This window comes from Dermacentor silvarum, chromosome 10 (assembly GCF_013339745.2).
Source record: "Dermacentor silvarum isolate Dsil-2018 chromosome 10, BIME_Dsil_1.4, whole genome shotgun sequence".
Taxonomy (NCBI): Eukaryota; Metazoa; Arthropoda; class Arachnida; order Ixodida; family Ixodidae; genus Dermacentor; species Dermacentor silvarum.
In genome coordinates this window covers 92,300,506-92,372,594 of record NC_051163.1, presented here as the reverse complement: position 1 = coordinate 92,372,594, position 72,089 = coordinate 92,300,506, and the positions used below count along the sequence as shown (strand labels likewise).

The 72,089-nt window shown below is 47.9% G+C and overlaps 1 pseudogene; it reads right to left on the bottom strand.

The window, feature by feature from the left end:
* Nucleotides 1–38,542: 38,542 nt before the first annotated feature.
* On the bottom strand, nucleotides 38,543–46,832 carry LOC119431693 (uncharacterized; annotated as a pseudogene).
* Between the last annotated feature and the right edge of the window lie 25,257 nt (nucleotides 46,833–72,089).

Sequence of the window (72,089 nt, the reverse complement as noted above, 5' to 3'; positions counted from 1 at the left end):
GACTGGCCGAGTTGTTGGTTGCGAGTGTCGAGTGCCTTCTTCGCGATGGCGGAACGAACGGCCGGAGTACCAAAAACTTGTCGGAGATGCTGTTGGAAACTACTCCAGTCGGTGAGGTCGATCTCGTGGTTAAAAAACCAAGTCTTCGCTACGCCCGTGAGATAGAAGGAGACATGGCGTAGCTTCGTCACCTCGTCCCAGTGGTTAGCAGAACTCACCCGGTCGTAGTTGTCAAGCCAATCCTCCACAACTTCACCACGAAAGCCAGCAAACAGATGGGGGTCGCGTTGGGGCCCACTGACGATCCAAGATGGAGAGGCTGCGGCAGGCGGAGCCGTGATTGTAGATGTAGAAGTGCCAGAGTGCTCGTCCTGCGGCATGTTGGCGGACAGCTGGCACAAACGGCGACCTGAGCGAAGCTCCAGGAGGTAGAGCGGGCGAGCAGAGGACGGTGGACCGAGGAGCAACCTCCACCACTTGCGACGTAGCGTTAACACGACGTTTAATGCGCCGCGAAGACGGGGCGGACCGATCACACTCAAGGCACAGATCAGTCTCAAGATGAGTCCCCACAAGCGATGATGACGAAGAAGCCGATATGATGATGAACATGTGCAGCCAACGAAGAAGTGACTGAGAAATGCCCACAATATTGTCATGTAGTAGTGACGCTGAAGTAAACAGTCGTAAAACTGTGTATGACGAAACGGATTCTTTATTGGGCGAACCTGTGCCCGCAAAAGCAAGCTACACTCGAAGCACAACGAAAGCGGCGAACACAGTCGGCGGTCGTCGAATACCCTCTCCTTAAAAAGCATCGTCCCGATGCTACAAACACGAAAGCGAAAATAAAACCCCGCGTACAGAAAGGGAATAACAAAGCAACAAAGGACCTAAGTTCGTCAGCGGGCGTAGAAAGGCGTAAGACGCACCACGTGGATGACTTCAGGTCGTGCGCGGCGCCGCTGTGATTGCGAAATACCGTCTGGCACGACCTCATAGTCCAGTGCGCCAATACGTCGGATGATCTTATATAGTCCGAAATAGCGACGTAAGAGTTTCTCGCTAAGTCCTCGTCGGCGTATCGGAGTCCAGACCCAAACACGGTCTCCGGGCTGGTACTCGACGTAGCGTCGTCGAAGATTGTAGTGTCGGCTGTCGGTTCTCTGCTGGTTCTTGATGCGCAGGCGGGCGAGCTGTCGACCTTCTTCGGCACGCTGCAAATAGGTGGCAACGTCGAGATTTTCTTCGTCGGAGACATCCGGTAGCATGGCGTCAAGCGTCGTTGCCGGTTTCCTTCCGTAGACCAGGTTGAACGGCGCCATGTGCGTCGTTTCTTGTATGGCCGTGTTGTATGCGAAGGTTACGTACGGAAGGATGGCATCCCACGTCTTGTGTTCGACGTCGACGTACATTGCCAGCATGTCGGCGATGGTCTTATTTAGGCGCTCGGTGAGGCCATTCGTGAGGTACGTCAGTGGCTCGGCGATCCGTGAAAAGTCCTTGACGAAGCGCCTGTAATAGGTGCACAGTCCAAGAAATCTACGCACTGCTTTCTTGACGGCCGGCGGAGGAAAGTTGAAGATGGCTGCAGTTTTCTGAGGGTCGGGGCCCACTCCAGAATTGTTGATGACGTGGCCCAAGAACAAGAGCTCCTCATATGCGAAGCGGCACTTTTCTGGCTTTACCGTGAGTCCGGAGGTTTTGATTGCTAGAAGAACTGTTTCAAGGCGCCGCAAGTGTTCTTCGAAGCTTGAGGCAAACACAACGACGTCGTCCAAATAGACGAGGCAAGTCTGCCACTTCAAGCCTGCCAGTACTGTATCCATGACGCGTTGGAAAGTCGCAGGTGCCGAGCAAAGACCAAACGGCATGACCTTGAACTCGAACAGTCCGTCTGGTGTTATAAAGGCAGTCTTCTCCCGGTCCCTCTCGTCGACTTCGATTTGCCAGTAGCCGGTTTTGAGGTCCATCGACGAAAAATACTTTGCGTTGTAGAGTCGATCCAAGGCGTCGTCAATCCGTGGGAGGGGGTATACGTCCTTCTTCGTGATCTTGTTGAGGCGACGATAATCGACGCAGAAACGTAGGGTTCCATCCTTCTTCTTCACTAATACCACGGGGGACGCCCACGGACTCTTGGACGGCTGGATGATGTCGTCGCGTAGCATTTCGTCGACTTGTTGCCTTATGGCTTCGCGTTCGCGCGCCGAAACTCGGTACGGGCTCTGACGGAGTGGGCGGACATTTTTGTCGGTGATGATGCGGTGCTTGGCGACAGGGGTTTGTCGAACTTTTGACGACGACGAGAAGCAGTCCTTGTATTGCAGGAGCAGTAGCTTTTAGTAGTTCTTTCTTATGCCTGGGAAGGTTCTCATTGACGTCGAAAGTTGGCTCAGGTATTATAGTCGTCGTTGCAGGTGCACTGGAATCCGTGAAGGCGAAAGCACTGCTGGCTTGTACTATTTCGTCGATGTAGGCGACCGTGGTGCCTTTGTTAATGTGCTTGTATTCAGGGCTGAAGTTCGTGAGCATCACCCTTGCTTGCCCTGAACGTAGCTCAGCTATGCCTCTAGCGACGCAAATTTCACGGTCGAACAGTAGGTGGTGATCGCCCTCGATGATGCCCTCCATGTCTGCAGGCACTTCGGTACCGACGGAAATCATTACGCTGGAGCGAGGCGGAACGGTGACTTGTTCTTCAAGCACATTCAAGGCATGGTAACTTATGCTTGTATCTGGTGGTATCGCGTTGTGCGTTGAAAGCGTTATCGACTTGGACCTTAAGTCGATGACTGCACCGTGTTGATTTAGAAAGTCCATGCCTAGGATGACATCCCTGGAGCAGTGCTGCAGTATTACGAAGCTCACCGGGTAAGTGCGGCTGTTTACCGTGACTCGCGCTGTGCAGATTCCTGTCGGCGTTATTAGGTGGCCTCCCGCTGTCCGGATATCGGGTCCTTGCCAGGCTGTCTTCACCTTCTTTAACTTGGCGGCGAACGCGCCACTGAAGACGGAATAGTCGGCGCCAGTGTCGACGAGAGCGGTGACGTTATGACCATCGATGAGCACGTCTAAGTCGGTAGACCGTCGTCTAGCATGACGGTTAAGTCGTGGCGTCGGATCACGGCTGCGTCGGCTTGCTCCGCTGCTGCTACGTCGTGTCGGCCGGTCTTCTTGCGGCGGCGAAGTGCTGTCAAGGCTGTTGCTAGGCGGCGTGCTGATAATTCGTCGTGATGATTCGCGAATCTTCTTCGTCGGCGGCGGAGAATCTTCGGAATTGCGTCGTACAGCAACCGCACCTCCATCGGTAGCTGCCTTTAGTTTCCCGGATAGGGGCTCATGGACCGGCCCCGGGCTGGGCCAATGTATGGTCGGCGCTGCGGCGACAGGTAACGTCCTGGTGACGGCGAGCGTGAGGGTCGTCGTGGTTGCCACTGGGCTCCGGCGAGGTAGTCAGCGATGTCGCGTGGTCGCTCGCCAAGCTGTGGACGTGGCGCGTTGACGGCGAACCCTCGTAGGCCCATCTCGCGGTATGGGCATCGGCGGTAGACATGGCCGGCTTCCCCGCAGTGATAGCAGAGCGGGCGGTGGTCGGGGGCGCGCCAAATGTCCGTCTTCCTCTGGTAGCTGCGCTGGGCGACGGGCGGGCGTGCTGGCGGCGGCGGACGACGGAACTGCGGCGTTACGGGGCCCTGGCGCGAGCGCGGAGGGGGCGGCGTTGGTCAGCGCTTCCGGCTGGGGTTGCGGCGATTGTGGCTGCGCATCGGGAACTCCCAGTGAGCGCTGAACTTCGTCTTTGACGACGTCGGCGATAGATGCCACATGAGGCTGCCACCTGGGAAAGAGCTTATGCAGCTCCTCGCGAACGACCGCTCTGATGGTCTCGCGCAGGTCGTCGGCGCCTAGCGCTTGAGCGTCGGCGTAGTTGGTCAGGGCACGGCGGTTATATTGCCTGACGCGCATTTCAAGCGTCTTGTCGATCGTTGTAGCCTCGGAAAGAAATTCGGCGACAGTCTTGGGCGGGTTGCGCATCAATCCGGCGAATATTTGCTCTTTGACACCCCGCATCAAGAACCTAACTTTCTTTTCTTCAGACATGTCGGGGTCGGCGTGGCGGAAGAGGCGAGACATCTCCTCCGTGAAGATCGCGATGCTCTCCTGAGGCAATTGCTCTCTGGTTTCTAAGAGAGCCTCTGCCCTTTCCTTTCCTACGACGCTCGTCAAGGTCCTCACGAAGTTCTCACGAAAAAGGTCCCACGTAACCAGGGGGGTCTCTCTGTTCTCAAACCAGGTCTGAGCAGCGTCATCCAACGAAAAATAGACATGGCGCAGCTTGTCCTCGTCGCTCCATTTGTTGAACGTCGCGGTCCGCTCGTATGTCTCCAACCAGGTTTCAGGGTCTTCAGCCGATGATCCACGGAAGGTCGGTGGCTCCCGAGGTTGTTGCAGCAGGATGGAGGACGCTGGGGCTGCCATTGGGGTCGTTGACTTGGCCTTGATCGCTGTGGTCTTCTCGGGAAGAAGTCCGTACTCTGGCAGAAGTCCTTGCTGCCTACGGCTAGCTCGCTGGTCCTTGGCGACGTTGGCGTTATCCTCCGGTTTCGGGCTCGGATCGCGTCTTTGCGGGGGCGTTCGCTGCATGAACGCACTAGCACCTCCACCAGATGTCACGAAGTAGTGACGCTGAAGTAAACAGTCGTAAAACTGTGTATGACGAAACGGATTCTTTATTGCGCGAACCTGTGCCCACAAAAGCAAGCTACACTCGAAGCACAACGAAAGCGGCGAACACAGTCGGCGGTCGTCGAAATCTGATCAGCGGCGAGACGCGTCAGCTTTTATACCTGAGTCATCGAAGGTTCCAGATTAATCCCTGATGCCCGCGTGTCTTCCAGAAAGTTCTAGACAATTCGCGTCGGTCACACAATCAGATAACATAAGCGTCGGTGAAAACAGGCAACGAAAAGAAGCATCGATAACGTTCTAGAAACTTCCGATACAGGCGCATCCTGCGCCTAGCGATAACGTTTAACGTTTGCTAGCCGGTGGAAAGCGGCCACCGGTGAAAGATAAACATGTATACGTGTCAATATACATAGTTGACGTTCGGCGACGGAAGCGCACCACCACTGGGTCGGGAGAGTACGCGCCCTTTGAATCGGCGTTTATGGTTCGAAGCCGAACTTAGCGCTGTTCATGGTTACAAGCAAAACTACGTGCTGTTCATGGATACAAGGAGAACTCACTGAAATCAGTGTTGTTCAAGGTTGGAATCAGAATTCGGTGTTTCACACAAGTGATAATGAAAAAGCACTGAATGAGCGCTTTTCTTAAAACTGAAATCTTTATCGGCACATAGCCCGAATATTTCCACATACAGAAGCAATAAGCAAACGAAGAAAACTAAAACCGCAGAAATCCGCAAAAAAGAAGCCACAATGCAGCGAAAACGCAAGTAACAAGTTTTGTCCCTTGTGTTGGCGCCGTATCATGTTTGTAACCGTGAGTCCAATGCGAGTAGCCCTTCTTGAAGTCCTAATTTAGAGCGCTTCAGTCACCGCTGAATGCGCGCCCATCTCGGAAATAGGTGAAAGAGCCGCATAAGGAGGTACACATACATGATAAGTGACAGTTAATCACTCATAAAACAGCGTCACGCGACATGCATCCAGGGGAGACGGCTATCATTCGGGATTTCACTCGCTTTAGCCCAGTGGCCATGGTGTTGCACTGCTGGCATCGAGGTTGGGGGTTTGATCACAGCCGCAGCGGGCCATTTCGATGGGGTACACACCTTAAAAAGCCGAGGTGGTCAAATTTATTCTGAAGCCTCTTACTACGGCGTTCCCGTAATGAGATCGTGATTTTGGCGCGTAATCCTGCAGAATTATTTTCATGCTCGCTGCCTGTAAGAGTATAGCTACGTTATTATAGGAGAAGAAGAAAAATAACTTTCGTCATGTATACGTACCGTTCCAAAAGGAAAAAATAAATCGACGGTTTAGCGTGCTAGAACCACGGGATCTCATTATGAGGCACCCCGTCGAGTGGGAATCCTGAAAACCTTTGCCTGCACGGGGAGCTACAGTGTAGACCGTTTATAAAGTAAGTCGCCGGAGTCGTGAATATCTGCACTGTAAGTGGTACCGCCCTATAACCAAAACAGCGATTTTCAAGCGCTGCACGTATGCAAAACATGTAGCCCAAGCAGCCGCGCGTATCCGAAAATGAAAGCGTGCGACTGGGTTTGTCAGAGCCGTGTGGAGATCGCTTTCAAGATACCGTGCGTCACAGCCGGCACAGGCGCGAACGCATTTGTTGGCAGAGTGGAAGCCGCCCCTCTCCACCTCCCGCGCTGCCTTCCCGCTTTGCTCCTTTCGCGGGGGAGATAGCGTCGCCAGTTCCCCTTGCGCCCGGTTGCAAGATACGCACTTGGTGCCGCAGCACAGCGGCGCCCCCCCCCCCTCCCTCCCTTCCTGCCATACCCCTACGGCTTTTCGCGCGATGGATGTCGCGTTTGCTCTCCACTGTGCGTTCGCCATCCGGGAAGGCGCGCGCCCCCTGCGCGCTTTCATTGGTACATACGGCGTGCGGTGACGATTTTATCGCCCTTAGACTCATGCTGCCACGTCTCATGCTCCTCCTCCGCATCGCCCTCGTTGATCTCCACTCCCATCGGTGGGCGCACCTCGTTGAGAAGCGTGCTCGCTACCACCCTTGTCGGCGAGATTTTCCCGTGGAAGCCGCTTTATAACCGGTATTTCGTGTCACGCGGCTTGCACGGTAAGCGGTATGCGTATACATGGAGAGCTATAGGAAAATTAACGGCAGTCTGAAAAGACCGTACTATATCCGGTCCCGCACTATAAGCGGTTACGTTATAAGTGGTCTTATAAGGTACGCTTATATCTAAGTACACGAGCGTTTTTGCATTGCGCTGCCATCGATTGAGGCTGACGCGGGCGAGTTTGAACCAGTGACCCGAAGCTCAACATGCACCGGATACCCGGTGGCCTAACGCGTCAAGTACTTAGATAAGCAAAGCAGAGGTTGGTTGACGTCCAGGTAGTCGCTCAAAAAGCATACAGCACGGCAAGCGATGAATCAATGTCTACGTAAAGATACTTTCTTGTATTCAGCTCTGCCGACATTCAACATTACGCACTTGACATATGACGTAAATAACGGCTTGTTCACCAAATTGTGATTTTTACCTGTAGGTCAAGCGTAAACCTAGCTTAGGGTGGACACAGCCTGAGGGGAGTGTGCACGCACGCCTACTCTTCCCTTACGGCATGAGTAGGCTCCGAGAGTGCAATACACTTGTTGCTACACTGCTGCGACGCCGATCTGCGCGAGGGGTAGCCGTGGGTCTGCCCTTTTTCTAGCCACCCGATGGAACTAAGTGCAGAGTCGAGGGGTGCGCGTGAACACGTTACTACTTTCTGGCTTTCTGCTGTGCACGAATACCATAAAAAAACGTTCGGTAGGTGTTACTCCCTCGTAGCACAAGAAGGCGAAAGCCTGCTGCACATTTGGTAATACATGAAATTATACAATTAGGATTATACTTCTTTGTAGTACATATTGTTAAAGCATTAAGATATCAAATCGGGGCTAGAGTTCTTGCAAGGCATAGCGAGCCGCAATGGGAAGTACACGTGTTGCACTAAGCCTACCTCCTCACCGCCACATATGAATACTTAACGTAGTACCTATACTGCATCATGTTAGTCCACGCACTAGGCCACACCTTCAGTGAGCGAGATGGCTGCGACGTGAGGTCGGCAATTACGCATGCACTAGGCATACCTTTAGTAAGCAAGAACCGTGGAGCGGCCGTGGCTTCAGGGAAGTGTGCTTGTCGGGCACCCCAGAGGCCCGAGTTGAATTTCCACCCAGACCGAAATGTAATAAATGTTCTTTTCAGAGGCACTAATTTACTTTCTTTACAGGAACTTTCCTGAGAAATGTGACGTCAATACGAGCATGTTTTGCGGCGTCGGTCATGTTTCGTCACGGCGCAGTTTCGCCAACGTTACCGCCAAGGGCACCGCCAACATAGGTACCTAAGGCTTTCGCCTTAATAACTACGCGAGCAATGAGAAGAAACTGAGGCAAACTGTCGCCTTGTTCCTTGCGCTGCATAAGAACTAGCCCAACAGCCACCTCTCCTAAACCACAAATACTGTCTAGCGGGAGAAAGAACATGCAGGTTAAGGTGCAGGTTAAGCCAGCGAACTGTGCCACACAGCGCATATGTGACAATCGCTGACCAAGTTTGTGACCCACAACGTAACCAGGGCATACAAAATCCATCGTTTTTCATAATTTTGAAAACTGCTCCGCACAAGACACTTGGTTGCTTGGAAGAAGGACGTCATCTCTGCGCTTATGGTTTGGTAGTCATTCGCAATGTTGCTTTTAACTAATCGGCAACAGTATGATTCATGGCATTCGGATGCTAATCTAGGTGCCAAAACATCAATGAATGTTTGTGTCGCTTTGTCGACTGTACATTTTCTTCTGCTGCGCTCTTTACTCCCGAAATTTTTACTCCAAGCTGCCCGCAATAATTTCTTTCATGCTCCTTTGCCAAAATGAAAAAAAAAGGTACTGATCCGACGCACTTTGTTGGTATCTACAAAGAGCGAATCTTATTTGAACGCATAAAGAGTGCTGAAACCTGCGTTACTTTCTGTTTTAGTGCAAATTCAGTGCAAGAATGTCCCGAAGGTATACGACCAAACCCTATATTCAACGTTACAAAACGCTACACTTTCACGAAACACAGCCCTTTCAGTTCAAGTATTAGCTCCTAGTGCTTACCGTGCCAGCACCAGGGTATCAGCAGTGATGGCCGCCAGCGTGGCCTTCGTGATATAGGGTTTAAGTTATATGGGGTTAAGCTATAGTTTGGTCTGATAGTTTAGTATTTCTTTAAAAAAGCATAACCGACATGACAGAGGCAATAAATAGCTACTTGGTACCACCGTTTCTTCTCACACTTACGATGCAGATCCCGAGACATACCCGTTACAAAAGAACCACTTGGTTTTATCAATATCAGTTCGGTGATGGCTTCGCGCAAGGTGCCGCTGTGCTTTCGGATTCCGGTCACGATTTCGCTTTTTATAGGCATACGTTCAGCCTGGATCAGGTATGTTGTGTTCTTTCGCGTGTCTGTCCCGAGCTCGCCCAGCCGCAGAGGTAATACCAGCGATGTGTCTGCAATGTCACGTTCAGAGGTCATTGAAAGGCCGACGACGGTTACACAGTGATGCTGCCGGCTGAAGTGGCTGTAGTTTTTCATAGAGTTGTCGAAGGACAGGACCTTTCGTGACGGCGAGTGAAGTGCAATAAATATTGGTTTACTGTGCCTGAGAGGAGTGTTGATTGAAGATATTGTAATCTAGAACTTGTGGCTCATACAAACTTGTTTATGAAAATTTAGCACTATGGATAGGTCAGTTCGGCCTTTCGCGATCAATGTATATGGGCGCATTGTTTTTTTATGTTGACTGAATTAAAATAGTTGCGTCTTGGATATACTGGTGACACTTATGTACCATTTTTTTTGGCGGGGGGGGGGAATCATAAGAGGCCGAGGTAGGTGGGTGTGACTTATAAATTGAGGCACTTCAGAACATGGAAAATAAGGTAATGCACTGCACGCACCATGTTTTCTTCAACGATTCCGAACAGTGTCTGCAGTGTCTAACTAATGTCATCGTTTATTGCGAAGCAGCTTTACATTTATCATTCGAACGTTGCGAACATGTAGAAAACATTTATATGCTTAAAAAGTGCGTACATCATTTACAAATATTATCTGAGAGCAGACAGGCATAGAAACAAGTGAGTATTTTGCCCCGATTTTACGAAATTCAGAATTCAGCAAAATACTGATAACTCGCACAGTAGCTGGCTGTAGAGACCTCGTGGGGCAAACATCTAACGAGTAAGAGAATATAGCAAACATTTAGTAAACCAATGCATGAGTAAGACACGGCTTACAAAACCAGGCTTACCGAGCAGATCTTTAAACGAGTATTGATATTCCAACCAGACATACAAGTACTTTTGCTTACAATTGACACGTTCTTGGTGACTTCCTTCAAACAATAAAGTGTCACGAAAAATTATCAGTAGTGGTACAAAACAAAGCAATCAATTCAGCAGTCTCGACTTTAGTAAACTTCTATGAAATGTGAATCATGCTTGGTTTGGTAGAAAATGGTTTTTGCGGAACACGTAAAGGCACTTATATTCGGGATGCATTTTTTAATCGTTCCCACACTTCAAAAGTAACTCGACGCATGTACCGTAATTTCGCTAGTTAAGGGACATTACTCTCATAGGAGGATATTATTGGCACGAGCAGTTAAAACAGATATTCGCATAATTACGAAAGTTTTCATGTATAGATGCGTTGGACGTGAGCGAAACTGCCAATGGAAGTAAAGAATTATTAAAATTCGTTTAGGGCTCAAAGGATCTTCACATCGACCCCAAATTTCTGAGAAGAGTCCCTGTAAGCGATGGAAAGTAATTGAGCTGAAAAGAAAATTGGGCTTCATGTGGAATTCGAACCCAGGACCTTCGGAATGCGAAACTTTCATGAAGGCTCGTTGGTTCAAGGTTGTTAGAGGGAGTTGTAGTGACTGTTTTGTGGTCCTTAATTTAGTAAAATGTCTTAGAGCAATTTACTATAGCATGCATGGTAATTATGAGTACGGTAATTAAGAATGGGCTAAGTAGACAGAAGTGCATGCGAGTGTTGGTGGTTCATGGCACTAAACAAATGAATGTGCGTGCGTTTGTGTCTGTGTTACGCATCGATAAGCAGGTTGTGTTCTGATTTAGTAAACTGCCTTAGAAAAACGTACTGACGGGTACATTGCAATTGTGAATATGCTAATTCGGAATGATGTACTTAGATTGAAGTATTAAAGAGCATGGTGGTTAATCGAAGGTGCTAGTGGATGCATGTGTATGAGTGATGTATCGATGAGAAGTTTTTGGTTCCAGTAACTCGTATGGTTAATGATTGTGTATGGTGAATAGTAAGTTAATTACAGGTGTTATGTGAGTGTTTGGAAGCTTCGTTGAAATTGAAATAATACAATCATGAATAATGAGAAGCATTTCGCATGGTTCAGTAAACAACGGCAACCGCTTATTGTTATTGCGTCCTGCTTATAAAGCAAAGTTTAAGTGTCTCCCAATGTTTTCTTTCGATGCACAATTATTTTATTATAATTTAGACGAACGTGTACGGTTATGTGACAAACCGCGGTATCTTTCTTGGCGCTGGCTCAAGTTCCGGATCCATCTTCCGGATCAGCCCAGGAAAACAGCGAGTACATGCCACAAAACTGAGTTGACTGTGAGAAGAAAATGCATTCAAATTAAAAGTAAGTATTTGTCGACCAGCACAAGCAAAGGTACAGATGATCCCTGCAATAGTGGTGAAACCAACGTAAGATGTATGCTTTGCATTGCTTGTGTCACCGCCTAGCACATCGAGCTATTTCGTAGCTTACATTGAGTTGCTGTTGTTAACTGCCTGCGCCTTTGATTATGTACCACATGTCAGTGGCTACATTTGTTCTTTGTTGTGTAGCGTCACATGGCTAGGCGCTTGATAAATTCCATGTTAAGCAAGAAAACCTGCTGCCTAATGCAGGGCCAAAATGCACAGTTTGAGCCCCTTGTGTGCAGCTGCTAGGTGACATCTGCAGTGCAGTGACAAACGCCCCATTGTGCGCGATAATAATCAGCGCGCCGACACAACACATTCTAGGAGCCCATGAGCTTTCACCATTCTCTATACGGCATACGCAGAAAGGTGGTGTTACACCTAGGCCAGAAATACCCACGCCAATAATAAAACAAGGACAGCAAGCAGTACGAGATGTCCTGGTATGGTAAACACCCGACCTTTGAGGATGACAGCGACTAAAGAGGACCCAAAACGAGATCATCCGCCACTCGTGCATAAATTAGGTATGCACGCGCAGCCGTCCCTCCTGTGCTACCTATGACAGCGATAACGCGTTGTTTATACCACCGAAGAAATTAAGCAGAAAGTCTGTGAATGGGAAATGTCAAAGATATGCGTAGCATTGTATGGCTGTCGATCCGCATGGCACGGAACGTATATTTTCGGCGATGTAAATATGTGAATCTCTCTACTCGTGCTCGGTACGCATATATAAATAAATAGCGCATACTGTATCACCATAACAATAACACACATCATTACCACGCATAATAAATTTCGCACAACACCGCGAGTCATATAATGCTATGCATATCTTGCACAGTTCCGTTCAGGAAAGTTCCACTTAATTCTTTATCACCAGTGATGCAGTGCGCTTACTAGTGAGCATATCGGCAACGCCTGCTGCCATGGGCAGCCACACAGCGCCGCGCAGAGAAAAGCGTAGCGAGATCAGCGTTTTATTCCTACACACGACACAATGCGCAAGTACTTGACAGATTAGACATTTCCTGCATTCAAATCATTCTGGCTTTATGCCAAGTTCTGAAAAGGCAAACTTAAATAAACGCAAATGTAACAGACAACGTCTCCTCCTTATCTTACAGGCGGGAGATTGCATAATCAAAGAAACCTTCTGTCGGTCATTAAGGCTGTTATGAAAACTAGATACATGACAGATGTAGCTGCAGAAAACTTACATTCTCGAGACGTGGAAGGAACATGAGCGACGATTCAACGGGATCTTGTTCTGGTTGAGTTGCCACGACCACACAATCTTCAGTGGCATAACAGCCGTCGTGATATACGCACACATTTTCATTAAGAATAGAATGCTCAATCCTATCCGAGCACGAGTTCCAACGTACCACTTCCTGGAACCGATAGAACATATTTTAAATGGTGGCACATTAAAAATATAGACGAGTTTTATTATCCATGCGTCTGCCTACCACACGACGCACTGGAGTTACGCGAAAAAAAAAAGACGTTCTGCAAACGACTTGAGAAATGGAGTGTAGGAGTGCCACTTCACGCAAGCTTCACGGAGAACTAGGACTGAACACCGAAACCCCATCTCGCGGAGAACTACGACTGAACACCGAAACCCGTTCTCGAAGAATAAAATGACAAGCACAACGCCACGCAATTGCAAGCTGAGTAATGCCACGCAGTGGCAGGGAAATGGCGGTTGCGATGAGTCATTTAGTTGCGCGACTTTTTGCAAGCTCCACGCACAACGAAAGTCCAGTATTAGAGGCGGTGGAACAGTATGCCTGATAAGATTTACCTTCCGATGAAAAATAAACCGCAATCGTTTGTCAGAAAGAGTGTCACTGGCAGTTCTTCTTCTTTCTTGGGTTTTTTACGTGCCAAAACCAGCTCTGATTATGAGGCACGCCGTAGTGGAGGGCTCCGGATTAATTTTGACCACCTGGGGTTCTTTAACGTGCACTACAACGCAAGCACACGGGCGTTTTTACATTTCGCCTCCATCGAAATGCGGCCGCCGCAGCCGGGATTCGATCCCGCGACCTCGTGCTCAGCAGCGCAACGCATTAGCTGACTGAGCCACCCCGGCGGGTGGCAGTCAGTTAATGGCTATGTTACCAGTACACGCTTTTATTATTAGGTAATTTTATGCTTGGTTAGGTCGTCTCCTTTTTTTTCACTACACTGGGTAGTAAAGCTGACTTAATATAGAAGCAACGCAGTGCGCTACACAGAAAAAATAAAATGCTGGGAGCCCACCTTATTACAACACGGGCAGTAGGACATAGGGTACTTCTCGTGTCCCAAGCGCCCGTACTCATAAAACACACCGTAGCGGAAATGGGCCCATTCATTCACGAAGGCGTAGGCTGAAATGCAAAAGAGTTCGAGTCAGCACTGTTGAAGAGATGAGTCTTTGGGAAGGGGCGCTTTCCAAGGAGAGTATGCATTGTGCGCAACTGAGGTATGCGTGTGACCACAGCAACATTTTCCCGACTAAAACATTCATTTTGACATACATGACCCACACACATACTTAAGAGACGAGGTATTCTGATTTGTGCGGTCTAATTCATGTACAGCATTTATACTCCTCAAAATTAATCAACCGACATGTCCCCACACTTTGAAGATGTAAATAATATGGTGCATACACATATTAGTTTGGCGTGGAACTCATTTTCCTGGTGAAAACGTTATAAATCGCACAACAACAATTTCGTTACGCGAATGTGCTATGCAGATATAAATTTGGTTAATGTATGCACTGCTACGGGCCGTAAACCCATGAAAACGTGGAGTGGTATGCATAGCAAGTATATTTTTTGGGCTAACAAGGATATTCCAGAAAGTTACTGCTTAGTAAATGTATTAGCTTTTCACTTTTGTATATATAGGCCTTCATTATGTGTCTTGTAGAACGGTAGAGTCCAGTTATCCAGCATTCTAATTTTAGAAATAAATTCCCTCGGAACCCATATGTCTCAAGTAAAAAAGGATATTTCTAGGTTGGCTTTGACGTTCTTATTTACATAGAATACGTCAGGTGCTGTTCCTTCATTTATGTCTATGCAACATTAACACAAGTAAATGAAAAAAAAATATCTCGTCGCTCAAAGCTTCTCTATATACAAGAGCGCTTCTTTATACCGAAGCTTGCTCTTTCCTTCATTGAAATTCATGACCGATCAAAACCATCGCAATAGACTTACGAGCTTAAACATGATAAATTCTCTTGATAACTTCACTCACAAACTACGTCCCAAATGGACACCAAGCTTAAGCTTCTCGGCACTCTAACGTTATTTTTTTTAAATTTAAACCAAAGTTTTCTGTATGTACCACAGCATTTGTCCTGTCTGGATTTTTTTGTCTGTCCGTCGGTCGGGTTCTTATCAAATATTCTGGGCCAAATGGCATTCATCATCATCAGAAGCAACAGCAGCAGTAGCAGCCTATTTTTTTTTCAACTTCAGAACGAAGGCCTCTCTCAGCGACTTCCAAAACCCGTACATTGCGCTAGCTGATTGTACGTTTCACCTGCAATTATTCTAATTTCATCACCTGACCTAGTTTTCTGCTGGCGTCTAGTGCACTTCCCTTTCTTTGGTACCCATTCTGTAAGTTAAATGTACCACTGATTACTTTCCTACCTAATACAGGACCTGCGAGCTCAATTTCTGACGCCTAATCTCAAGTATCAGCTGTACTTGTTTTCTCTATGTTTCACACCAATGTATTCCTTTCTCATATGCTCAGGCATAAAATATTCCTTCCATTGCTCGTAGAATGCAATCACTGAGCACTTTTTGCTAAATGATTTCGGTAAGCTGCAGGTCATGACTCGTTAGTACTTGCCGTATGCGCTCTAACCCATTTTTATTCTTCAGCAAATTTAGTCCCTCGTAAACCACGTATGCTGGGAGCAACTGGCCTTGATAAACGAGCTTTTGCGCAGATTATAGAGGCTGACTGCTGATCGCGGCATTTTCTTCTTTCCTTTCTGTTCTGCAGATTAAATTCACACTAACTTTTTACATTGCCTGATAAGGTCCCCTATTATTCATTGCCACTCATCACGAGCATTGCTGAATATGGAAATGCCAATTGCAAATCCAGGTTCCTGAGATGTTTTTCGCTAACCCTCACTCCTAGTGATTACATATTACATGTCTAATAGTCTGAACACTTATCAGCGTGGAGTGAGTAACATCGGAGATTCTGGATGATGAATTTGGAAAGTTCACCGCGCAGTGAGGCCTTGTAATAGTAATTTTGATGTCCTTGTTTATTTATTATTAGGTCAATATTGTTTTGCTTCATCACCTTCCGGCAAAAAGGTACATTCATAACGTACCTTTGTCATTTCCACTGATCTTAACAAGACACATCTTGATACAAAGTTTATTTTTCTTAATTCTTCATTGTTTCTTTTCCAAATGTCCCAAACGTTAATCTTAATTCCTAATTTGGTTTTGAGGAAGGCTCGAATATAGCTTACTTACATGTGGACATCATTGTTTTGGTCACCCCTACTCTTTGTAAAAACTAACAGCGGTGCCCCTACCCACTACATCACAATCACTTAAAAACTGAATTATAACACTTCGGCTTCTCCACCTACTATACGCACCAGTTTCTTCTCCCCCAATGAGGATATGGGCGAGTGAGCTATTCACACGCAAAAACGCTGCCAGAGAGAACAGTTGCTGCCCTGATGACAAGTACCTTTGTCGAAATGTCAGCGACAGCAACATCTCTTGTTCCAAGGTCGTTGACCCGCGTTCATGCTTTTCTAACATATTGGTTACCTCTTTGTTGCGTTCTCTGATTATAGTTTTTTTACCGCTCTCTTTAGGATGGAAATTTACCAATACAATTTGTTACTCCTAACAGCAGCAAGTTTACGCTTGCAAGGCCCCATGTGAGGTTAAAACAACTTTTATCAGGAAAGAGTTAAAGTCGAGTGGTTGAAGAAAATAAAAGTGCTTCTGTAATCTAAAGAACATAATGAGTAAAAATTTCCACGTACTTTTGTGCAACACCACCTTTCTGCGTATGCCGTATGGAGAATGGTGGTTGCGTACATATGTTACGCAATTCATTCATGCAATGCAATTCATTCAGGCAAGTGCAAAGTGATTTATTTTTTTTTTGAGAATTTTCTCAATAGCAAACTGCTCTTCAGCTATCCGCTGGATTCGTGACATTTGCAATAAATAATATTTACTATCAGGAACAAGAGTGCCTAGGACGTGCGAGCGTCTGCCAAATTGTATTTCTGCGCCTTCAGTCGGTATCAGCCACGCTGTCATCGGCGTTCAAGACCGCCAGAAACCGGTGGTCACGTATGCATTTTCCGAACGCAGATAGCGCTGTCGATCCCGGCATATCATCATCATCATCAGCCTATATTTATGTAAACTGCAGGACGAAGGCCTCTCCCGGCGATCTCCAATTACCCTGTCTTCCGCTAGCTGATTCCAACTTGCCCGGCACATAACGCACGGATAAAATTCGGTCGACGATCGCACGTACCTGGCTACTTTTGTGGCCGAGAGAGCATTCTGCACGCAATGAATCAGCTCTGTAAAATTTAATACGTAAAACACCTGAGTTATAACGGTTGTACCATATAATTCATATTCAGCATGCAGAGTCTTTAGTTTTCTGAATGCGGGATGCACCTGCACTTCAATGGTTGGACCGTATAGTACCGATTCACCATACCGAGCATTCCGGTTTGCAAATACGAAGGCACCCGTATTTTGTATTAGGGTCTCTATTTTTTCACTGCCCGTTCTATGGAAATGATAGTTCTTTATTTACGGAAACATATTCGCTCCCAAATTATCCAAACACTTGCTGCAATACCAGGGCAATTTATTTTACAGTGTACGCTCTGACATACGCGCCTGCTTCTAAGCAAACCACCAGCCCACAGATGCCGGAGTATTGAAGACTTACACCCGCCTCCGACTCCGCTTCTATTCGGGCGGAATGTGCACTGCTTCCTCCGTCGCTACGTCCATACCTTCCTCGTTTGCCAGTGTTCGCAAGAATCCTCCCTGCCGTTCCTACACTCCGTTAGAGCCGTTGTTACAGCCGCCCACCCCTTCGACTGCATCGGTATTAAGTTGTACGAACCACTTCCCATCACTCCTGCTGGAAACCGCTGGTTGAGTGTTGTCATCGATTACCTCACACGCTACGCAGAGACTTCGTAATTTCAATCTGCAACGGCTAAATCACATTGCCTCTTCAATTTTGCACCACATAATTCTACGGCACGGTGCACCCCGTGACGCTGCACCGTGTGCTGCTAAGCGACCGGGGAGGTGCATCTCTGCCAGACGTCGACGAAGAAATTGTAAAGGTATGGAACGTCGTTGACCGGACCACCACTGTCTACCATGCTCAAACGAATGGTATGACTGAACGATTTCTTTGGGCTATACGATGGCAACGTTCGTCTCTTCCAATCACCCAAACTGGGACCCTGTCCTTCCCTTTGTGACGTATGCACATAATACTGATACGCAGACCACGACTCGATTCTCTCCTACCTGTTTTACGTACAGGAACCCTCCTGCGCGCTAGACACCTCACTTCCCTACCACCCTGATTTAAGTCCACGACAGTTTCCCAAGCTGCTAAACACGCTGAAGAGTGTCGCCAGATAACCCGCTCCCACCACTGATGATTAGCAGCGCCCCCCCCCCCCCCAAGAAAAAAAACGCCATCAAAAAGACTCGAAGCATTCACCGTCATATTCCATTTACTCACTTGCGTGGCTCTGGATTCCTTTAGCTAGCCCCGGTCAGTAGACAAATTTTGTTTCCGAGTACCACGGCCCGTACCGTGTCGTCAAACAAACTTCGTGCGTGAATTACGTCGTCGAGCCGCTTGAGCACACTTTTGATCAACGACGTGGAGGCCGTGAGACTGTGGATAGTGACCGGCTAAAGCCTTACTATGACCTTGCAGTCGAATCCGGCCCCCAAGTCGCCAGGACGCCTGTTTTCCGTAGGGGAAATGCATGTTATGAAGAGGACCGGCGCTACTCGAGGAAGCACAGTGCGCTGGTGAAAGGCAAAGAAGACGACGTTTGGACAGTGCAAGCCTTGCGCTGGTTCCGCCATTACCGGGTAACTTGCTGCGTCTTCGTATGCTTACAAAAAAGAGTGCTGATGGCAAACGCTGCAGGACGCATGCTCGCTGTGTTCATGCTCCTTTTCGGAAAACAACAGTTCTTTCGCTGTGGAACCCGTTAAACGTGTACTTTCAAAGTGTGTTCCTTAGCTGGATGAAGAAATGGGGCCTTTGAAATCTGGATCGCGCTTTTTTTGCTGCATTCTGCGCTAGTTAACAAAGCTGGGTGTTAAGCTTAGTGTCAACGGCCCAGCGGTCTGTTCCACAGAGCTTTGTAGTTCCCAAACATGTTTCCCTTCTCCTCTTGTGCCCCAATGGGTGACCTTCGCGGTAATATGGCTGGTCGCCATGACCTGCTCCTCGGCGTGCTAGAGGGAATCTCGTTCCTGCGAGAATATATTTCCCAACTGCGAAATGAGAATGAAAGCCTTCGCGAGGGCCATTCCTGTGGTGTGGAGATGGGAACCGTGTCGTCGTCTCCCTTCAAGCGGAGGGTCGTTGCCTCGGACGAGCTGATGCGACGTTAAACTGACACATCTGGGAGATACCTGTCAATTCCGGAAGGTCTTCAACTGAAGGTCGTCAAATCGATCCGGAAGGTCGTCAATTCCGGAAGGTCATCAACGCGATCTGATGTACGCTTACGCAAGGCAAAACAACGGGCTGCTGTTTGACCAACGACTTTCGCTTCCTGCACAGGAAAAGACCCAGAGAATAACTAAAAAAAGTACGAGTCTTGCATTGCTTGGAGCATTAAAGATTTAGACTTCATCGCTAGGTCAAAGGCCCAAAGACCTAAGCCTATTTCTGTTTCTAACTTGAGCACGGAAGCAACCTCTTCCGACCAGATAGAGAGCTTAAGGGCTTTTAATATTGTTGTAAATACAATCTGTAAATAGTTGCCCGTCTTACTGACTCGTTCTTCGCGTAACATCGTGGTGGAGGTGGAACGTTCCCCGTCCTCGCCACGCAGCTCCGAAGCGGCCGCACCGTCGTCTTCTAAGCCATGGCTTCCGATGGAAACACCCCGTCACCACCTACACCTGCGGCGCCTACCTCAACGTGCGTTACGGTTCCTAGTCTCCGTGATCCTGGGACATTCTCCGCCCAAAATGGCGTTGACGTCGACGACTGGCTCAGCATTTATGAGCGTGTTAGCCGAAGCCAATACTGGGACCCTACCATCATGCTTGCCAATGTGATATATTATCTGGTCGGGACACCGCTTGTCTGGTTTTGCACCCATGAGGTTGAGCTATCCAGCTGGGACACTTTCAAAGAGAGGCTTCGCGACCTCTTGGCAACCCGTCAGGTCGCCAACAGGCTGCGCGAAAGGAGCTTGCTACCCGTGTCCAGTCGTTGACAGAATCGTATGTCGCCTACATACAGGAAGCGCTCGCGCTTTGCCGGAAAGTCGACGAGCACATGACCGAGGTTGACAAGGTGGGCCATATCCTAAAAGGCATCACGGACGACGCCTTCAATTTGCTCGTCTATAACGACGTCTCTACTGTCGACGCCATCGCCAAAGAATGCCGCCGCTTCGAGGTAGCCAAAAGCCGCCGGGTCATCCCACAGTTTTCCCGGCTCCCAAACACCCCTGCCACGTTCTCTTGCTCCGCTCTTCCTGCCACACGACCTTTTCAAGAGAACGTCACTCGTCTAGTTCGCCGTGAGATTGAAGCGGCGAGTCCGGCCCCCCTTCATCCACGACCCCTCGACGGTACCTTTGACCCAGCGGCCCCTACTTTTTCCGTCATACAAGCAGTTGTGCGGCAAGAAATTGCACACCTTGGCATCCCTACCGCCTGCTCTGTCTCCCGACCTGATTCGGCATCCATTCCCGTGGCCGCATCCTTCAACGACCAGTAGTTCGCTCCCCGACCACGCAATCCTAAAGCCCCTTGATGTTAGAAAGTAGCGACACTCTCCCCCCCGCGCGCGCTTTCCTCCTCAATTCTCCTCGGATTTCTCCCCCTCACCGGGCCGGCGCGGCGCTGAACCCTCCAGTGGCTCGCTGCAGCCGCATTAGAATCAATGCGCGCGCTTGTTTATTCGGCCCTTTCAAGCGTTGTATGGGAATTTATCCCTTGTGAAACTGGCATGACGAAAGTACGTTTCCGATAGAACGTCGTGACATTTTTTTTTTTGAGGACGCTTCGATAAATACAAGCGGAAGCGCTCCGAAAAAATGAGTACCAAGCAGTGGCTGAGCTGTTTCCCTCTACGTCGCCACTTGGGTTGTCCGTAACGCGGAGGTGTATTGGGTGCATACAATATAAGCAGCGTAGAGTATAAACTAGAATTTGGTTCAAAATATTCGCTCTTAAAATGCTCAGAGAAGATAACCAAGAAGAAATGTGATAGTTTACTTAAAGTGAATTCGCCAAAATCAGTGGGCCAAAAGCCTTTGTACCAATGCCACTGTGCAAAATACGTGCTGTGTTTGCGAAACAGCCAACATAGAACTTTACACACGCGCCTGTATTCCGTCACTATGAAACGACGAGAAATTACATTCCATCACCTCTGGGAGTAACCTAAGTCTCTCTCTCAAAAAAACAACAACAACAACAACAAAAGGCTGATTGCTTACACGGAAACTGCTAAGACTGGCACTTGATAATTAACTTACAGACTTCAAGATGGCAAGTTAATCAGAATTCAGGGAGATTATCAGAAGCGCGTGGCTTGTACTTAATGAGCATGCGCGAATAATAGATAATACCACTTATCTACATATATATTGCGGTTCATGCCTTCGCAACATAAAGTACGTAAAGAAAAAGAAATGCTCGCAGTATTGAAACTTTGCAAAGATACAACAAGCACGCAATAAGAGTAAAATAGTTCCTTGGCTTCACAAGTATCAGGCGCAAGGATCACACGCACACACACACACACACGCGCGCGCACACACATACACGCACACACGCACGCACATACACAAACACGCACACACACACGCACACAACTACAAAATATGAGTTACAGGCATTAACTCACAAATTACATACATTTGAAAACTAACGCACCCGCGAAAACACAAAAAGCTTTGTCACGGGTCGAAGAGTCAACAAAAATTTGAGCCGACTCACTTTAAGAAAAAAACTATATGCACAGTTATCGGTGCTCTGTATTGAACTGAACGAAGAGTCCGGCTATGCGAAGAGCATTAAAATCTTCATGCAACTTCATCCGCAAATATGAGGAAAGCTGCAACATTCGCCTCGCAAAGAACGGCGTGCTTAGAAGGGGCGAAATCTCTTCTCCAGATGTTATGGAGCCACTGCTTCCGACGCACGACATTCCGTTCACCTCGGGGGATATAAAATAAGGCTTGCCCTTTCTCTGACCTGCTGCTGCATTGAAACGCGCAGCAGCAAGGCATTTTCACTGAAAACGAAGCTCAGATTCCTACGAAAGGATGGAAAAACTTGGGAAACACACGTTCGGAGCGGCAGGGCGACCACTACTTGGACTGCTCATGGCGAGCGGGAGAAACCAAAGGCGCGCGAAAACAAGTTCCGCGCAGTTTTCGTGACGTCAGGGTCACCTGACCGGGTAGTCTCGCGCGCCGCAGCCATTCAGCGTGGCGGATGAGCTGCCTCCGCGAAAGAGGGGGAGAAAAGGAGGAGGTTGACCGCGCCGGCGAGGGTGTGGCGGCGTAGATCAAAGCGTGTCGCTACTTTCTAACATCAAGGGGCTTTACGCAATCCTGCTGAATGGCGCACCCCCGACGACAAACCGATCTGCTTCCGCTGCCACCGAGTTGGTCACGTATCCCGCCACTGCCGCAGCACCTGGATGCCGCCGTACTGGAGCTCATTCCCTGCTCCTCGCCCATACGCCGACGCTCGCCGTTACTCACCTCGCCGTCCGTACTCTACTTCTGATGCCCCTGACAACCGCTCCTCCGGGCGATCGCCGTCGCCTCAACGCCGTCGCTCCCCGTCACCCCAACCTCGCCGCTTTTCCTCGCCAAACCGCCGGACATGCACCTGAAACGGCATGAAACTAGGCCATGCACCTCTTGGAGGTAGTGCTGCATCCCGTCCGTCCTGTACAAATCCTCCGCTGACGCTCCTCACGAACGCGAACCTAATTGACCTAGACGTGGATGGTGTTCCATTCAAGGCATTGGTTGATACTGGAGCCCAAGTGTCCATAATGAGCGCTAATCTTTGTCGTCGCCTCAAAAAGTTCTTACGCCTGCCATCACTCGGGCCGTACGCGTCGCCAATGGCGCCACTGTTGCCGTCAGTGGTATGTGCACTGCGTGCGTAGGAATTGCTGGCCGCCACGTTCCAGTCCTGTTCACGGTGCTGACCAGTTGCCCTCACGACCTCATCTTCGGGCTCGACTTTCTGACGACGCATTCTGCCCTCATCGAGTGTTCCACCGGTACGCTGTGCCTCGAGCTTCCTCTTGTTTCCGACGTTCGCCCCGAACAACCGAACACCCTCTGCACTACATCGTTTGTTCGGTTACCTCCAAAAGCCCTAACCTTCGTCGAATTGGCCTCAACGGCAACCGTGCCTGATGGCGACTATGTCGTTGCACCTATTCGTGACGTCCTCCTGGCGCGCGACGTCTCTGTGCCACACTGCGTCGTTACCCTTGCCGCTAATCGGATGTGTCTCCCTGTCATCAATTTTGGCTTGGCGAAGCAAGTGTTACCTGAAGGCATAGTGGTGGCTACGCTCCGGTCTGTGACAGAGGACCACGTAACTGCTTTTGCAGCCGACGCGTCTGCAGATCCTCCTGATTACCCACAGGATGCCTTGAACCTCGACGGCCCATTACGTCCCATGGTCGCTCCGGACCTCGCCCCTGACCAAGCAGCCGCCCTATATCGCCTTTTGTTGTCCTACCGCGACATATTTGACACTGAAAATCGACCACTTGGTCAGACGTCCCTTGTTCAGCATCGGATAAACACTGGTGATGCTGTTCCCATTCACCGCCGACCGTATCGTGTGTCCACGGCAGAGCGGCAAGTTATTCAGCAGGAAGTAAACAAGATGCTCGCCAAAGGCATTGTTGAGCCTTCGTCGAGTCCTTGGGCGTCGCCGGTCGTGCTCGGCAAAAAGAAAGATGGCAGGTGGCGTTTCTGCGTTGATTACCGCCACCTAAACCGAATCACTAAGAAGGACGTTTACCCTTTACCACGAATCGACGACGCTCTTGATTGTCTTCACGGTGCCAAATACTTTTCGTCCATTGACCTTCGATCTAGTTATTGGCAGATTTCCGTCGATGAGCAAGATCAAGAAAAGACCTCTTTCGTCACTCCAGATGGCCTCTACCAATTTAAGGTTATCCCGTTCGGTTTATGCAATGCCCCCGCCACGTTCGAACGCATGATGGACTTTCTGCTTCAAGGTTTCGAATGGTCAACTTGCCTTTGTTACCTCGACGACGTCCTTGTGTTTTCTCCTACATTTGAGAGCACCTTGAGCGCGTTGCAGCCATCCTTGACATCTTCCGCAACGCTGGGCTCCAATTAAACTCATCGAAGTGCCACTTCGGGCGCCGACAGATTACAGTGCTCGGCCATCTCGTTGATGCTTCCGAAGTACAACCCGACCCGGAGAAGGTCCGAGCAGTAACGGCTTTCCCTGTACCTGAGTCTGTCAAAGACGTCCGGAGTTTTGTGGGCCTCTGTTCTTATTTCAGACGGTTCGTGAAAGATTTCGCAGCAATCGCTCAACCACTAACAGAACTTATGAAGAAAGACGTGCCTTTTACGTGGGGTTCCCCTCAGGCTGCCGCATTTTCACGCCTTATCACGATTCTGACTAATCCACCGAACTTGGCCCACTTTGACCCGTCCGCACCAACAGAGGTCAGAACCGATGCCAGTGGTTATGGGATCGGCGCCGTCTTAGCGTAACGCCAACGCGGACACGACCGCGTTATAGCCTACGCTAGCCGACTCCTGACAACTGCAGAGCGCAACTATTCGATTACCGAGCGCGAATGTCTTGCTCTCGTCTGGGCTGTTTCAAAGTTCCGCCCATATTTATATGGCAAGCCCTTCTCAGCAATCAAGGACCATCATGCGCTGTGTTGGCTTTCGTCGCTCAAGGATCCTACTGGCCGGCTCGGTCGTTGGGCTCTCCGACTACGAGAATATCCCTACACAGTGACGTACAAGTCGGGACGCCAACACCAGGACGCAGATTGCCTCTCTCGCTACCCAGTCGAAGACCCGACCTCTACGTCTGAGCCTGACACCGACGCCTGCGTTCTCTCTGTTTTTCCACTGGTCCATGCCGCCGACGAGCAGCGCCGTGACCCGTCCTTGCGTGTCGTCATTGACCGCCTGGAATCTCCACTTGCCGACAGTTCCCTTCGCTTAATCACACTTCGAGATGGCGTACTCTACCGCCACAACGTTCGCCCCGACGGCCCAGCATTACTCCTTGTGATCCCTAAACACCTTCGCTCGGCTGTTCTCCACAAACTTCACGACCTCCCCACTGCCGGTCACCTCGGTGTGTCACGTACCTACGACCGGATCCGCCGACGCCTCTTTTGGCCTGGGCTTGCTCGCTCCGTTTGAAGATACGTAGCTGCGTGTGATAACTGCCAGTGACGCAAGACACCATCGACGCTACCTGCTGGGTACCTACAGCCAATCGACATTCCCGCGGAGCCATTCTTTCGGGTTGGTTTAGATTTACTTGGTTCTTTTCCTCTTTCTACCTCTGGGAACAGGTGGATCGCTGTGGCCACAGATTATACCACGCGCCACGCCATCACCCGAGCGCTCCCTACAAGTTGCGCCACAGATGTTGCCGATTTTCTTCTACGCGACGTGATTTTATTGCATGGAGCTCCGCGACAACTTCTCACAGACGGTGGCCGGGCATTCCTGTCAAAAGTTATCGCGGACATCCTGCAGTCCTGTGCAACGAGACACAAGCTATCCACGTCATACCATCCGCCAACAAATGGCCTCACGGAGCGTCTTAATCGCACTCTCACAGACATGCTCGCAAAGTATGTCTCTTCAGACCACACTGACTGGGACCTCGCTTTACCGTTTGTAACCTTTGCGTATAATTCCTCTCGCCACGACACAGCCGGTTATTACTCATTTTTCATTCTCTTCGGCCGAGAACCAGCACCGCCCCTCGACACAACCCTCCCTGTTCACGCGGCACCCACCAGTGAATATGCACTTGACGCCGTCGCCCACGCTGCCCACGCAAAGTAATTTGCCCGTGACCGCCTTCTGAACTCCCAAGAGAGTCAAAGGTGTTTGTACGACCAGCGACACCGAGACGTGCACTTCCCGTCTGGTTCTTTGGTGCTCCTATGGTCTCCGTCGCGTCAGGTCGGCCTATCAAAAAAACTGCTGTCTCGTTACGCATTTTTGTGTCGACGAAGGCTGCTCTCGGCAACCTTCATCGTTCAGAGCGGCCTCAGGCAGAGCTCCTCTACTGCCGTAAGTGAATTGTCTTGCGTTTCTTTCAAGCGTTGTGATTATATTGATTAATACCATACCTTGTCCACCACCGATTGTTCACTGCTTAAAGACAAAACCAATAATATATGGCTTTTATTGGCGCAAGGGCCAGATATGGCCAAAGAGCGCCATGACAAACGGTGATGGTTTTTCAATTTACTATAAATAGATTGGCATATGGGTTATAGATGGTTGATATAACGTAGCTGTAAAAAGGCCTAAAAAATCAAGTCGCTGTAAATTGCGTAAAATATATTGGTATTAAAATAATGACAATGACTAATGATTAAAGTTATGATTATAAAAATTCCGATACGGGTTGATGATATACTACGACGTATACAATAGCACTAGTGCCTCAAGGGGTTCCTTGAAATCAAGGGCTGAGAGGCACGTGCTGTACAACCTTTTTGCACTGCAGCTGCAGCTTGCAAGACGAGGCTGCGCTACAGATACCCTGGCCAGATAATTTGTAATGTGTTTACATCTGCTAAAAATTTTAAGACTGCATTAAAATCAAAAAGCGGCGCATGGCTAAGAAAGAATGCTGGATGAAGAGGGATGTGCTCACGATATGCGGGATAAAAGTGCTTTTTGCGCTGGGCTTCTATTTCCGGGCACTGGACAAGAACATGGAGGACTGTAAGAATGTCGCCACACCTATCACATTTTGGAGGATCACTTCCAGAAAGGAGGTAAGAGTGTGTGCCATAGGTATGACCTATTCTTAACCTGCAGAGAAGCACTTCTTCGTGTCTTGCCGTTTTTTCGGACATTCATTCGAACATTTTTCGGACTTTCGTCTGCAGCTACGTTGCCTTTTATGCCTCTATGGCCAGGTACCCAGCACACTATGATCACTTGATTGCCCATGTAAGCTGAGCATAACCAGCTGTAGAGTTCGTTAAAAACTGAATGTTTCTGTTTTCGTAGACCCATTAGAGCTCTAACGACGCTCAATGAGTCTGTGAACACAATTGCTTTGGTAACATTCATGAGCTTTATGTGCTTAACTGCCGAGAGGATTGCGTATGCTTCCGCTGTAAAAATACTTGTATGCGGATTTAGTGCACCAGATGTTGAAAAAGACGGTCCCAGAGCAGCGTAAGCAACACCAGCAGAAGATTTGGAAGCGTCTGTGTAAAATTCCGCACATGAGTACTTCGCCTGAAGCTCGAGGAAGTGCGAACGTATATGAGCCTCGGGTGCGTGCTTGGAAATATCTATGAAAGAGACATCGCACTCAATAGTCTGCCACTCCCAAGGTGGTGGAAGCGGACTGGGAGCCATTAAGACATTCTCTTGAACTAGTATGCCTGTTCCTTCAGCCGACGCTTCTAGACGCAAGGACAAAGGAGTCCTCACAGACGGCCGGTTTTGATACAGCCTGGCAGCCAATATTTCGCTTATACTGGAATGGCATGGGTGTTCTACATCCGCCTTTACCTTCAGGGAGTAGGATAAACTTAAATACGTTCTTTAGAGATGCAGGGACCATTCATCCGACTCAACATACAGGCTTTCTACAGGGCTAGTCCTGAAGGCGCCTGTAGCAAGCCGAATACCCAGATGGTGAACGGGGTCTAACATCTTTAGAGCACTAGGTGTTGCAGAGTTATAAACTATGGCTCCGTAGTCAAGGCGTGACCGTACAAGGCTTTTGTATAAGCTAAGTCGGCATCTCCTGTCGCTTCCCCATGATGTGCGTGACAAGAGCTTCGGCAGATTCATAGCCTTCAGGCACTTTGTTTTCAGGTACTTGAGGTGCGGGACAAAAGTTAACTTAGAATCTAAGATGATGCCTAAAAATTTATATTCATGACTCACAGATAGCCTTTCTCCATTAAGGTCAATAACGGGGTCTGGTTGCATGCCTCTTTTGTTCGAGAAGAGGACGCAGGTGCTTTTTTGTGGGTTTAGTCTAAATCCATTCTCGTCCGCCCACTTGGAAATCTTGTTGAGGCCAAGCTGCACCTGGCGCTCACAGATAACAAGATTACAAGATTTGTAACCGATTTGCACATCATCCACGTACACGGAATAAAACATTGTGCGTGGTATGACACTGTGGAGAGAATTCATTTTTACAACAAATAGAGTGCAACTCAGCACACCTCCTTGTGGTACACCAGACTCCTGGGTGAATTGACGAGACAAGACATTACCAACTCGAACACGGAATGTGCGGTTCGAGAGATAACTTTGAATCACGTTCAGCAAGTTGCCTCGGACGCTCATTCCTGCCAGATCACGGAGGATTCCAAAACGCCATGTGGTGTCATATGCTTTCTCCATGTCTAAGAACACTGACAGGAAAAACTGTTTATGCACGTAGGCATCCCGAATATTTGTCTCGATGCGGACAAGATGGTCTGTTGTGGATCTACCTTCCCTAAAACCACACTGTAATGGATCTAGTATTTTGTTACTTTCAAGAAAATGGATCAGGCGCCGGTTAGTCATTTTCTCGAAGAGTTTGCACAGGCAACTTGTTAGGGCTATAGGCCTATAACTGCTGGCCGAAGTCGGGTCCTTGCCCTCTTTGAGAATAGGGATAATTATAGCCTCTTTCCAGGCAGCCGGGATATACCCGCCACAGAATATGGAGTTAAAAAGCGATAGAAGTGTTTTGTGAGTTTCAGGGTGTAAGTGTTTGATCATGTCATAAGCTATTCTGTCTCTTCCTGGTGCTGTCTTATTACAGCAACTCAGTGACGTCTGAAATTCCGCCATGGTAAATGGACGGTTGTAAGGTTCATTCTTTGTTATTTTCCGATCGAGGGGCAATCGCTCTGCATGCCGCTGATACCGTAGGAATGTATCTGTGTAATGGGCCGAGCTGGAAATGTACTCGATGTGGGCACCTAGAAAATCAGCCTGGTCTTCAAGAGTGTTTCCCTGATTGTTTACTAATGGCAGAGGATGAGTCTGCCGCCCATTTAATTTGTTAACTCGGTTCCAGGCTTTCTTTCCGTCTGTGTAAGAATTTATGCCCGATATGTATTTTTGCCAGCTTTCCCTTTTGGCACAGCGGCGTGTTCTTCTACCCTCACTCTTTGTTTTCTTGAAGTTTATAAGATTTTCTGCAGTTGGAGAGTCACGAAGCCTTATTTTGTTTTCTTCGTGCTTCCCTACAGTCATCATTCCACCAGGAAACATGTCGTTTGGAATGCTTTCTTTGTGTTTCTGGGATGCACATGGACGCTATATTCACAATAAATGCTGTCAAATATGCCACTGCGTCGTCAATGTTAAGTGAACGGATGTCATCCCATGCTAGGCGGGTGAGCTCTCTGTACTGCTTCCAGTCGGCAGAGTCAATCTTCCACTGGGGAACATGAGGATAGTTTTCCTCCCTTTTTGTTAATGTTAAGACGATCGGGAAGTGGTCACTCCCATAGGGGTTTTTGCTGACGTTCCACTCGAGATACGGCATGAGTGTACTTGATGCTATGCTTAAATCTATAGATGAGTATGTATTGTGTGCCACGCTGTAAAACGTGGGCTCTTTTTTATTTAGCAGGCATACATTTGTGGTAAAAAGAAAGTTTTCAATTAAGCGTCCTCTCGCGTCACAACGAGAGTCACCCCACAGGCTGCTATGGGCATTTAGATCTCCAACAACTATATATGGTTGGGGAAGTTCAGCGATAAAGCTTAAAAACTCTGATCTGGAAAGTTGATAATTCGGAGGGATGTAAAGGGAACTTACAGTGACCAACTTCTGAAACAGTACCGCTCGGACTGCGACTGCCTCAAGATGAGTTCGGAGGGGTAGCTGCTGACAAGCAACATCTTTGTTCACTATAATGGCGACGCCACCCGAAGAGGCGAGTACGTCATCTCGATCTTTTCGGAAAATGGCGTATTTCCTGAGGAAGTTACTTTGTATTGGTTTTAGGTGTGTCTCCTGAACACACAGTACCTTTGGATTGTATTTGTGTAGAAGTTCTTTAATGTCGTCGAGATTGTGTAAAAAACCTCTCACATTCCAGTGTAATATTTGTGTATCCATATTGTTTATGTTAATATGCTGTGTGTCAAGAGGATTCAAGTTGGCTTACGAAGCCTTTCCAGGCCCCGTAATCCGTGGTTTGTTTGTCTTGGAGCATTCGCGAGAATCGCGCCACTCCCGAGGCGCTGGCTGCGCCGTCTGACTTGGAGTTGTCTCCATCGACTCCTGGGAGCCGCTGGACTTCCGCTCACTCGAGCGGGGTAGTTTCGGGGTAGGCCTTGCTTCGAAAAGCAGGGCCTTGGAGGCCACCAACCCAAGGGTCGATGAGCCCTCCTTCAGAGACGGCGCAGCAGCGCTGGCTGCTGTCACCTGGGGGGCTGGTGGCACAGCCGTGGCCACACTCTTTGTGGGCCGGGCCGATGCCGGAGTCTGCTGCAGCGTTGCCCCCTTTCGCGCTGCACCAGCATACCCTGCGGTATGCAGAAAGGAAATACGTTTCCGCGCTTCTTGAAATGAGATGTTTTCCTTCACTTTCATAGTAATAATATCTTTCTCTTTCTTCCACGTAGGGCATGATCGTGAATATGCCGCATGATCACCGTCGCAGTTTGGACAGTGGAGTGCACTACCAGTTATCAGAAGTGTGTTCATTGTTGCCGCATTTTGCACATGTCAGTCGGCGACGGCAGCTTTGAGAACCATGGCCGAATCTTTGGCACTTAAAACATCTGCGGGGATTCGGGATGTACGGTCTCACTCTTGTCTTTGTGTATCCTGTTTCAAGGGAATCTGGCAGCTCGCTTGTCCCAAAGGTGAGGATCAAATGCTTAGTAGGTATTTCTTTATTATCGCGCTTAATCTTTATCCTTCGCACTTCAATCACATTCTGTTCCTTCCAGCCCTCTAGGAGCTCTTCTTCGCTCAGGTTCAGTAGATCATCATCAGATATCACTCCTTTACTTGTGTTCATTGACCGGTGTTGTGTCACAGTGATTTGAAGATTGCCGAATGCCACTAGATTTGAAAGTTTATCATGTTGGTCCTTGTCGCGAACCTCAAGGAGAAGGTCGCCGCTGGCCATTTTGGTCACTTTGTAGCCTGGGCCCTGTATGTCAGTGAGATATTTGGAAACACAGAAAGGTGAAATTGCCCTAGCGGTCGTTTCAGAGTTAAGACTATGAATGACGTGGACACGTGGGAAGCATTCTTTGCGTTTGACAAAAAATTGAAAGTTTTCTTCGGTGCGCCCTCTTTTTGTAAGAGGACGATCATTGAGTCGGGGGAATGATGAAGCCATCAAGTGTTGATTGATTTCGGCAGCGATGCCAGCCGCCCACCACGGAGCCCAACAAGGGGGCGTGACAAGACTTGTGCATTGATAAAGCTTGCCATCGCCAGCTGTACACAGCCACTATAACCAAATATGTATAACCAAGGTTGGTTATCGCACACAAGGTTAAACCTCGCTGCCCAGAAAATTGGAAGTAAGTAGAAGAGAGGAGAAGACAGGAAAGATTGAAAGTGAGAGGAAAAGATGAAGATTGAAGAGGAGAATAGGAAAAGGCAACTACCGATTTCCCCCGGGTGGGTCAGTCCGGGGGTGCCGTCTACGTGAAGCGGAGGCCAAAGAAGTGTGTTGCCTCCGCCGAGGGGCCATGAAAGTCCAAGCACCCGGCTTCGGCTCAACCCCCAGGATCCTCTTTTCCCCGGACACGGCTAGGCCGCGCAAAGTTAGACGCGGGAGGGTCCAACCCTCGTGTGCTCGGGTACGTGGTGGCGCAACTCACCAAACGCCTGCTTGCGCAGACGCCCCTGCGGGGTAAAGACAAAACCGATGTTGATGACCAAGTAGATCAGTTTAACGGAACTTGCTTTGAGCAGTATGCGGAAATGGATTGGCCAGTACAGAGCTAAACGCTCTAAATATGGTTCTCCTGAACTGCCCTAAATTATAAAGATCGCGCGCACCGAAAATCTCGATGTCCTGTGCGTAAGGAGTGTGAAGTTTTACGCTATTTTCGGACTCTCTGGAAACGCTTCTATAAGCGGGATCATCACTCATATACGGCATCCGTAGAAGAATGCTCGTCCGGTCAATCTGCAGAATTACGGAAGTATATCCGCAAGCGCTCTAGTCGACGTGGAGTGTTTACGCCTGCCCAAGTATAGCTGAGTGGAAGTACAAGCAGTCGCGGAATCTTGCACTGCCCATTTTCATACAGCTTCAGGTTTCAACGCCGGTGGCAGTAAGCAGCACATGACGTTTCCTACATCTAGTGCTGTGTTGTTTGATGAAAAGCTGTGCAGCGAATGACGCTTAAAGCCTTTCCCACCCTACGGTCCAGACGGCATTTGCTCGGTCATTTTAAGAGGTTACCACAGCATATTTGCCCTGTATTGACACCTATATTTAAGAAGTCTTTGAACATTTCCCCTTTCCTGCACATGTAAAAAAACTGCTCGTGTTTTTCCTATATTTAAATCTGGCTTTAAAACCGACGTCTCTAATTATCCTCCAATTTCTCTTATCTGTGGCCCGTCTAAGATTCATGAGCTTGTGTTTCACAACAAGTAGTTCTTCACAAGAAATCTATGCTGATTCCGAATCGACATATAATTGTTTACGGCAGCTGCACTGTCACAAATCTCGCAAGTATCATAACACAGAACTCCACGCCGGCAGTTCAAAGGGGACAAGTTGACACAATTTTCTGTGACCTCAGCAAGCTTTTGAGGTTGCTGAGGTCACCCACTGCCACCCACTGCTTCGGATGAAGCTTACGAAGTTAGGTGTTAACGTGGTAATAGTCAATCTATTCTGCAGTTGTCTTCTTGATATATCATGTTATGATAACGCAAGTGACTAAACGTCGTCATTTCGCATGGCAACTAGTGGCGTCCCGTAAAGATGGGTATTAGGACCAAACTTTTTTTTCGTTTTGTTAATAATGTTCTTTCCGCCATTCGCAAATCTTTTTCCCCTTTATTTGTCGATAACGTTAATATTTTTTTAAAGGCACACTGTCTGTGAGCGTCACGTCATGCAGACTGACCTGCTTACTTTTTCTAAATGGTGAAAAGATATTAAACGTCCCTTTGAATGCTGCAAAGACCAAGGTCACGAGATCAACAAGCAAAATAACAAGCCTTTTTTTTCTTATTCTGGAGATTTTGTACCATTGTATAAGGTCTGTGAGATGAACGATCTCGGCGTACTTTTAGATACAACCTTACACTTTTCTGATCACACTAACCGCGTTTCCATGCTATATGGGCTTGGCCGACTCTACTTGGAGACTATTGATGTCATTCAATTCTCCTACACGGTTCCACAATTTCTACAGAATTGTCTGTTTCCTCAACTCGAATACGCGTCAATCATCTGGAATGACATTTCTAGATCGAACAGTGGCATTATAGACCGGGTAAAAAAATCATGTCTAAGCATACACCATTCACACTTTGCTTGCTAACATGGACATTGGACCTTGTTGTAGCACTGTTGGATTACGCTTACTTCGCTGCCGACAAAATCAAACGCACCTCCTCTTTCTGTTCAAATTCCTTCACGGTATCGTCACCTGCCCCGAAGTCATGAGTTGTATCATGTTTTCTGTATCGCTGAAGCTCACCAGCGAATCTCCATGTTCCTGCCTGTCATCTCCAACGCTCAAGCATCTATTGAATACTGAGTCTTAATAGGCCTTGTTTTCTGATCTCTATATTTCTTATAAGCCGCTGTCATGGTTCTTTTTCAAGCTTTGCGTTGTTGTGCCATAGTTTCACACATTGTTTAACTGACCTTCTGCTCCTTTCTATTTACCTTGTGCTTAAGTGTATGTACACTCTTCTTTTCAAAATTGCTCTTAATCATTGTTGTTGTACATTTAATGCCCTGCAGTCCTTTTTATTTTTGTTTTATTTTTTATGCGTGTGCCGCCAGCACTAGGACATTTGGTTTGTTACTGGGAAGGGTACTTAAATGATTGATTGATTGAATTGTTTGATGATTGATTGATTATTAATACAACTAGCTTTGCGTTGTGTCATAGTTTCGCACATGGTTCAGCTGAATTTCTCCTCTTTTTATATAGTATTTAGCAGGCGCCTTATTTAAGTAGACGCTTCTTTTCACAATTGTTTTTATTTGTTCTGGCCTTTATTTAGCAGCTAATATTTCCCGCTAGATTTTATTGTCCTCTTTTTTGTATGCATCCGTCACGTCCTTGTGGTTTTGTCTGGACATGCTAAACAAATGATCAATTGATTGATTGAATCTCATTATTTTATTTTAGCAATGATCACTAGGATAACATTGAACGTATTAAAGGGAGCATTACAAGTAATTCGAAATACTTAGGGAGCTGCGTGTGCTCTATAAAGAATACTGATAATGTATGCCTTGTTAGTGAAACTACGCCACCGATGTCTTCGCAGAAGATTTCTATTCCGTATTTTGCGTGAAAGATGCTTCTACCATAAGGAGCCTTCCTTCTCAGTCTGGTACGGTGTGTACGCTATAATTCAATCAAGATATTGTTTTCAAGTGTATGAAGCGCCTTAAGCCCCTATTGCAAAAACCAGCGTCTTCCAGTGCCTTCCAGTGTGAAACCAGCGTGTTTTTTGACACTGGGTGGCACTGGGAACGCTGGCGCACACTGGGAGTCGCTGCGACATGTGATCGCTGGATAAGAGCTGGGTCACACTGGACGAGACGCTGGTTTCGCTGCTACGACGCTGGGGCGCACTGGTGTGTGCTGTACACGCGTTGGTTGTCGCTGGAGTTCGCTGGCTCGTACTGGAGACTGCGCTGGTTTCGTTTGTGCCGCACTGCCGGAGTATGGGCGCTGTTGAATATTAAATGCTTGATACAATTTTATGGGCATCTCCTGTCCAAAAAACAGACTCCTGTCCTAAATATAGCACTATAAGTTGGGATCATAAATGTCTATTTCGTGCCGGCGGTGTTGCAGCTTGGAATATGGTGCGTGATGCTAGCCCATGCATAATTAAGCGACACTTGAGATCACTTTCGCTTTGTACATTTCTCCTTTGACTGTGCGGATAGCTGTATTCGTGAACGAAATTACGCAAACGCAAATAGCGCCTCGTTTTCCAGTAGTTTGTACGCAAGTGATGACAGCCAGTTGTCGCAGTGTTGTGCATTCGACACGAAACCCAGCAGCCGTTCAGACGCGTTCGAACGGACCTGAGGAAGCCTGCCGCTGATTGGTATTATTGCGCCGACAACAAAGCTGAGGCGATTCGTTCGCTTACACTTTCCCTAGTGTACCAAAAATGATAGTTAAAAGTTGTGAAGCTCAAATACAATCATTTTCGCATTCATCAGGTGCCCGCGCCGAGATCGTTCACTTCCACCGATGGTTAGGCCTACCGTACCCGCTGAGTCCGTCTGCACTCTATCGGCCCGTCTGGGCTGAGGAATCAATAAGTCTAACAATGATAAATCACTGTAGTTCAGCTTTCCCATCGGTGTGTTCAACCAGACCATTCATTCGTGTCTACATTGTCAGCACAACAAGCGATGAGCGCCGATATGACGCGTTATAAGCATACCTATATGGGCTGTTACCGAAGGCTACCAGTCGCATTAAACGACCGCTTATCTGAAGGAGATATATGACTACACATACGTGTCGATTGAAATGCATTGTCGAGCTATGGAACTGTTGCATTACCCTTGCGCGACGAACAAGGAACGGCTGCCAAAATCGGCAGCAGGGGCCAGTACAGCGTCCGGGTCGGCAGTTCATTTAAGGCTTTTTTCGGAGTTCATATACCAATCAAAAAATCAAATAAGTGTTGCAGCACATCCAGGCAGACTATGCGATACGGCCAATAACTTTTTCGTTTGTATTAAATGTCTACAGCTCTCCCAGACAAAGAAAATGCGACATCGGGGATCTGTTCGTGACGACGCGACGTATGATTAAGAACAAACCGCTGTTGATCTTGGGGAACTTTAATGCTCACCACACGGCATGGGGATATAAGCTGACTTCGATCAAGGGCAGGAAATTGTGGGACGACACACAAACTCATAATCTGGATTTAAGAACCGACCCGATGCAGCCTACGAGGAAGGGAACTAGTGTCGCGTGTCACATGACACCCGACCTCACTTTGACGGGGAGCGGCACTAGAGCCATGTGGTGCAATACAAAGGAGGACTTGGGCAGCGATCACAAAATCATAGAAGTGGTGGTAGAACGAGGCCCGGCAACCCCCCGGAAACGGAGGGTAAGGCCGTAAATTGGGACTTTTTCAGGGCACTCAGGGACGACCCGGCTCCCATCTCTGATATTGCGGAGGGGAGCGATGGCGTAGTGAGCACTCTGAAAGAAGCCACCGAAGCGGTGGAAATTGAGGGGGACAACAAAGCGCTAGACAGGAGATTAGTTAATCTCTGGAGGAAAAAGAAAGGGCTTGAGGACCGACTTCGACAGAAGAGATGGGCTCGAAATATCAGGAAACAGATAGCGGCTTTAAACAAGGAAATTGAAGATCACGCAATCACACTCACGAAGCAAAATTGGGGGAACGTCTGCGATCAGATGGAGAGGAATATGAGTACCGCGGGAACGTGGCGACTTCTTCGCCACCTCTTAGATCCGGATAGCACAAAGTCAGCGTCCACACAACAGCTGGGAACAATAGCGCATTAAATTGATGGCACTAAGAAAGAACTCTTAGAAGAAGTTAGAAAGAGGTACATCAATCCCGCCGGACTTGAACCCTTCCCGGCCTACGGAGGGGGAGAGAATTCGGAGTTAGACGCCCCGATCTCCGTGGCTGAGGTCAGAGCAGAGATTAATCGGCTAAGGACTAAGTCAGCGGCAGGTCCAGACAGAGTAAGCAACAAAATGCTCCGTAACTTAGACGACAGCTCAATCGCCAACCTCGCAACGTACATGCAGGAGTGCTGGGAGAAGGGACGCTACCGCAGGAGTGAAAACTCGCCGACCTCATTTTCATTCCCAAGTCGAGTAAAAAAACTGGGCTTCGAGAACCTCAGGCCTATATCGCTCACCTCCTGCCTGGGTAAGCTCATGGAGCACGTCGTTCAGACGCGGCTCAATAGGTACATGAAGGAAAATGGACCATGATCGGTTTTCGACCAAAGCTGTCGGCATGCGACGTGATGCTGCAGCTCAACGATGAAATTATAGACAAGCAAACGCGAGACACGAAAGTGATCGTGGGGTTAGATGTGGCAAAGGCATTTGACAACGTGAGGCACGTGTCTATCTTGGAGAATTTGAACTCACTCAATGTCGGGAAGAAAGTGTACCATTACATCAAGGACTTTCTTACCAACAGGAAAGGCACTCTCAAGATAGGGGAAGAATCTATAGAGAACATGGAACTGGGTAACGTGGGGACGCCGCAGGGCTCGGTTTTATCATCTACCCTCTTCAACATTGCGATGTTGAAACTCCCTGAAGAGTTGGAGGAAATTGAGAATCTAAACCACACCATATACGCGGATGACTTAACATTATGGATAAAAAAGGGCAGTAATGGGCAAATAGAAAGTTCCCTGCAAATTGCAATTGACATCATCGAGGAGTACCTGAAACCCTAAGGACTTAGATGTTCGGCCGAAAAGTCGGAAGTACTGTTCCTAATGCCCCCCGGAAAACGACAGCTTCACCAAAAGCGCGAGGCTGGCATCCACCTGTATGTACATCAACGGCGCAGAGATCCCTGCGGTCAACAGTATCCGCGTCCTTGGGCTGAGGATTCAGGCAAACCGGAAGAATTATGAAACGCTTGCTAGGTTAGACGCCAGTTCAAATCAGACGTGTCGTCTCATCAGACGAATAGTGAGCAGGCACGCTGGGATGAAGGAGGCGAATCTCCTGAGGCTAGCGCAAGCCTTCGTAATCAGTAGGATAGTGTACGTGGCACCCGACCTCAACCTCAGTGGTGCAGAACGGGACAAACTCGAAATCTTTATTAGGCAAAGTGTCAAGGTCGCGCTCGGACTCCCCCAGAACACGTCCACCGACAAACTTATGAGGCTAGGGGTATCGAACACTCTCGAGGAACTGATTGAGGCTGCCGTTACCGTGCAGCATCAAAGGCTACTTGGATCTAAAACGGGGAAGAAAACTTTAGAGAAATTGGGCTACGAGCCCAAACATGAGCAAGTGCGCTCAAGAGACATCCCCAGACAGATTAGGGACAAGATAAAAATACCTCCGCTACCCAGAAACATGAACCCTGCTGTTACATCGTAAGGTCCCACCCAACGCGCGCTCCCATCCCCGAATGAGACGAGTCCCGTGCAAGCATAAGAAAAGAAGCGTTTATTGATCGTAGAATCGGGCTTTTATAGCCAGGAGGGGAGAGGGGGAAGTGAGCACTGCTTGTGCCCACGTGTGACTAGCTTTGTCGTGATAAGCGGCGATGGCAAGCCAGATAGGTTCCGTTGCTACATTTCTCTTCCCTTAAGATTGTAGAGACGCTGTGGTGGTTTCCGCTGTCGCTTTGAACGACGTAGCGGTACTTCGCCAGCATCTGCAGGTGGAGTGTCTTGCGTCGGCCCCTGGACAGATGGTCGTGCTGGGGACACTACCTGCTTCGTGGATGGTTCTGTCTCTTCCTTGTTTTCGGGAATAGGTTCACACTGCCCCGGGCTTGACTGGGCCGAGCGCACCTGGTCAACGTGCCGCCGTACGGGTCCCTCAGGTGTATCAATGGTGACCATTCGGGTGCGGGATACGGATGCGGTTCTTCCCATAGTCCACTTATCTCCCTGCCCGTAATTACGGACATGAACGGCGACGTCCGCTGGCACCGCCCACTCGTCCGTTTTTATATATCCTGCATGAATTGGGGGGGGGGGGGATAATGCGTCCAAGCGGGAACGGATGCGGTAGGCTAAGAGAAGTTCAGAAGGGCATTTTCCAGAACTGAGGGGAGTCCGTCTGTAATTAAAAAGAAGACAATCCAGGTTATCCCCTATGCTGCCGTTGCCCATCTTTCTGAGGCCGTCTTTGATGGTGCGAACAGCCCTTTCCGCTAAACCGTTTGATTGCGGGTGGTACACAGGCGTGCGCACGTGAGTTACATTATTCCGCTTCGTGAATGTCGCGAACTCCTCGCTGGTGAATTGTGTGCCATTATCTGTTACGGTGGTACGGGGAATAGCGAATCGACAGAATATATTCCTCAAGCAGTTCACAGTAGCAGAGGTGCTTGCTCTCTTCATGGGAACAGCCTCTATCCACTTGCTGTGGGCGTCTACAAGCACGAGGATCATTCTACCCGCTACCGGCCCAGCAAAGTCAGCGTGTACTCTTTCCCAGCTCTCCTCTGTCTTAGGCCAGTTCTTTGCTGGTGCGGCTGCCGGCATAGGCAGGTTTTGAATGCATCTTTTACAGGAAGCGGATAGCCGTTCGATATCGCTATCGAGACCCGGCCACCAAAAAGAGGACCTGGCGACTGCCTTCATGGCCGAGGAACCCTGATGCGTTTCATGCAAGTGTTCCAACACTCGTGCGCGCAGTTTTTCTGGAATCACAACTCTCCGACTCCAGTACAATAAATCATGTGCTACGGACAGCTCCAATCTCCGGTCAGAAAATCCTTTCACGTCCGCTTCCACAGCCTTACTTGCAGACCAACCCTGCAGTACATATCTTACGACTTTTGATAAGATGTGGTCGATTTCCGTTTGTCGTTTTAACTCCGTCAGTGAAATAGTCCCGTCTGAGAAGGTTTCCAACGCTAGGAGATAATCAGCAGGCTCACCTCCGGCCTCCGAATCGTTCGTCTCTTGGGGCAAGCGGCTCAGGGCATCTGAATTGATGAGCAGCTTGCCAGGACAGTATTGTAGCCTGTAGCGGAATCCTCCGAGATACAACGCCCACCGCTGGATACGAGCAGCAGCCAGTGGTGGTGTAGGCCTGTCAGACTTCAGGAGGCCCAGGAGCGGCTGGTGGTCGGTGACCAAGGTGAACTCGTGGCCTGCAAGATAGTCCCGAAATTTAGATACACCAAACACGAGAGCAAGGGCCTCTCGCTCCAGCTGCGAATAATTTCGCTCGGCTTTGGTCAGCGTTCGGGAACGAAACCCGATGGGTCTGTTGACACTCCCATCAGTGTGAAACAATACGGCTCCAATACCATGCGGTGACGCATCACATTCTAGTTTCAGTGGTTTCTTAGGATCGAAGTGTACGAGCACTCCTGCCTCCCGCAGACTGCGCTTTGCCGTTAGAAACGCTGCTTTCTGGACGTTTTCCCACTTCCACCGCGAGTGTTTCTCGAGCAACTGGTACAGTGGTGCGAGCAGAGACGACATGTTAGGTAGAAACTTGGAATAGTATGTGAGCATGAACAAAAACGAACACAATTCGCCGACATTCCGTGGTTCTGCAGCCTCTAAGATTGCTTCCACATTTTTTTCCATCGGGTGAAGACCTTCTTCAAATCAAATCAAATCAGTTTATTTCAGCATCAGATGAGACAGTACAACAGTCACAACAGTGATACTGTGGGTTGAAAGCAAAAAGCCATCAAGGCTTGACAAGGGCTTTCACACCATTTAGCACATAGCAAACAGCAGCAAGAAATCATAAGTACTTATAACACAGTGGTAAACATGTCTGAGTTTTTTTATCGCTTTTGTTCTGAAATGCACAAAAAAAAAGATGTTTGTAGAAAAAGAAATGGTATCATTCATTTTTAGTGGAAAACCTGTTTAGTGTTTGTGGCAGTAAATATTTCATCATTTGGCGACCATAGTTTGTACGTGTGTAAGGGATTCTCCCATCATCAGAGGCTCGCGTGCTATACGGGCAGGTGCATGGTGTTATATGCGCTAAGTCTACGAGAAAAGAATCATGGTTTCTTCTGCAAGTACGATATCTCTTAAGTAAATTCGAATTGTAAATGTCAGGCATTGGTAGTAAATTAAGGGCTTCAAATATGGGTTTAGACTGTGCATCGTGTGGAGCACCTGTAATTATGCGTACAGCTTTTTTCTGTAGCCTATATATTCTGCCTAAGTTCTTTTCCGTTGTGGTGCCCCATACCAGATAGCAATAAGTTAGTGTAGATACGAATAGAGAATTATATAGTAGAAGTTTGATCCTTTGCGGCAAGATAAAGCGAAGACGTGATAGGACACCTACGACACGAGAAAGTTTAGAGTGAACAAGATCAGCGTGATTGTTCCATAACATATTTTCGTGAAAAACCACCACCAGGGTTTTCACTATAAGTTCAATTTTAATTGGTTCCGGGCCAATCGTTAGTGTCAAATCGCAGTTTATGGGCTTGTTTTTGGGACGAAAGAGCACCGATTTTGTTTTAGAAGTGTTTATAATTAACGAATTCCTTATACTCCATGCGTTCAGTGATTGCAAGACATCGTTTGCTTTGTGCACAAGTTTATGCAAATCGCAGTCCCTAAAAAACAAGCTTGTATCATCTGCATAAATAATGAACGTTGTACTATTATCTGTGTTCACCAAATCATTTACATAAATATTGAAAAGTAGCGGACCCAGAATACTACCTTGGGGGACGCCATTTGACAACTCTTTAAAATTAGACGCGTAGCCATTTATTTCAACTTTTTGCTGTCGGTATTTCAAATATGATTTTATGACATTTAAGAAGTTACCCCGGAAACCATAGTGGTCTAGTTTTTTAATTAGTGTAATGTGATTAATTCTATCGAAGGCTTTTGAAAAGTCAACGAATATTCCAAGTGTATATGTTTCCTTTTCGAATGCATCTAGTATGATTTCTTTTTGCGTTAGTAGAGCAGTTTCGGTTGAACGCTGCTTTGTGAAACCAAACTGGAAAGGCGTCATAATGTGGTGCTTGGTTAAGAATGAAACTATCGTTCATGTATTAGTTTTTCAATTACTTTCGAAAAACTGGCAGTATAGAAATGGGTCTATAGTTTGATATGCTATTTTTGTCTCCACCCTTGAAAATAATAGAAACTTTGGATATCTGAAGACGCCTAGGAAAAGTGCCTAATGTAAACATTAAATTAATGATATATTCTAAGACAGAGGATACACTATGAATAACATGTTTAATTGGCCGAATTTCCAGGCCGTCAGCATCACAACACCTGCTGTTCTTTAGGGATATGAAGTGAGCCGTAACCTCCTCTGTAGTTACCGGAAACAGAAATGCACTTTCTCTTATTTGCGTGCCCATGTACCGGGCGAAATTTTTGTCATGTGAGCTATCTGCAATGGAGGTAAAGAATTTGTTAAAGGCTTCGGAAAGGTCATACCCAGTGAGGATCTGGTTGTCCACGGTAAGTTTAATCGGGTATGTGTTGCTGTCGGAGCTTGGATTAAGCAACATATTTAACTTTTTCCAGACGGCTTCAGATGTTTTGTTTTTTTCAGGGTCAAAGAGATTACTGAAATAATCAAGTTTGCTTTTTCTTATGAGAGAATTTGTAATATTTCTGTGTTTTCTAAATGTCTCAAAGTCTTCCTTGTCCCTAGACTTCACAAAGCGCTCGTAAAGTGCATTTTTTAATTTTATAACTTTAAGGCACTCTGAAGTAATCCAAGGTTTCCTTGCCTTGCGTGGCAGCTTTTTTGTTTTGACTGGAAAGCACTTGTTATAGGTTTCTATGAAAGTTTCAATGAAAACATTATACGCTGTGTCTGCATCGGTTTCACGGAAAAACGGCGTCCCATTTTATCCTGGATATACACGCAGTGAACATATCAATAGTGTTTGGGCATATGTACCGGAATTTTGGAGGCGGTGGCTTTGCATCCTTTAATTTAAGTTTCTTTTGGCTTAAAATTGCGTATACAGGTAGATGGTCACTAATATGTGTTTTAAGGACACCAGCACCAATAGGCGCACTTATGTTATTTGTTATTATGACGTCAATAAGCGTGGAGGATTGAGCATGGAATCGAGTAGGCTCTTTTATAACATTTGTAAATGCGTTAGATTCCAAGATATCTGAAAGTTCAAGACACTGGGGGCTGGAAGTTAGCATGTCAATACTTAGATCTCCAACGATAGTAAGGTGGTAATTATTTTCATTGGCCCACGACAGGAGGGTGTCCAAAAACATAAGGAAGGTAGAGACGTTGCATTTAGGAGGGCGGTATATCAGAGAAAAAATTTCCGAACTACATTTCACCGTCAACACCTTGTAATCGTCAGTAATCATAGAAAAAGGCTCAACTATTTCACACGAAAACAGATCATTTACTAAAAGCATAACCCCGCCACCCATCGTATCACCCCGGTTCAAGAAATAAGTAGCATAACTAGGTATGCGAAGAACTTCAGACTCGTGGCGATACCAGGTTTCGGTAACCATGATGACGTCAAAAGAGAATTTAAACGATTCGAGCAGTATCGTTATCTCGTCTGCCTTGTTTCTGGCTGATTGTGCCTTTATATGAAGGAAGGACATGTGGCGTTCCTTTCCGGACAGCGATAGACTCAACTCGTATGGCGTTAGAAAATGGGCAGCCATATTGATTTTTTTTAGATGGAACTCAAGAAACGAGTTTAGACGATCTTTTCTAGATCGCTTTCACTTGTTATCTGAAGCACTCGCGACTTCTCATCCTTTCGCGCAAAAATTTTGCCGCCCTTCGACCAGGCAAATCTCCATTCGACTTCCTTCCTGCGCGCAACAGTTTGTCCAAGTAGCTTTTTTAACTGCGGGCATAGGTGCTCATTTACATAGAGGAAAGTATTTCCTGGGTAACCAATATTGGCTGTCGTTAAACGCGTCTTCTTCGCCTTCTCTAATACTGCGTCACGCTTTGACCGGCTGTTGAATTGTACAACAATATGTGGGCAAGAGCCATCTTTTGTAGTCACTCGATGGCAAATTTCAATGTCATCTTCCCTCACGGACTCGCCGACAGCTTCACCAATCTTCTGAACGACCTTGGTCAACTGTTCACCTTCCACAACAGGAACGTTTTTTACCTCAATATTTCGGTTTCGCGAATACTGCTCTAGGGCGGTAGTTCTACGTTCATTGTTTAGAACCAGCTTCTTTAGTTGATAGCATTCAGCTTTGAGAACGTCATTCTGAACCTTTAGCTCACCATTTTCTTTTGCAAGCTGCGAACACTGGAGCGACATTTCTTCGAACTTCTTATTAAAAAAGTCAAGACTTGATTTCATGTCACGTATTTCCTTGCGCAGCTCTCTCTCGAGGGCAGTGCGCATATCACGAAATTCTTGTTTCAGCTCTTTGAAATGTTTTTCCATTTCGGCTGGCGACATGACCAAACACCTCGGCAGCAGCAGCAGAAAGCAACAAAAAACACTGAGGAAAGAAACAGTAACAGCACTGACCTGAAAGACAGTAGACAGTGGTTTAGTAGGCTGTGTACAGATCCGCGGTTGCTGCCAAAGTGTGGACCAGTACACCCGACGTTGCTCCGAGCCAAATAGTAATCTAGGTGGCGCTCACAGCGGGTCAGCACGAAAAAAAAAAACACCACCGGGATGATCACAGTCCTGCCCTAATATGATACAGGGCGGTGCGTCGACGTTTTACAAGCGAGTCACCAGTGACTTCCGCGCTGACCACCGTCCTCCCGTGACACGAGGCAATGCACCGACGACATGAGCTGAAAGACAGTAGACAGTGGTTTAGTAGGCTGTGTGCAGATCCGCTGCTGCTGCCAAAGTGTCTGTGCCCTAGATACGTGACAGACTGTTCACGGAACTTGCATTTGTCAAGCCGCAGTTTTACTCCACGCTCTCTGAATCGTTGCAGCACGAGTCGTAAATCCTGGCCACCTTCATCTTTTTCCGATACCAAAACATCATCCTGATAAGCATGAACACATGATAAGCCCTGCAAAACAGTCAATTTTCCGCTGGAAGATAGCTGGTGCCGAAGCAATACCAAACGGCTATCTGTTGTACGCAAATAGCCCGCGGTGCGTGTTGATAACGCAAAGCTTCCGCGAGTCTTCATCCAAGAGAATTTGATTATACGCATCACGTAAGTCGAGGGTGCTGAAATACTTGCCTCCGTTCAGGTTAGCGAACATATCGATCAGAGGCAAGGGGTATTGCTCCAACTCGCAGCATTGGTTTAAAGTGACTTTAAAATCACCGCAAATTCTTACGGTGCCATCCTTTTTCAAAACCAGCACAATAGGCGTAGCCCACTCCGAGTGTGTGACGCGTGACAGCACTCCTTGTGACACAAGCCTGTCCAATTCTTGCGCTACCTTATCGCGTAGAGCGAACGGCAGAGAACGAGCCTTACAAAATTTTGGTGTGGCTCCCTCCTTTAGCAGTAGGCGCGCCGGGGGCCCATCAATCACTCCGACTTCTGGCTGGAACACGTCTTGAAACTCGGCGAGGATGTCCTCTACAGCAGACGTAGCTGTTCCCGAATGGGTGTCCGGTGGGCCCTCAGGTTGAAGATTGACATTCCTGACTTTGAAATCTGGGCGATCAAGTCACGTCCGCATAGACTGGGACCTGTACAGTCTAGGATGATCAAGGGACAGTCAAAGGATACGCCATTATACGACACCGGCACACGCAATTCCCCCATCACTGGAATTTTTCCGAGGTAGCATGATAGCTTGATGTTTGTGGGCTTCGGAGTTGGCCATTGTTGTCGGTGTTTCTCGAAAATTTGCCTTGGTACGACACACACTGGGGAGCCAGTATCTATGTGCATTGACACGTCCACACCACCCCAAGTGAAAGTGCGTTTGATAGGCGGTTCCAACTGAGCAATACGTGCCGAGCTTAGTGTCCACAAATGCGTAGCAACATCAAAGTATTCGTCATTTGAGTCAGCATTTACTGCAAGAGCTCGACCGCGTACGTCCCCAGGTGCTCGCCTGCTTGACCTAGGCCTTAGACCGTGGGCGTCGCTCAAGCACTTCTTAGCAATATGCCCTAGCTTACCGCAGCGGTAGCACCGTGCCCTCAACCAACCACAAGCATTGCTCATTCCCCGTTCTCTGTCGCGCATCAACGTTAAGCACTGTTAGCTCTGAGCTTATTTTCTCCGCCCCTTTTTCCGCCGCTTCTGCTGCGAGCGCCATGGTTTCCGCTTCCTGCAGTGTTAAATTTTCCTTTGCCAGCAATGGCTTCTGCAACGCGCTGGACCGTACACCGCATACAATACGGTCTCGAAGCATTCGATCGAGCATTGCGCCAAAATTACAATTGTCGGCAATGCGTCGTAGTTCCAGAATAAATTCGTGAACAGGCTCACCTTCCTTTTGAGAGCGGTTGAAAAACCGGAAACTTTCCGTAGTTTCGTGGCGCTTGGGTCGAAGTAATCATCCAGTGTTTTGACTACTTCGTCATAGGTGAGCGCGTTGGGCTTCCTTGGTTCCACCCTTCCTGCGAGCACTTGCACGGTTCTTGTGTTCAGCGCCGCGATAACAAATGCCCTCTTCTTGGCCTGGTCGCTGATACCCGTCGCTTCGAAGTAAGCCTCTGCTTTGATGATGTATGCTTTCCAGTTGTCCCTTTCGTCGTCATAATCCGGTCGCTGTTGATGCGCCATTGGAACAATTCTTTCCGCAGCCGCTGCTTGGTCTCCGTTGTCTGGCTCGTTCTTGATTCCGAGGGTTTTTTCCGCCTTCGTCGCCACTGTTACATCGTAAGGTCCCACCCAACGCGCGCTCCGATCCCCGAATGAGACGAGTCCCGTGCAAGCATAAGAAAAGAAGCGTTTATTGATCGTATAATCGGGCTTTTATAGCCAGGAGGGGAGAGGGGGAAGTGAGCACTGCTTGTGCCCACGTGTGACTAGCTTTGTCGTGATAAGCGGCGATGGCAGCCAGATAGGTTCCGTTGCTACACCTGCCTTTCACGACGGCAGACGTAAAGACAGGGCAGAGGCTACGAGCCCAAACATGAGCAAGTGCGCTCAAGAAACATCCCCAGACAGATCAGGGACAAAATAAAAATACCTCCGCTACCCAGAAACATGAACCCTGCCTTTCACGACGGCAGACGTAAAGACAGGGCACAGGCATTACAAACTAGGTATACTGGTCGACAGGACGTCGTATATACGGACGCTGCAGAATATGACAGCAAAGCGGCTTATGCGGCCGTGCCGTTTAGAGAAGATGGAACACCAATGGCGTGCTGCACAGTCAGTGGCGTTGAGACGGTTGAAGCTGAGGAAGTGGCCATAACCTTGGCCGTCAGCCAAAGGGGGGCAAAGGTGGTCATGAGCGACTCCAAAAACGCTGTGAGAAATTACGAATCGGGGAGGGTGACGGAGACTGCCATCCGTATATTAAACAAGGACGGGGGACCCAACCAGACAGCTTGTTCTGCTCGTTTGGGTACCAGCTCACCAGGGACTTAGAGGGAACGAGGAGGCTCATTCGGTCGCCCGAGGTCTTAATTACCGTTCGACCCTCGGAACCTCCCAAGTCACCGAAACTATAAACAGAACAGGGGATATGCGCGCATACCAGGAAATCAAAGTACACTACAGACTAAATCGACAAATTTACCCGGCAGCGGACAGAACACTCAGTAAGAAAGATGAGGTTATGTGGAGGAAATTACCGACGGGGGTTTTTCCAAACCCCGTACTCTACAGCAAGTGGCATCCAAGAGTATTCGGTTCAAAGTGCAAATTCTGTGATGAGGCAGCAAATCTGGTTCACATGGTGTGGACATATCCGTCTAAGCATGATAGCTCGCGCACTCTAGAATCCTGGGAGGCTTTGCTCCGCAACCCAGACCACACACAACGTCCAGCAGGAAATCATCGGTCAAGCCCTTCCTGCTGCTGTATCTGAAGGTATTCCGGCCGACGGCTAGCGGCGACGGGGGAGAAGGATTTCTCTCCCGGCGTTCATTGATGAAGCATACCGAATGAGAAGAAGAAGTCTGAGAACATCGGGGGGAGCAGGGGGATTGAGGAAGAGGATAAAGAAGTTACAAATGGCGACATGACGCTTGTTTGATCTGTTTTATATGTGCGGGCTTATTACATATTTTGGCGCAGCCGACAAGTGAACGAAGATGTGGGTGACTTTTTTCGTGGAGAAGTACAACGACTGTGTGGTATTCAGAGGCTACTAAGTCCAGGATGATTCCCCGGTCGACCTCTCTTTGGACACAACAACGGGTGAACTCCTGGATGTTGTTCTGGATTGAGCTTCTATGTCGCCCGAAGAGCTTGTTAAACGAGGTTCGACGAAGGTGAATATCCCAGTGACCTTGTTTAACCAGCTTGTACTTGGACGACCATTCGGTCGTGCAGCATCATGTGACAAGATATCAACAATTCTTCGGGCCATAACGACACAACAGTAACAGTTTTTGCAACAGAATGCCATGACGGAAACTCTGCTGTCTGCTTTACGCCACAAAAGAAACCACCCAATTGAAATTTTACAGCCTGAAACTTTTGACGGGTCTTCGGATAACCCAGAAGGGTGGATGACTTTTTATGAGGCCGCAGCGGAATACAACGGATTGCGCTGGAACCTGACCAAGACCGAGTCTTAAACATGCGACAATTTCTCAGTGGTGTAGCAAAAAAAGTGGCATAGTTGCGGTTCTTAGAGCATGTTTGCGAAGCTTGGTGCATGTGGAAAGAGAGCTTCCAGTCTACATTCAAAACAAATAGCGTACAGCGATGGGACCAGGCGCTGTTCTACCGTTTTAGGTCTGGTTCACCACTTGACTACTTCCTTGAGAAGCAGCGACTGCTTCGACTTGCTGAACCAGAGTTGCCATTAAGATCAGTCTTAGCACTTGTAATTCACGGTCTCCCGAGAGATTTGCAACGGCATGCACAAATAAAAGGGCCGGAAACTCTCGAAGCTCTACTAGAGCTGCTACAAGTATTCCCTCACTGCTGGTCTGAGAGGAGCTGCAAGACGCGGCCAGATGTTCCCCGCCAGTCAGATACTCAGTCGAGCAACTCGGATACAAGGTCGCCACAACTTAAAGACAGTGCAAATATTAGACTTAGAGCCACCGACTCACGACCTGGTGACGCCTTGCAGTCACCAGCCCTGTTGAAAGAGAAACAAATGCCACAAAAGCCTCAGTGTGTTCAACCGAAACTAAACGAGACCATCCTACTAATTTCTTCAAGTTTACTTCACATACACCTTGAAGTGAACGGACAGAACCTGCAAGCTCTTGTCGACAGTGGAGCTTCAATATCAATACTCAGGTGAAGCAGAGCAAATGCAGAAGACATATTCACTGGCAGATCAGTCCTTGTACGAGGGTATGATGGTTGTGAAAAGGAACACTGCGAATAGATAAGCTTAAAGCTAAAATATCAGTCGCAGTACGCGGAGGTTCTTGCCTTGGTGATAGAAGGTGTCGAATACGACTTCCTTCTCTCTCGCCCGGACATGAAAGCGTTGAGGCTAAACATTCATTGGGACGACACTGTGTCTGTGAGCCCTCATGAAGAGAATTCCAAACCTTTGACTGATGCAAACCGAATTCGCAGGCCGAAAAATGGAGAAAGTATTCAAAACTCTACCCGGAATTGTTCTGCTTGGGAGGCTATCCTACTGGTACCCCCAAGTTTGATGTCCCTTTTAAATTACACGACACTACTATAGTCCGGAAAAAGCCATACAACCTATCGAGAGAAAAGAGGACATGGCTAAAAGAGGAGCTTCAAAAGATGTTAGATGCTGGTATCATCCGTCCCTCTGTATCGCCATTTGCATCGCCAATCACCATTGCCCCAAAAGAAGACGGTAGCCTCAGGCTGTGCACTGACTACAGAGCGATCAACAACCAAACGCATTTGATCCCATTTCCAATGCCTCGGATAGACAGCATGATTGACGAAACAGGCGGCTGCACCTGGTTTTCCAGGATAGATCTGTGCAAAGGCTTCTGGCAAATGACACTTCAAGAAGAAACCAAGCAATACACAAACTTTGTGACTCCATTTAACATTTATGAATATAATCGTCTGCCGTTTGGTTGGAAAAACTCGCCCAGTTGGTTTCAGAAGATAATGAATACAGTTCTGAACTCTTTTATTGGTCGCTTCTGCAATCTATATGTGGACGACATCATTGTATACTCTAAGAGTGAGCAGCAAGATGAAGAACACCTTTTGCATGTTCTCACTGCTTTGTCCGAAGCCATGCTCAAGGTAAACTTCAAGAGCGAGTTCTTTAAAAACAAAGTTACCTTTTTGGGTCGAGTATTGGATGGCACCACTAAAAATACCAAAGAAGAGTCCGTGGCGCACATCGCTAAACTTGTGAAGCCTTCTGACGTGCATTCACTTCGCGTCTTTTTGAGACAAGCCGGCCATTTCAGAGCATTTATTCGGGACTACGCTATGAAGACACGGTGCTTGACAAGGTTGACGCAAAAAGATGTACCTTTTCAATGGACAAGAGAATGCGATTATGCATACGAAGAGCTGGTACAGCTAATTTATTGAGACCCTGTACTTTGCCTTCCGGACTTTTCGCTTCCATTTGAACTAAATACAGAGGCGTCGCATTATGGAGCGGGAGCGGTTCTGTATCAACGAGACTCCACCCGGGCAGCCAATCAGCAGCTTCGCGTGGTGGGTTACTACAGTTACACTTTCACCAAGACGGAAGTAAACTACACAACAACTGAGAAAGAAGCCCTCGCTGTCCTAAAGGCCATTCGGTACTTCCGCTCCTACTTATAAGGATCAAAATTAAAGCTTTATACTGATCACCAAGCACTGACACACCTTTTGAAGTTGGCGGAACTTAAGGAAAAATCGCACACTTGGTGAACGAGCTGCAGCAGTTTGACTTTGAAGCCAGTCATCGCCCGGGAGCTTCGGTGAAAGACGCTGATGCTATGTCGAGGATGGCGGTCACGCCTGTTTTATTACACCAAGAAGCAATAAACGCCGCTAAACTTTGGGAAGGAACTGAAGCCCTACAACCTACAGTGACGGGGAAAATTACAGTGCCTCCCATATTTGTGCCGCAAATATAGGATCTCTACCATAATAGCCCTCATTCAGGTGGACACGATGGATTTTGGAGGACCTACATGAAGCTCACGAAGAGATTTACATGGCCCCACATGAAACGAGACGCGAAGATGTATGTGCAATCCTGTCACGAATGTCAACTGAATAAGGTGAAATTCAAACAACCAACTCAACAAATGACATTGCCGAAATATTCAGGGACAGCATTCGAAGTTGTCCACCTAGACTTCGCCGAACTCCGTAAGAAGTCGGAAGGTGTGAAGAAAACGCAAGCGTTCCTTGTGCGCGTGGCTGAGTGCACAAGGATTGTAGCAGCGAAGCCAGGAAGAGAGCACGCCAACAGCGTGATCTCATGCTCAACCGCAAAATGTTTGACAACGTCAAAGTTTTGGTATCGGATAATGGTCCAGCCTTCCGAAGCCATAAATTGCAGGAATGGGCAGAACGACGAGGAGTAACACTGAAATTCACTACCCCGTACCATCCAGCAGCTAATGGATTGGCGGAACGAACTATTCGGGACCTGAAGCAATACATCAATATGTACCCAAGTTTCCCGGGAGCATGGAAGTGCTGCCTTGAAGCAGCAGTATCTCATCATAACCGTTCGCACACAACTGGTCTAGGATGTACACCACTCTTTGTTGCTACTGCAAAACCAACTTATCTTCCCGCTGATGTATCCTTGGGAGTCGAAAAGATGGTACAGTTTACAGAAAGAAGGACAGAAGACAGCCAAGCGAAATACCGTGAAAGAATGAAAAGAAACTTCGACAAGAAGCAAAACACAACGTTACCAGCGCTGGAGGTAGGAGACTTGGTTCTCGTGAGAAAGGGACTATCAAATACTGGATCTGTCTATAAAGGACCGTATCGTGTCGTGAAAACTGCAAGTCAGCAAGGCAACTTAAAAACTGTCTGGTATATCGGCGCTAACGAAAATGAAGAATCGGCTTCCATAGCAAATGTGTTTAAATACCATCCCAGGAGGGATGAATAAAAAAGGTGGGGTGAGTGAAGCGTACCGAATGAGAAGAAGTCTGAGAACATCGGGGGGAGCAGGGTGATTGAGGAAGAGAATAAAGAAGTTAGGAATTGCGACATGACGCTTGTTTGATCTGTTTTATATGTGCGGGCTTATTACATTTGACTGGTGCTTTTAATAAAGTTGTTCCTCCTCCTCCTCCTTCTGATACAGGCGTAAGGTTTAGATGCGGGGCGACTGGCGCTGAGCCGTGCTCCCTCAAGGGCTGCAGAAGATAGCGCCAACCTTTCCCTTTCCCTCAAGAACCACTTACCTACTACTACCGGGGCGATAGCGCATCTACCATGTCTGTGCGAGACGTCTGTACGAGACGTCTGTGCAAAACTGCAACTGTGTCTGCTTGTTGACATTGCAAATGATGAATCGGTAATCCCGAATCGGCGTGGCGTAGTAGTAGGATACTGGGATTGGGATCGGTGGGTCGCAGGTTTTTTTCCCCTTTTTTTCTTCTTTTTTTGTTGCATTACAGCGCTCTCTGTTCGTTTGCGTATTTGAAAAAATATATAAGGTAGCCATGCACCACGCATTTCTCACTCTACAGCTGCATTTCGCACCAGTACCCGCCCCCCCCCCCCCCCCCCAGTATGCCGCGCCTTGCCAGCGTCCTAGCATCCAGCGCGCGACACTGGGCCCATAATCAGGCATGGCAATTCACTGGGTACTGGATACTGGGCTTTGCAATAGGGGTACCATCCCGTTCTCGTTGCGCTAATGCTATTCCTCGTGCGCTGCTTAAGACGTACTGAAGCATACTTGCCTGTTTTCTCACACGCATCTTTAACAGTTCCCTAAAGCCTAGTACGCTTCCTTACTCTTCCTAGGTGGCACGGGTAGTGCTCGTACAAAATTCAGTAAGTAACCACCAGCCTATATCTATCCTGTGTGCTGCGTCAAAAAGTGTTTGAATCTTTAGTGCTAAGAACATTTTATAAGTGAACAGCATGGCTTTGCTACAGGGCGTTCCACAACTATAAACTCGGCAACATTTTTAACCCAGCTTCCAGTGTGATACATAGAAGGGCCTATTCAACGCTCTTTCCTTTGACCTGACAAAAGTATTTGATGTAGACTCCCAATGAGCCCATCAATACAAAGCTTATGTAAATTGACGTACTTTCTCCCATTACTGCCCTGTTATCTAATTACCTAAGTGACAGCTCGTGCTTTGTTGGTATTATTGAACAGAGCCCTCTTAGCTAAAAAGTCACTAGCGGAGTTTCTCAACGATCCTTTCTTGGCCCTCATCTCTTCCTACTATTCATAAACGACTCATAAACTACTACTACTACTACTACTATTCATAACTCTACTATTGATAAACGACTCAGCAATTGAACACTGTTCATCCCTTCTATGTGCTATCCAGTTAAAACTGTCAGCAGCATTCACGACTGTATTCACCCCCAAAAAGACTTTTTTTTCGCTTTCAAACTGGTGCAGAGACAAAGAGCTACTTTTGAAGGCTTCCGAAAATACGGTACTAGATTATACGCGCAAAACATACCATGCGGGATTTTCATACACATCTTGTGGTGGGCCATTGCCCAGTGTCGATGAAATGGAAGATCTTGCTGTTCACCTAGAGAAAACGCTGTGCTTCTCGTCACAACCTAAGTATGTGAAACAGCGTGCCCTTCGCGCTCATGGCGTTCTCGTATATCTTCGCGTTCTCGTATATCGCATGACTTCCACTCCCCTGTTGTCTTTCTGAAATTGTATTCTACTGTGTGGTTACCACTACTAGAGTATGCTTCTGTTGTGCGGGTCGGGACGTACAAATGTAATTTTTACCTCAGAGAACGCTTTCAGAATGCGTTGATATTTATATTCAAGCACTTTTTTTGCCGTTCTAGTTACCATAGTTCAGCCCTATAACATACGAGTATACCTCAACTCGCACATCTAACATCAAGGCGTATTAAATCCGACCTTCTGTTTCTGTATATGGTGCTCCATGGCATAAAACACTGCCCAATGAGGCTTGATCATGAGTAACAAACAGCGTACCGCGTTCCCTGCGCGGCCTTGTTGCATTAGTGCTCGACTCCAAAAAACATGCAATATTTATTCTGCCTGTATTGACATATTTCCGATTTCATTTATTTTCCTTAATTATACGTAGATAATCATTTCACTTTTTAGTTAGATCGGTTTTACGTCCACCTCTTAGTTTTTTGTGTCCCTATTTGTTTCTGTTTTCCTATCTCACATTGTTTGGCCGACGTTTGTCTTCTCTGTACATTTTGTCACGAATATTTTTTTACGTGCATAAGTATGGAAGGCTCCGTAGTTCATTGGCTCTACCATTACCATTGAATTGATTATTATTATTACTATTATTATTATTCTTAGTCTCTATTATGTTGGTTTAGTTGTTGAAAAATGATCATTCCCTTACTTGCGTCGTTGAGGGCCTCCTTCGTTGAGTTGAGCGTAGTCAGGATGTTGGGCGAAACGCGAATGAAATCGCCGCGTTTTCCACACCCCATCCGTAGCTTTGTACTAAAGAAATGTTCTTTATGAACACTTTTAAAAACTTCAACACGAACATCGCTCTTTGAGAAGCGAAATTTAGGTACGCTTCGAGCTGTGATTCTCTCTGGCCACGTTTTCGGGAACTGAATAACCACTTGCTTGATGAAAACCCGACCACCAGTCGCCTCGTGCAGAAACTCCGACGATGACTGTAGCAGGGCCTGCATGTTAGAAAACAGCATTTCCGGAAGGCACCATTGAGCTTTGTAGATACACGAACTACACAGGTGTTCATGCACCGTTGATTCATTCATTCATTTAATTCATGTCCTAATTTTCATAAGTGCGCATACGCAACAAAGGGCCTACGTAATGAAACACGTTAGGAAGAGAAAAAAATTTGTAAATGATAGCGGAATGTAACCGTTATCAAAATTCAACCAACACACAAGCAGTCGGCTAAAGAAAGCACACGCGTTGGCGAGAGATCAATATCCAACGCTATATTGTTATATAGAGACATAAAAAAGCGGCCCAGCTTCCAACAAATGTGACAAATTTTATGCTGCCGATTAATTTCGCCGTGTTCGTGCATATCGCAACGCGCGAAGTCAGCACCGCATAGACATTATATCAAGCGCCCCGTTCCCATCCCAATGTTTGCGTCGTGGCTACATGTATGTTAGAAACTCGGTCCCGTTATGAGGAGCTTACCATGGGAAGCCAGCGCTCTTTTTTTTTCTTAGTTCACAAAGAGGCTTGTATCGGTATGTATGGCATGCACCAAGTTTACAACCACTCCGCATGGAGTGACCACCATGCTCATTGTGATCTCCGGAGCATCAAGCCCCCTGCCGCATTCACAGTACTGCCACCGCCAAGACCTGCCAACTATTCTGAATATTCTCTAACTATGAAACTTATTACTTCCCTAATCAATTAAAAAGCGCATGCCTTTTCAATGAAAGTAAACTTATTCACATTTTCTTTACCGCTCACTTACAATAGTCTCCCGCTTTCAATAGTGATGGCAACAACGAAATAAACACAGTGGACGACAGAAAACAGGCCTGGCACCTGGCTGAACGACCGCAATCATAGGAATGCCTCAGCCACCTTCACCGGGGCCGCGTCCACTGCTAGGTTGGGGCACTGGATAGGCGTGGCAGTTCAACGTCATATATTTTTTTATTTATTTACCTATTTATTTATATTTGTACTTATTTCTAAATACTGCAGACCACCGTGTGGACCATGTGGGGGTGGCATAAAAGTAATAAACAGATTCGTAACAAGCAAGTAACAATCATACCGGAAATAAACAACAGATAGAGATAGAGAATTAAAGACATGGGACACTATTTACAATCATCATACAGGCGTTCTAAATCGCTTACAAAATGATTTCAATAAAAAACAGCGGATGGTAGACCATTCAAATCCGACACTGCTTGAAGAAAAAAAGCTGTATTTATACGAGTTCGTACTTGCGATAATTGAGCAAGTGTCCTGCTATGGCTGTGTCTAGTTTTCCTCGTTCAGTGGGGACGGATGCAATTTGGTATAATTACATTTACATTTCCTACAAGACAGCTTTGAAGAAAAGCCAGCCTGTTGACTTTTTTGCGGGGTTGCAAAGATGGCACGTTATGTTGCTGCATTAGCAAGGAACGTGAGTCAGTCATCTTGTACGTATTGAACATGAAGCGCACTGCTTTTCTTTGCGCATGCTCTAGCTCTCGAATAGCATTTTCGTTAGGGGGGTTCCATAATATGAAAACATATTCGATCATAGCCCTAACTCAAGTTCTATATGCCAGAAGTTTAACGTTAGGAGGTGCAATTTTAGGTTTCCTTTTGAGAAGCCATAATTTTTGCAGCTAGCGTGAGACGGGCAATTGGAGATCACAGGGTGAGGCCCTCGCGCTGCAGTGCACATAAAAGAGGCTCATGATGAAGATGACGAATTCTCTTAGCACCTAAGTACAAAGAGCCGATCTATGTGATGACCAGGTAAGTTTGTTATTTAAAGTGATACCGATATACTTGCATTTAGCTACTTCCTGTGTGTCACGCTGGTTGATTATATATGCAAACGTGCCAAGTGTTTTTTCTCGTACGATTACCGCGCAAAGTAGGTTTTCTTGTACAATTGCGGGATCGTTTGGATTACTGATTTCCTTAAAAAACACACAGTCATCCGCGAACAGTCGAATACAGACACCACCATGAGTCAAGTCTCTCAAATCATTTATATAAATCAAGAAGAATAACGGTCCCACAACACTTCTCTGAGGCACTACAGAAGTAACATGCAAGAGTTCTGAAGAGTGATTCAAAACAAGTACAAATTGACGCCTCTCCTGAAGGTAAGCACCAGTCCATTGAATAATTCTTAAAGGGATACGGACATGAAATCTGAAAATTGTACGAAAATGCTGAAAATGAATCCTCCGTGTGTGATTATATCGAAAAGTAGTCACTTAGCTCATTTTTGAGCCGATGGCTTTATTTTTGGCGTTTTTGTGAGCGCGCTGCCTCGCCGCCCGACCCGCGGGAGTTGGAAGGCGTGACGTCACGACTCACTCGTCGGATAGCCAGCTGGCCGGCGCGGTCATTCGAAGCGCGCCGACGCCGCCATAGCGAGCATGGATTCGAGTTCTGGTGCCTCTACCAGCGATGAGAACATGTCTGAAGACGAGGACCATTCTACCTTTGCAATAAATATTACCCCTTACGGTTACGAGCCTTCCGCGTCAAGCGACGAAGGAGAGCAGGCTGCCGTGGAAGTGCCGGTCAGCTTTTCGCGAACCGTACCGCGACGATTTCGCTTTGCACCAGACACTTGTGCAAGAATTGTTTGTCATTTCCCCTGTAAACTTGCTTTTTCAAGAGCGCACGCAGGCGAGGCAGCTGCGGTGTACTTCAGCACTGCGTGCCACGGCGGCCGCATTTCGATGGGGGCGAAATGTGAAAACACCCGTGTACTTTAATTAAGGTGCATATTAAAGAATTCCAGGTGGTCCAAATTTCCGGACTCCCCCACTACCGCGTGCCTCATAATCAGATCGTGGTTTTGGCACGTAAAACCCCATAATTAAATTTTTTCAGCACTGCGTGGATGACTGAATAGTAGTTTATGCCGACATATGGCAGCACCTGTCTGTCGTTCTGCCCAGTTTTTTTTTTATTTTATTTTTTTTTTGTGTGGAGAAGTAGAGCTGTGTGTGTGTCAGATCTCGTAAGTCGCGCTCGCTAGCCTTGCATTGTTTTACTATGCTTTGCCAACATTTTTAAAGACATTACTGCCTTCGTGCCCAGCCTCGCCCTCACACTGCTCAAGAAGGCTGCAAGTACATCTTTTCGCCTCCTCTTTTCGAACGCGCCGATGATCATTTCTGGCTTGCGTTTTCGTGAGAAGACCGATGGCACCGCGTCAGGCAAGCATTGCCATTGAGCGGCTTTTCAGCACAGCCGGGCTGGCCACATAATCATCGTCGACGAAGTGGTCCGCGCAAATGAAGTCATTTTTAGAGGTCTCCAGGCTGTGCGTGATGACTAACAGGCATGTATCCAAAGTTCACGCCACATTCTCGTCTCTGGGTAACGTGTGTGACGGCGTGTCACGACCGACAATGCTGGTATAACAGCTATGTCTGGGCATTTCCTTCCGCAGCGACGAACACGTCAATACCGAGCGACGACCGCGGGAAGGCGCATGTAAGACGCACCACCTGCGTGGAGCGCCGACGGGAATAATGTTTCGGACGGACCACGTGCGAAGATCGTCGAAAGGGGTTAAACAAACGCTGCAAGGGACCGACACCCCCGGAAACACTGCCACGGCTGTGGCCGACCTTGGCCACGTGCGCGCCCCGGTGGGGTGATGATGTAAAATTTAAGCTTCGGCCGGCGGCCGCTTGGAGGCAAGGTGCAACAGAAAATCGAAAAATAAGATGTTTCTCGTTCTTTTTTTCAAAGCAGCTTGTTGTATTCGTCATTTTCAACAGTTCAACTTTTGTTCCGACGCAAAAAACCACCCGCCAAGTTTTGTGTCCGTATCCCTTTAAAGGAATACCCAGACATTCCAACTTGTTTATTACCTTCCCGCGTTATCGAACGCCTTCGAAAATTCTACGAACAAGGCGTCCAACTGACCAGCCATATCAAGGACATGAGCAAACTAGTCTACTCTCGATACAATTTTTGTAACTGTAGACATGTTCTTTCTAAGCCATGTTGGTGGAGTGATAACGCATTCCGACTTTCAAGAAAATCGTTAACGTACTTTGGCATCACGTGTTCAAGCAACTTACAACATGTGCTTGTAATAGATATGGGCTGATAGTTACTGACAAACGGTCACCTTTTTTGTGAATCGGAGTAACGCATGCTAAACGCCAGAATTCCACCTGTTGTCCGGAATTCCACCTGTTGCAATTGACAAATTGAAGAAATATGTCATACAGTGAGATATATGCTCCACGTACCGACGCAGAAAACCATTTGGGATACCATCCGGCCCTAAGGTTCTCTTTGGGTTAACATTAAGAAGCACAGACACGACGCCTTGACGTGTCACTGTTAAATCAACGGCAATTTAACCGATGCAGCCGAAAGTGGCCGCTTTCATAAGTGGGGGGGGGGGCGGAGTGCCTCCCCTGCCCCTGCGGTAGGCACGCCCATGCAACATGGGGCATGTGGGCTTGCTTTCGGTACATATGGCAACACATCAAACCAGAAGGTACAGGGTGGCATGCGATGTACATACTTCGAGGTCAGGGAAGCTGGCAGTAAGATAGAATTTGGGGAGAGATTACGAGAATTGGGGGGGAAAGCGGTGTGCTAAAAAATCTTTCACTTTCTTGTACATTAGGAATGTTGGCACAAAATGGAGGAAGCGAACCAGAAAATTGTCAAGCAAATGTGTCGACAGCAGCGAAGGAAAAAAAAGGGGGGGGGGGTGGCAAACGAAGAATCATCGGTTAAAAAGGGTTAAAGAAACAGAATGTTCTCTATAAAATAGGCATGCAGGCGAAATCAGCACTACGAACATGCAGAGCGTTCAAGCAGGAAATTGAGAAATAAAATATCTACGGTAAGTCTAGGGGAAACTCCTTGTTGTTTGAAGCTAGGACGGGAGTATTGCGAGCTAAGACGTACCGAGTCAAGTACCAAGGAATAGACACGTTATGCGGTGCGTGTGGAGAGGAGGATGAAACGGCTGAACACCTGATACTTTACTGTAAAGGGCTTCGCCCTACAGTTCAACGCAACGGGGCTGATTTTTTCAAAGCATTGGCGTTTAGGGACAGTTGAAGCAAAATAGACTTTAAGCGGGTGGAAATACCAAACGCAGGTTATCTGAATGGTGGCTAAAATCAAGGCAAGAGAGAAATTTCACCTTCCAAAAAGTAGAAAATATATTCCTAGGCACGGTTAAATGGCGTAAACTAACGCCCGATTTAAAGGGTTGAGCCTTATCCATCCATCCAATATCTTTCGCCATTGTTGTTCACGCAATATTTGAAGGACATATAAAGACTACTGGAAAAGAGTAAATGAGTGTTTGATCTATCATAGATGCGTAATGGACAAATGGTGCAGCAGAAGGTGCCCGGACTGATGTATGTGGGCTGATGTATTTACAGACACTTGCGAGTATGTCTGGCAACACCGTGACAAATTTAGGCCTCAATTTAGCACAGAGAAAAGAAAAATTCTGAGTTTTACATAAAGACAAGAAAACCTAGGTGGTGTCAATTCCACAGCAAGCTATACCAATAGCCAAGCACTGTAAATGCCTCGGCGTATGCATAAATGAAGGCAAGACTTACTCAAGCACCCACCAAGATAATCTGAAAATAAGGGGAAGCGCAATGCAGCAATCAAGAAATATAGAGCACCTTGTCGCCCCAATAAATATACGTTGCTGTGTAGAACCTGGAAATGAGCAATGGTGCCAGCGCTAGCGATGGCAAATGCAATTCCGTGCTTAAAACAGATATCTCAGATGGGTTGGGCCTTGTTTGAAGACAGAGAAGCGCAGAGCGAAATTGCTTTAGTGAAATACTCAGGAACATCGATCAAAATAAATAGGTGGCTAAAGTGCCTAATTATCTGGACCTAAAAAGTGTTGACATAGAATGTAGGCGAAGGTCGTGAAAGTTGGCAACCAAGTACAGTGTAATTGAAATTTGTAATAGGCAAACTGTAGTCATCAACAAGAAAGTTAGAGAAACAAAGACAGTGAATTGGATGAAAGGAATGTAAACACAAAAGGCCGTCAAGATTTTAAAAATTGGCAAGAAAGAAACTAGAAGGGAAAGTCTATAACACGATGGAAATTCTATTGTTATTTGAGGCTCGAGCTGGCTGCCTAAGGGCAAATACATACCGGAGCAAATATTTGGTACCAGATGAGGCATGTGTATGCGGCAGCTACACGATAACAAAGGCGTTGCCGACTAGTTGCGTAAATGATGTGGCACATTTTCTCCTCCACGATGTTATCCTCCACTACGGTGCACCTCGACAGGCACTTAGACCGCGGCCGCTCGTTCTTGTCTCAAGTTGTCGACTACCTCCTCCGCTCTTGTGCCACCCAGCATAAGCTGTCCTCCGCCTACCACCCACAAACGAACGGGCTTAAGGAACGTCTTTATCGAACACACACAGAGATGGTGTCGATGTATGTCTTCAACGATCCCTGTGACTGGGACGCCACACTGGCCTACATGACATTCGTGAATAACTTGTCCCGACGTGGTTCCGCAGGATATTCACCCTTTTATCTTTTGTATGGTCTCGACCTCAGATTGCCATTTGACACCATCCTACCTTCTTTGCCACGTGTCTACGCTCGTGAAGTCATCGATCGCGCTCACATGGCGCGTCAAGTCGCCCAATCTCGTGTATTGGCATCGCTACATATACAAAAAGAGCGCTACGATCGGCACCATTGGGATGTTAAGTTCGCCCCTGGTGCTTATGTGCTCCTTTGGTCACTATGTCGTCGTATCGGCCTCTCTCATAAGCTTCTCTCTCGCTACACAGGGCCTTATGAAGTCCTACGTCAAGTTAACGACGTCAATTATGAGATTTCGCCGTTACAGTTTGATCCGTCCTCACTTCTGACGCCTGTTGACATCGCGCATGTTTCGCGGCTGAAGCCATACTTTGCTCGCAATTCTTCGCCATACATGCGCCGAGACGGCGCTTCAGAACCCGAGGGTCCTGTTACGGAAGGATAAAAGAAGAGAAAAGAAGGAGAAGATCGCGTATGCTGGCCGCTGTGTGTTGTTGCTGGTCAGCCACTTTGACCACATTAACTCTGCTTCTATATATACTGTAAATGCATTCTGTCTATACTCCCTACATCCTTGTAACATATTATGGTCATTGAGATCAGCCGAAAACTGCATTGAGCTAGCTGCGAAGGCGCTTTTTTGCGAGACAGATGATATTAGCGATAGTGTAGCAACACCGATAGGACGTCGATGCGCGGCTGATGGGAGTAGCTTTTTAAGAGGAGTCTCAGACAATCATGGAGGGAGAATAAGTATTGAGTGTACCGACACGCCAACAAGGAGCAGAATTAGACCGGAAAGAGTTAAATAATACACACAAATGATTAGTATACAGGCGCTAAAATTTTTTACATGAGCATGGAGGATAGTCGCAAAAAAAAAGAAAATGGCTGGAAATTCAGATGAAGCTGAATGAGGAAGCTAATAGTGTGTACGCCTTGACAGAAACGCACCTGCGACATGTGGAACAGCTGTCTGTTATTGACAGTTTCGTATGGTAGCAGTGCAAAAGAATGACTGGTTAAAGGAAACGGGGGGGGGGGGGGCGTTGGTATGCTAATTAGGCGAGGTATAAAGTGGCAAAGGGTAAAAAAACACCGCATATTCATGGGGTGAATGATGGTGCGTGGGCGAAGCTCCGTGTAATTCGCCCAGTCTCGCCGCACTAAATCGAACGATTGATTTCCACCAATGACACGCGCCATATGTGACGTCATTCCTATTTTATAACAGCGCCCTTCATTAAAATTGCACCATCTCCCGCTTAAGAGGACGCTAGCACAAACGCGTTAGAAACGTGCAGTACTCTCTAGTAAGGGGGAGAGGCCAGAGCGTCTTACGCAGCCGTTTACACATGCCGGAACGTGCACCGCGTTTGCCGACGCCATCACATGACTGCTGAGAGAGTATAACCCCCGTATTCATAAACGCTCCTCGACTTGAACTTGACTTGCCACCGCCTTCAACGCGTTTCGAACGCGCTGTCCAAGGTGGTGGCAAGTCAAATTCAAGTCGAGGAGCGTTTATGAATACGGGAATAAGGCGGAGAGGCCACTGCGTCTTACACCAGCTTCTTACATGGGCCGTAACGCGCTAGCACAAACGCGTTAGAAACGCGCAGTCTTTCGTTAATGTTGGGTATTTATTGTCATCGTGGCGCGTGTGTCCATGTGCGCTTCGTGGCGTAGTGGTTAGCGCCGCGCGTTCGGAAGCGAGGGGTCCCTGGTTGGATTCCGCGCTACGGACACAACATTCGGAATATTTTTTTCTCATAAAAGTAGACGTGGCTACCTACTACGACGACTACTACTATACTACTACAGAGGAGGGACAGACCCACACCCTAAGGAGCTTCGCCCCTAAAAGAAATGTAAGCATTTATAGACTTGCCGCAAGAGGGAAGCCAGAAAGACGTGGCTTGGAGTAGCTTCCCTACGGACATGTAATGATAGAAATTAAAGATTTATTGATCACATTAGAAGCGATAATATTGAGTTTTAAAAAATCGGGCCAGGGGTGCTATGCAGGATGCGCCGAGTTTGGCGAAACTCAAGATCTTCACGAGCTCTGGCGACGCCCCAAGATGAAAGTACTAATGGTAACAAGACAAAGTTTGTCCGTCGGCACGCCTCCAGTTTCATTGGTTTATCAAGATTCCCTCTGGGTGGCTATAATCCCTTGGGCGTTGCCATATGGGCGGTCTACAAACTGGGGCTCACGTGATGATACGGTCGGTGCATGGTCGTGCCTTCTTTCACTTGTTTGTCGTTCCATTGAGTGCATTACAGGCACAAGCACGTTATGAAATAAATGCATTCGGTACAATATTATTAGTCACATTAACGTGGGCTATAAGCATTTTAAAGATTAGAAGGTGTACACTGAATGTGTATTAGACTAATTCGTAGTTTAATACGTTTCGTGTTATACCACGAGGGGACGCTCGCCCTCTTTTTTTCCCTCTGGATTGGATTGGCGCGGCTCGCTACGTGATTGCGCTAGCATTTCCGAGCACAAATTGGTGTGCGCCTGGTTTTCACGCTAGGCTTTAAACTAGAGTGTACTAGAATATGGTCGAGTGGGACGAGCGGCTGGGGCGGCGCATGCTTTGCAGTGAGGCGCCCGACGTGGAAAAATATTGGGGCGGCGCTGCGGTCGAAGTGGATTGGGCCGCATCAAGGTCGCGCCGTTGGAAACTGCTGGCGATACTGCTCGGCAGGGTCATTCGTACTACTTCACGCGCTAGTATTTGCGTTCAGACCGATCAAATAGGGCTCATAAATGCATATGACATGTATTTATGCCTTAAGGATAAATTCATTTCCTTTCTCTTCTTTATTTATTTTTTATTATTTTTAATGCCGCTCGGTGATTGCGCGTGCATTGCGGCCGCAGTGTCGGCTTTCATTCTACTATATTATTGTACGGTTCCCTTTAGAGAAAAAAAAATATTTTTCTCGTTCTTCAAGCAGCATGTATCTCTCGTGTGTATTGTTGCGCCATAGCAGGCTATGGTTGCGCATATAGTTTTCTATCGGTAGGTCTTGCGAAAAGCAGACGAAGCAATTGTAACATATGTAACCTTCCTGCTTGCCGCTTCAAACAAGTAAAGCATATCTGCCCCATCGCGCGCCTTGTACTTAGGTTTACGGGACTCATTGGTATAGATTAAAAAAATTAAACTGCAGTGCAACATTCCAATCAAGTTTCCGCCTTTCTCGCGTAACAGCATGTGGAGTAATTGGTACGGGGTCATAAATTTATTCCAGCCGGACCTCGCGCGCCGAAAGCGGTTTTAGTTAGCCATTCTATATGCTAATCTTTGGCCGTAAGCCGAACGTGGAATTTTTTTTCAGTCGATATTCAAAAAATCAAAAAAGAAAGAAAGCCTGCGCGGTAGCCTAATTAGTGCCTATATCGTGGATACGGCGTTGCGCTGCTAATTCGGGAGCTCGCGGTCTCAATCCAGGTCGCGGAATTCAATGGGAACGAAATGGAAAAAGGCTCGTGTACTTCTATTTAGGTCCGCGTTGAAGAACCCCAGGCGGCAAAAACTAAACCGGGTGCCTCATAATCATATCGTGGTTTTGCCACCGTAAAACCCAAGAATTTGCTTATATTAAAAAAAAGAAAAAGAAAAAAGCAGGTGGCCGCGTTCTTCGTCTTTTTTATAGGGGTGTAAACAAAATCAATTATTCTCGAGTCTGATTTCCGAGAAAAACAGGCAACGCTTATCCTATATTTCATGCGTAAATGTAATGCCGTTCCCAAATGTATGACCGCTCAACTCTGCAGCTTGTATATTATAAACGGCTGCGTTCAGTTATCCCATGCACTATCATAACGACCATAATGAAACAAAGGAACGGCATGTCTCACATACACAGAGATATGTGCAGATCTGTTGCGTTCGTTGAAGAAGATAAGTGTGGTACCACGTGGGGCACTCAGTTTTAATGGGCTGCAAACATGGTGAGACTGGACCTCCCGTCCGTTAATTCTCTCAGGAACTGCGCCCCTGCGCAACAGCCACGACTCTCCGGCAGCAAAATCATTCGAAATAACAGTCCTCACTTGCATGTAGTCACTCACCTTTGAGATTTCAATAGTGCTGGCATGCGTTACATTCGAGCGGAAATGACTGTTCGGCGTCGTACAGTATATCAATAACACACACACACACACAGACGCACACTCACACACACACACACACACACACACACACACACACACACACACACACGCACGCACGCACGCACACACACACACGCACACACGCACACACACACACACACACACACGATGGTTTTGCCTGCTATGAATATTATTTCTACGAATGAGAGTTTTATTTCTAGTATTCACTAAGAAGTGTGTTTGTTACTGCAAACACGTGCGCTTATTCCCGGCCGGGAGTTCTCACTTTTTCAATTATTGCATTTATAATATTTGGTATTTTTCCCCTACATATATATATATATATTGTAAACATGTATGTCTATGTACCCTTTCATTTAATTACCTAGAAATACATTGATCATTCTTCGCGCCACGCAGTTAATAAACCTGGTTTATTTCAGTCTAACATTGTTTTCTTCGATTATTGTCCCTGATCAATATCCACCAACAAGACGCGTGTAAAATGACACGATATCAATAATAAAATTTTCTTACGTAGCTTCATGTTGCACAGATACCAGTTACTTTTGGAAGACAGTGGTAAAAACAGCAGTTCACCTGGCTAAAACTACACTTGGTACATGCCGTAAGGGGTGATGGGCGCTCCGAAGCAACTAAAACATAAAAAAATGTACTGCACAGAGGTTCTGCGAGAAAAACTGGGCGTCCGCCAGCGTCCGCGTAGCGAACGCGCACTCGCTAGCAGACGACGCCTTGACAACGACAGCAAAATTGAAGACGTTGCGTTGTATAATCCGTGTCTCAAATATATATGTTTGGCAAAATGGTGTAAACATACATTTACAGTTGAAATAAAGCACTATTTGGCCACGTGGACCATCACGCGGGATACACCTACCGTGGCGGCCTTCAAAAGGACATTGCCTCCTCTGAACTGTCGCACATGCACTCAGTGGCAGCAGCGGAGCAAACAGTTGAACGGCGGCTAAATACGTTTTTCACGAACGTTACAGGTTGGAACTGTGGCCTCAAACCAGTGCCTGTGACGACTAATGTTGGAGCGGACGGGATAACGATTAGATCAACCGGAGGCCACGTGGACCATCACGCGGGATACACCTACCGTGGCGGCCTACAAAAGGCCATCGCCCCCTTTGAACTGCCGCACACGCATTCAGAGGCAGCAGGCAGCAGTAGACCTGACAGTTGAACGGCGGCTAAGTACGTTTTTAACGGACGTTACAGGTTGGAACTGTGGCGTCAAACCAGTGCCTGTGACCACTAACGTTGGAGCGGACGGGATAACGATTAGATCAACCGGTGGCCACGTGGACCATCACGTGAGATACACCTACCGTAGCGGCCTACAAAAGGACATCGCCTCCTCTGGACTGTCGCACACGCACTCAGCGGCATCAGCGGAGCAAACCGTTGAACGGTGGCTAAATGCGTTTTTCACGGACGTTACAGGTTGGAACTGTGGCCTCAAACCAGTGCCTGTGACGAATAACGTTGGAGCGGACGGGATAACGATTAGATCAACCGGAGGTCACGTGGACCATCACGCGGGATACACCTACCGTGGCGGCATACAAAAGGACATCGCCCCCTTTGGACTGTCGCACACGCACTCAGCGGCAGCAGCGGAGCAAACCGTTGAACGGTGGCTAAATGCGTTTTTCACGGACGTTACAGGTTGGAACTGTGGCCTCAAACCAGTGCCTGTGACGATTAACGTTGGAGCGGAAGAGATAACAATTAGATCAACTGGAGGTCACGTGGACCATCACGCGGGAAACACTTACCGTGGCGGCCTACAAAAGGCCATCGCCCCCTTTGGACTGCCGCACACGCATTCAGCGTCAGCAGCGGAGCTGACAGTTGAACGGCAGCTAAATACGTTTTTCACAGACGTTACAGAATGGAACTGTGGCCTCAAACCAGTGCCGGTGACGACTAACGTTGGAGCAGACAGCAAAACGATTAGATCAACCGGAGGTCACGTGGACCATCACGCGGGATACACCTACCGTGGCGGCCTAAAAAAGGCCATCGCCCCCTTCGGACTGCAGCAAACGCATTCAGCGGCAGCATCGGAATTGACTGTTGAACGGCGGCTAAATACGTTTTTCACGGACGTTACAGGTTGGAACTGTGGCCTCAAACCAGTGCCTGTGACGACTAATGTTGGAGCGGACGGGATAACGATTAGATCAACCGGAGGCCACGTGGACCATCACGCGGGATACACCTACCGTGGCGGCGTACAAAAGGACATCGCCCCCTTTGGACTGTCGCACACGCACTCAGCGGCAGCAGCGGAGCTGTCAGTTGAACGGCCACTAAATACGTTTTTCTCAGACGTTACAGGTTGGAACTGTGGCGTCAAACCAGCGCCTGTGACGACTAACGTTGGAGCGGACGGGATAACGATTAGATCAAAAGTACATCGTCTCCTTTGGACTGTCGCACACGCACTCAGCGGCAGCAGCGGAGCTGGCAGTTGAACGGCGGATAAATACGTTTTTGACGGACGTTACAGGTTGGAACTGTGGCCTCAAAGCAGTGCCTGTGACGACTAACGTTGGAGCGGACGGGATAACGATTAGATCAACCGGAGGCCACGTGGACCATCACGCGGGATACACCTACCGTGGCGTCCTACAAAAGGACATCGCCCCCTTTGGTCTGTCGCACACACACTAAGCGGCAGCAGCGGAGCTGAGAGTTGAACGGCAGCTAAATACGTTTTTCACAGACGTTATAGGTTGGAACGGTGGCCTGAAACCAGTGCCTGTGACGACTAACGTTGGAGCGGACGGGATAACGATTAGATCAAAAGGATATCGCCCCCTTTGGACTGTCGCACACGCACTCAGCGGCAGCAGCGGAGCTGACAGTTGAACGGCAGCTAAATACGTTTTTCAGCAGACGTTACAGGTTGGAACTGTGGCATCAAACCAGTGCCTGTGACCACTAACGTTGCAGCGGACGGAATAACGATTAGATCAACCGGTGGCCACGTGGACCATCACGTGGGATACACCTACCGTAGCGGCCTACAAAAGGACATCGCCTCCTCTGGAGTGTCGCACACGCACTCAGCGGCATCAGCGGAGCAAACCATTGAACGGTGGCTAAATGCGTTTTTCACGGACGTTACAGGTTGGAACTGTGGCCTCAAACCAGTGCCTGTGACGAATAACGTTGGAGCGGACGGGATAACGATTAGATCAACCGGAGGTCACGTGGACCATCACGCGGGATACACCTACCGTGGCGGCATACAAAAGGACATCGCCCCCTTTGGACTGTCGCACACGCACTCAGCGGCAGCAGCGGAGCTGTCAGTTGAACGGCCACTAAATACGTTTTTCTCAGACGTTACAGGTTGGAACTGTGGCGTCAAACCAGCGCCTGTGACGACTAACGTTGGAGCGGACGGGATAACGATTAGATCAAAAGTACATCGTCTCCTTTGGACTGTCGCACACGCACTCAGCGTCAGCAGCGGAGCTGACAGTTGAACGGCAGCTAAATACGTTTTTCACAGAATTTACAGGTTGGAACTGTTGCCTCAAACCAGTACCTGTGACGACTAACGTTGGAGCAGACGGGATAACGATTATATCAACTGGTGGCAACCTGGACCATCACGCGGGATACACCTACCGTAGCGGCCTACAAAAGGACATCGCCTCCTGTGGACTGTCGCACACGCACTCAGCGGCAGCAGCGGAGCAAACAGTTGAACGGTGGCTAAATACGTTTTTCACCGACGTTACAGGTTGGAACTGTGGCCTCAAACCAGTGCCTGTGACGACTAACGTTGGAGCGGACGGGATAACGACTAGATCAAAAGGACATCACCCCCTTCGGACTGTCGCACACGCACTCAGCGGATGCAGCGGAGCTGACAGTTGAACGGCAGCTAAATACGTTTTTCACAGACGTTACAGGTTGGAACTGTGGCCTCAAACCAGTGCCTGTGACGACTAACGTTGGAGCGGACGGGATAACGATTACATCAAAAGGACATCGCCCCCTTTGGACTGTCGCACACGCACTCAGCGGCAGCAGCGGAGCAAACAGTTGAACGGTGGCTAATTACGTTTTTCACGGACGTTACAGGTTGGAACTGTGGCCTCAAACCAGTGCCTGTGACCACTAACGTTGGAGCGGACGGAATAACGTTTATAACTACCGGAGGCCACGTGGACCATCACGCGGGATACACCTACCGTGGCGGCCTACAAAAAGACATCGCTCGCTTTGGACTGACGCAAACGCATTCAGCGGCAGCATCGGAGCTGACAGTTGAACGACGGCTAAATACGTTTTTCATGGACTTTACAGGTTGCAACTGTGGCCTCAAACCAGTGCCTGTGACGACAAACGTTGGAGCGGACGGAATAACGTTTAGATCAGCCGGAGGCCACGTGGACCATCACGCGGGATACACCTACCATGGCGGCCTACAAAAAGACATCGCCCCCTTTGGACTATCGCAGACGCATTCAGCGGCAACAGCGGAGCAAACTGTTGAACGGCGGCTAAATGCGTTTTTGACGGACGTTACCGGTTGGAACTGTGGCCTCAAACCAGTGCCTGTGACGACTAACGTTGGAGCGGACGGGATAACGATTAAATCAACCGGAGGCCACGTGGACCATCACGCGGGATACACCTACCGTGGCGGCCTACAAAAGGACATCGCCCCCTTTGGACTGTCGCACACGCACTCAGCGGCAGCAGTGGAGCAAACAGTTGAACGGTGGCTAAATGCGTTTTTCACGGACGTTACAGGTTGGAACTGTGGCCTCAAACCAGCGCCTGTGACGACTAAAGTTGGAGCGGACGGGATAATGATTAGATCAAATGGACATCGCCCGCTTGGACTGTCGCACACGCACTCAGCGGCAGCAGCGGAGCTGACAGTTGAACGGCAGCTAAATACGTTTTTACAGACGTAACAGGTTGGAACTGTGGCCTCAAACCAGTGCCTGTGACGACTAACGTTGGAGCGGACGGGATAACGATTAGATCAAAAGGACATCGCCCCCTATGGACTGTCGCACAGGCACTCAGCGGCAGCAGCGGAGCTGACAGTTGAACGGTAGCTAAATACGTTTTCCACAGAAGTTACAGGTTGGAACTGTTGCCTCAAACCACTACCTGTGACGACTAACGTTGGAGTGGACGGGATAATGTTTAGATCAGCCGGAGGCAACGTGGACCATCACGCGGGATACACCTACCATGGCGGCCTACAAAAAGACATCGCCCCCTTTGGACTGTCGCACACGCACTCAGCGGCAGCAGCGGAGCAAACAGTTGAACGGTGGCTAAATGCGTTTTTCACGGACGTTACAGGTTGGAACTGTGGCCTCAAACCAGCGCCTGTGACGACTAAGGTATGAGCGGACGGGATAACGATTAGATCAAAAGGACATCACCCCCTTTGGACTGTCGCACACGAACTCAGCGGCAGCAGCGGAGCTGACAGTTGAACAGCAGCTAAATACGTTTTTTACAGACGTAACAGGTTGGAACTGTGGCCTCAAACCAGTGCCAGTGACGACTAACGTTGGAGCGGACGGGATAATGATTAGATCAAAAGGACATCGCCCCCTTTGTCTGTCGCACACGCACTCAGCGGCAGCAGCGGAGCTGACAGTTGAACGGCAGCTAAATACGTTTTTCACAGACGTTACAGGTTGGAACTGTGGCCTCAAACCAGTGCCTGTCACGACTAACGTTGCAGCGGACGGGATAACGATTACATCAAAAGGACATCGCCCCCTTTGGACTGTCGCACACGCACTCAGCGGCAGCAGCGGAGCAAACAGTTGAACGGTGGCTAATTACGTTTTTCACGGACGTTACAGGTTGGAACTGTGGCCTCAAACCAGTGCCTGTGACGACTAACGTTGGAGCGGACGGGATAACGATTAGATCAACCGGAGGTCACGTGGACCATCACGCGGGATACACCTACCGTGGCGGCCTACAAAAGGTCATCGCCCCCTTTGGACTGCCGCACACGCATTCAGCGGCAGTATTGGAGCTGACTGTTGAACGGCGGCTAAATACGTTTTTCACGGACTTTACAGGTTGGAACTGTGGCCTCAAACCAGTGCCTGTGACGACTAAGGTTGGAGCGGACGGGATAACGATTATAACAAAAGGACATCGCCGCCTTTGGACTACCGCACACGCATTCAGAGGCACCAGTGGAGCTGACAGTTGAACGGCGGATAAATATGTTTTGACGGACGTTACAGGTTGGAACTGTGGCCTCAAAGCAGTGCCTGTGACGACTAACGTTGGAGCGGACGGGATAACGATTAGATCAACCGGAGGCCACGTGGACCATCACGCGGATACACCTACCGTGGCGTCCTACAAAAGGACATCGCCCCCTTTGGTCTGTCGCACACACACTCAGCGGCAGCAGCGGAGCTGACAGTTGAACGGCAGCTAAATACGTTTTTCACAGACGTTATAGGTTGGAACGGTGGCCTGAAACCAGTGCCTGTGACGACTAACGTTGGAGCGGACG